Source organism: Saccostrea cucullata, unplaced genomic scaffold (assembly GCF_032062105.1).
Source record: "Saccostrea cucullata isolate Sc308-1 unplaced genomic scaffold, CSIRO_AGI_Scuc_v1 ctg4724, whole genome shotgun sequence".
Taxonomy (NCBI): Eukaryota; Metazoa; Mollusca; class Bivalvia; order Ostreida; family Ostreidae; genus Saccostrea; species Saccostrea cuccullata.
The window spans coordinates 1-72,089 of record NW_026925849.1 but is presented as its reverse complement, the minus strand read 5'-3'; the positions used below and the strand labels follow the sequence as shown (position 1 = coordinate 72,089).

The 72,089-nt window shown below is 31.8% G+C and overlaps 4 protein-coding genes across 5 annotated transcripts; 1 reads left to right on the top strand and 3 right to left on the bottom strand.

Annotated features, from left to right (window-relative positions):
- Positions 1-26,409: 26,409 nt before the first annotated feature.
- Positions 26,410-35,484, bottom strand: LOC134269900 (uncharacterized). 2 transcript variants are annotated; one of them, XM_062752081.1, is made up of 3 exons: positions 35,385-35,484; positions 28,424-28,592; positions 26,410-26,979 (listed from the first exon to the last, which is right to left on the bottom strand). In XM_062752081.1, the coding sequence occupies exons 1-3, from the start codon at positions 35,406-35,408 to the stop codon at positions 26,441-26,443; spliced, it is 732 nt and encodes a 243-aa protein (XP_062608065.1). In that variant the 5' UTR covers positions 35,409-35,484; the 3' UTR covers positions 26,410-26,440. The 2 variants fall into 2 exon arrangements, with proteins under 2 accessions (XP_062608065.1, XP_062608067.1); XM_062752083.1 differs by lacking the exons at positions 26,410-26,979; positions 28,424-28,592 and adding exons at positions 31,928-32,850; positions 33,196-33,361.
- Positions 35,485-39,316: 3,832 nt separating this feature from the next.
- On the top strand, positions 39,317-56,331 carry LOC134269901 (beta-hexosaminidase-like). Its single transcript, XM_062752084.1, is given in 17 exon segments — positions 39,317-39,555; positions 42,875-43,305; positions 43,586-44,308; positions 45,775-46,015; positions 46,136-46,391; positions 47,134-47,271; positions 48,234-48,280; positions 48,735-49,363; positions 49,365-49,466; positions 49,527-49,931; positions 50,189-50,621; positions 51,056-51,257; positions 51,516-51,600; positions 52,165-52,402; positions 54,044-54,296; positions 55,588-55,728; positions 56,003-56,331. Coding segments are annotated over 16 exon segments (4,236 nt in total). The 5' UTR covers positions 39,317-39,555; positions 42,875-43,074; the 3' UTR covers positions 56,115-56,331.
- A 1,047-nt stretch (positions 56,332-57,378) lies between these two features.
- LOC134269899 (uncharacterized) lies at positions 57,379-60,947 on the bottom strand. Its single transcript, XM_062752080.1, has 3 exons — positions 60,764-60,947; positions 60,195-60,360; positions 57,379-58,121 (listed from the first exon to the last, which is right to left on the bottom strand). The coding sequence occupies exons 1-3, from the start codon at positions 60,932-60,934 to the stop codon at positions 57,613-57,615; spliced, it is 846 nt and encodes a 281-aa protein (XP_062608064.1). The 5' UTR covers positions 60,935-60,947; the 3' UTR covers positions 57,379-57,612.
- Positions 60,948-62,179: 1,232 nt separating this feature from the next.
- On the bottom strand, positions 62,180-64,012 carry LOC134269898 (uncharacterized). The gene is made up of 2 exons (XM_062752079.1): positions 63,489-64,012; positions 62,180-62,651 (listed from the first exon to the last, which is right to left on the bottom strand). Exons 1-2 carry the CDS (start codon positions 63,979-63,981, stop codon positions 62,224-62,226), a joined length of 921 nt encoding a protein of 306 aa, XP_062608063.1. The 5' UTR covers positions 63,982-64,012; the 3' UTR covers positions 62,180-62,223.
- Positions 64,013-72,089: the final 8,077 nt, after the last annotated feature.

Here is a 72,089-nt window from a genome sequence, read left to right as displayed (position 1 = left end):
AACGTCAGTTGTTGTTTGGAAGAAGCCAAATAAATGATGCCAATAAATGCTTGCATTCGATGTAGCTTACTTAAACCGAATAAATAACAGACGAAACATGCATACGAGTACAAACTTAAGATGATAAAGGACATTTAGAGTAACAAACAATAAAATGGTCAGTTAATCTTTTTGAAGCTTTAATTCTTATTAAAAAAAATAAAAGCTTGGAGTTTAAAAACTTTCTAAACATGAAATTTATGATGACCTCTGAATTTTAATTATGTCATCTGAAAACAAAATTCCAATCCACACTTTGTAATAGTCATGTCCCTTTGCAGGGTCAACCAAAAGGTCAAAAGGGAAAGAAATGACATTTCTTCCTTTAGACTTCTTATTTGGGGCTGCTCCGGTAAAGCCAATGAGTTTATATTTTTTTTTTCTTTCAATATATTGGTAACGGTTATCGCATTTTTGGGACAAGCATTATGTATACAAGATGCACACAATTTTTACAATCAGATGACAAAGTTACAAACCAGAAAACTATGAAGGCTACTGTGGGGATTCAATGTTTTTTTTCATAAAAAAGGGCAACCAAGGGACATAACTTTTCAAATTTTTTAATCAATTATGACACTTAGTATGATAAAATAAACAGTGCACGTTTAGGGTAACAGTTGAAATTTACACCGGGTCCCCTTGAGACAATGGTGTTCTTCATTGTGTCAATTTCAACTGTAACAATGAAAAAACCTTTAACTATTTATATAATAGTTAGAGTTGTGTCAATATTTCTGTTACATGTACCCCAATAATCCATCTGCCAGCACCTGTTGCTCAATCATCCTGCCTTCAGATCTGATCTCCAGCCTTTTGTTTAGTCTACTCCTAAGTAAAGTAGGGTTGTTTCATCCTAAGAATTAAACATGAACACCCCTTAGACTTTTTTTAAATGTAAATTTCATTCATCTGCATTTCAATTATTGATTTACATGATAAAAAAATGAATGATCTTTTTTTTCAATAAATAGATTCTAGCTACCACATGTATAGCAGTGTATAATGTCATATTATAAAACTTGTATTATACAAAAAGTAAAAAAATAATCATATATGACCCTATTAGAATACAGAAAAGAAAAAAAATATCATAAATATTTTTTTGACAATAATGTCTCATTTTGCTCTTCTTATCAGACAACTGTTTCAATGTTATTGATTAGACATTTCCACATACAATAATAATTATCCTTCTTTTTTTCTTTTTGATTTGTACCCAAGCGGAACACCTAACTTTTCTAACAATTTTGATAATTGCTGTCTTTAATAAATAAGACTAGTAAGTAATAAAACATGTAATAATATACCAAAAAATGAATTGTTATGAAATAATATTATTATTAAAACTGACAAATACACGGAAACGATAAATCTTATATCCTCAAAAAGTCAAATGTTGAGCAGTCGCGGGAACAAGTATACATTGGTAACAGATATATGCTGCCTGTTTGAATTCATATAAATCAATGAAAACCATGTAATTTAATTCAAAATTATAAAATCTTCACACATATATAACTAATCACTTACATGCTCACTGCTTACGACATGCCATCAGACGAGGCAACGTGGGTTTACAGTCTCGCAAGTTTGTGACCTTCAAGTTTCCTTTGGCTGATTGGGGTGCCCCGAGCATGATCAAATATGATTTTAAAAAATGTCATAATTATTCCCGGGCCTCTGAAATGCTTCGATAATGTTCATAGTTTGTAGATTTTACAAAACAATCCTCTTGGGGTATTCTACGTGAAACGATCTGGACATGTTGACATTCGCATTTTATTGCAGTTGTCGCAAATCAAAGACAAAAATGCGAACAATTAATTTATTTCAATTGAAATAGATTCATCAATACTTAAACTGATAAATTCAACAATAAATTTCCCTTCAGTTTCATTAAATGTGTAATTTGCATTTTGCATAGTTTATGGAGACCCATTGACGACGTAAGATGCTGACAGAATTTTTCACTCATTTGGAGACGCCACCTCTTGCCGGTGGAGAGCTGCAAATTTTGTCCTCGGCACTTAGGGCAATTGAGCAGGGAGGAATCTTTTTCGTGCCAGCACCTACTGCGACACGGGACCTTGGTTCAATCGGTCTCATAGAAATTAAGGTGTAAATTAAAAGCAATCAATTTAATCAGTTTTCAGAGATATAAAAGTAGTTATTATTTGAAACTTGCAATTAAGTAGCATGTGTGTCGCAGTGGTTAGAGTGTCTGCTCTAGAGTCGTGGACTAAGGAGTTGCTCTTCGCATTGAGGGTTCAAACCACTATTAGACATAAATACCGGTCCTTTGGATAAGACTATTTAAACAAGAATCAATTCCATAGTAAGTGTTGGCGTGGAGACGACCTCTCACTGCTCAAGAATATGTATCCATTTACAACTCTTCACAAGTAGTAGTATTTCTAAATGATTGGACAATTATCAAGAGGAACATAAATTTATTATAAAAGAATTACATGTATTTCAAATTCTAGTACTCTTTTATTTTCTGTATGGTGTAAAATAATTATGCTCCAATTTCAGCATTTTTACAGTATAGGAAGAAGTATCCAGTGTTTTCATTTATACATCACAGGAACACTGAAAGTTATCTGAAAGACTAACCTTAAATAGATACGAGTAAAGGACGCTACATTGAATCTCATTCTTGATTAAATTGTAAATTGTTTTAATAAAATGAAAGTATTCGGAGGGAAATTTAATTATAAAGAGTCCTGTTTGAAAACATTTATAGTATGCAGGTCTCTTGAAAAGTTAGTTATGTACCTGAAGTGAAGTTTTCCAAATTCTAAAAGAAAACGGCAAAGTTACATGTTAATTTATTAAAATGACATAAAAGGTCAGAACGGAAGTTGGTAATTTGTAAATATGTTTTGAACCAGTGCTACATAAACTATTTGATAAAGTTTCCACTAAATTTAATAAATGGACTTGTTGGTGGACATTTCTTGCTTACAGTATTATATTGAAGAAAAAATTTAATGACATACAAAAAACCTTACAGAAAAGCAGCTGTCAATCCGGATCCAAAGCAGAATGAAATCGATCCTTAACATTATAATTAACATTCAAGAACAAAAACGTTCAGCTTGTATTAATTTAGAAATCATTCTCCTTCAGAACCTTCATGTCATATTGAAACCCCTAATATTGTTTTTAGTATATTTATAATTTATATTATGATAAGGCACGTTACACAGGTAAAATGTCCACATGTGTTGAACATATGTTAAAGATGTGTTTAACATATATTTTTTACACAATGTCATGTAAATCATAAAAGTAGCACACATGTATAGGATATTTATTTTTACACATGTTAAACATATGTTTCACATGTGTTTAACATGTGTAAAAATAAACACATTGTATATTTATACATATGAAACATGTGTTAAACATGTGTTTTATATATGTTATACTTTATATGTGAATTATACGTGTATAATATTACCGTTGTACTTATTATCATTTTTTTTCACTTTTTTCATGTCTGTCCATATATGTGAATCATATGAAAAGGGCAGCATATATAAGTCATATGAAACAGTTACATGTGTTCTCTTTCAATATTTATCACAAGGAAAAACACATTCTTCTACACATTTAAAAATCCGATATTTCTGCTTTAGATGAAAATACATTACATTCCAATGATCTATCTCCATGGGTTAAATATTTGAAAAAATTAATATCTTAAAATGCTTACACAACTTTTTTGATAAATAATTTTCATCAAGAGAAATAACTTATTTTTCAGTGCACTTTCTAAACAGGAAAGTATACAAACAAGTCAGTAGCATTTGTCGATACATATATTTTACATATTCTAAGTTGAGTACATTATAAGATTTCCACAAAATGATTAAATAGTTAAACATGCATACATGTACAAATGAATAACATAATTAGTCCATGTACTTTTTTATAATTTATATGATTTGACATGAAAGTGTCCAAAGCAAAATTGAAATATCACATATAACATTTGTCATGTATTCTCTATTGTAAATTTATGAAAAATCAAGTTATTTGATATTACAGCATACAAATAAGAATGGGAATTAAATCTTTACAGGTCAAATGCAGACAAGATTGTGTACATCCTCCCAATTTCCTAATTATTTCATATATTTTCGTGTTCTTTTTCCTTCTGTATCTTTCAGTTTTCTTCAGTTGTCCTCCCTCTGATCTTCCATGAGCTTGCCCATTTTGAACTCTCTTTGAACTGTACCCAAAATGCAAATCCAATTACACTGTTGGAAGATATGCTTCATAATAAAGTCATAAAAAGCATTTTTTTTTTGACTTTGACAATTAAATTTGGAATGTTCAAACAGTATTACTAATTCATATTGCCAAAAATTAAGAAGATTCTGACACAAATATTTTATTTTTGGACAAAAAATACTACAGAGAAGTAGACAGGCACAAAAACAGACAGTGTGATTCCAGGATATCCCAAACGTTGTTGGGAAGAATATAACAAAGTTTATTTTACAGTGTGTAGTTACCTTAATTAAGCTTTTAAGCAAGTCTTGGATCTTGGTAATTATTCTTATGAGACACTGACTGTATATTGAACCTGTAAAACAAATATTAATGCAGTAGATATCTTCTAAGCATAACTAAAACTTAATTAAACTACAAAACTACAACTACAAAAAAGAGAGAGTACATGTTTGTGGGTTCTTAATAGTCTTAATTAATATTTTACATTTTACCAGAAACTATGTTCTCTAGTGTTGGAAAAAAATAATAAATGTCAGGTAATGAATACCGGTACGTAATAGATGTAAATATCCAATGGATTAGCTAGCTGATGTACTTTCAACAATCAACACATATGCACATGTACTTGTACCTTGAAAGTTGGATGTCACTGTTATTATTAATTTTTAACTGAAATTCAAAAATTCAATAACCCCCCTCCCCCATGAAGTCGTTTACAGTACATGTACCTGGCAGTTTCATAGCTTTTAAAGCCAGCAAATTCTATTCATACTTTCAATTCCATATTTTAAAAGTGCACTGGATTAAAACTGTTTTATAATATAGAATAAAATTTTTGTAGCATTGAGTTGGACTTATTATTTATGAAGTCGTGCAACCAACAAATGTAGAATTATAAAGGAACAAAAAGAAATTACAATGTATCAAGAAATATTTTGTCATGAAGGAGTCATTACAGATGTTTACTTTGATTTTTTTATTGCAAGTAGTATTTATTTTTACCTTTAATATTGTGAAGATGCAGTCCTCTGTCAAATCAGCTTTAGGATCAATCGCCAGTCTTATCAGCTTTGGGCTTTTTAGACGCAGCAATGTGACACTGAACTCAAGTTACTGCATGCATCTATAGGCCATAAAAACAAACACTTGTTATTAAGTTGATGAAAGAATTGACTTGACAGCCATCTCAACATATATAAACACCAACTGACAGTCACAATGGTTTCAAGGTTTCTACTTTCACTTTCATATCACTACGTAACCACAAAAGGAAAACCAATAATGCCTTTAAAAAATAGCCTAACATGTAATGTTTACGTTCATTCAGAAACTAATTTATCCAAAGTTACTTACCTGTATACAAATTATAAAAAATAGTAATGCCTTTAGCCTAACATGTAACCGCTTACATTCACGGGCACTGGAAGTTAATATAAATAATATAGTATGTGTATGTATAAAAAAAGAAGGGTCTTTTTATACATACACATACTATATATTTACATTAACTTCCTGTGCCCGTGCTTACATTCAGTCAGAAACATTTTTCACCAAAATTACTTACAGATCACTATCGTTAGGTTTACGAAATGCATGACAAGTCAGAATGATAAGAGTATTACATGTATATCAGAAAGTTCATACGCACCTGTAACTATAATGAAATGATATTTAAACAATATGAATTAAAAGTCTTTTAAAAATTGTTTGGAGATCACTTACCTTTCCAATACACCCAGCACGTCTGCTGCAGCAGTGACGTCAAAAATTATATATGTTTTACATATAAATGAAACACATATTTTACATGTGTTTATTTACACACATGTATTACATGTATAAAACATGTGTTGAACACATGTGAAACCAAACATATGTTTAACACATGTGGACATTTTTCCTGTGTATACAAATGCAATGTCAAAGATGAGCGCTCGTTCAATTGCTATTAAAGCTTAACTTTTGAATTAGACGGTTAGTTAATCATTTACGGACACTAATTATGATGTATGGTATGCACATTGCGAAAAAAATATGTCTCTTCAGATATTTTTAGGTTGTCTTATTTCTATGGAATTTTTATAACATATGCATATCATAAACCCTAATGAGAGCTTTTAGTATTGCCATGATTTTCATTTGAAGTTTGCAATCATTCATCAATATAATTTTGTTAATCTAAAATGTGACACACAATCACTTGGCAAAAACAGGCAAATTTGCCGAAATAAAAAGTAACCTTTTAAAATCTTTTTTTTAAATTGCATAATTGACGATTTAGAATATTAAATGTTAGCTTTCAAAATGTCAGTGATTCATCTATCATTTACTGCATGAATTGTTCGTTACGGAGGCCCAAAAGTTAAAAAAAAATAAAAAGGAAAAGAAAAAAAGAAAATATTATATAAAGAAAAAATTAGTAAAGAAAAGGATGGTATTAATTGGTAATACTATGTTCCTTAATCAATTACGGTACCAACTCAGGTATATCATATGCGCATTGCGAAAAAAATATATCTCTTCAGTGAGGCTCATGCAAGTACGTAAAAAAAATATCTGCATAATTATAAAAAAAACAGGTCGAAAAAGTGGGAAAAAAGTGCCAAAGACTGCACAAACAATTCAGAGGAGCATCGCTATGCATGAGGAAGATATTCTTTTATTTTGAAAATTTTTCGTAGCAAATTTAATATACATCCCTATCTTCAAGCTTGAACCAAAGTAAATAGCAACTACCTGAACTTTGTATATGATTGTAAATAATGCTACTGCTTGCACAAGAGGTTTAACAGTTGCTAACACCTTGTAAAAAGTGTAAATCGAAATATCTGAAATATATCTCTACATTTCTCTTGTTAATCACACAGGAAAATATTTTTTTTTTCATTATGTCTAACATTCATATGGTGTGAAAACTGTTAAATGGCATCGGTTTCACGATGTTTAATTACGAGGGCCGTTCAAAATTAGGCGCTATTATTTACTCTTACAGACGTCATATTGTTATGAAATTTTAAAGAAATGTGTAACTTAAAGATAACAAAAAAATTGGGGCGAAATTTCGTATTGAAAAAAAAAATTCTCCAAAGATTATCGCTTTGTTGATATCACTGATGGACAGGTACGGAGCATGACAAAAAATTGAAACAAAATCATGCAGAATCCAAACTTAACTCAGTAATTTTCTATAATTCTATATTTTTCGAAAATTTTTTCAAATGTATATCTATATTAATTCTATTATCATGTATTTAGATTTCTGATGTGATATTTAACGTGCATGTATTAACAGAAATATATTGATTATTCTCCAATGCGATTCCCGTGAAAACGATTTTGAAAATGACGTCTACTGAATTGACGGAGCTCCACACTTTTGTTAAATTATTTGTTATGCTAGAGATATTGCCGACATAGAACCAAAATATGCATTATAAAACGTGTAATAAACTAGGATATTCGTGAACTTGTCTAGAAATTGGAATTTAAGACCGTTTCAACTTTGTAGAGAGGCCATATGGGAGGACGTGAAGAAGATGATTGACGCAAGACTGTAAAGAACGTGATAGAGAGTAACCAATGCCACACTATATCTCATAAATACCTACAGTTTTTGGTTTTTAGAATATAAAAAATATGCTTTTATTGTTTTATACATTTTAAGCTTGGCAAAAAATGGTGTATGGATGTGTAGACAAGATAACACAATCTGCGCAGGAACTTTTGGGAAAATGTTAAGGAAATGAAAGCTCACATTTTTTATAATGCCCGTGACGTCGCAGATTTTGGTGCTCCGTGACTTAATATTATGTTCTGATAAAACATCCAAAATGTATACCAATTAACGACATTTTGACATGAAATTTTGAAGACAATATAAGTAAAGATTCTTTTATATTATGTGTGACATTTCGACCGATTACGTCATCAAATATGTTTTTCTGTGCAACAAGTCCGCGTAACTTTTGAACGGCCCTCGTACATGTAATGCGTTACACTTTACACGTAAACAGTAAGATTTAAGTGAATGCGTTTTATTTAACCTCTAAACATTAATTTTTAGAAACAAAGTAAAAGTTACATTAGATCAAATACATGTATATGTTAAGATTTTAAAAAAATGTATTGATTTTAACACTAGATAAGAAAGAAACCCCAGTATTGATATTAAGGAACTGACTGGAGAGAAAATTAGAAAAAAAAAAAGAAAAAAATTTCACGGGCTTTTTTTAAGGCAATATGCATTATAAATATTTTATTTAGTAATTATTGCACAATGCAAGATATTTTTTCATATTTTAATATTCTTATTAAAGTATCTTACCTCCAGTTAGAATTATTTTAAACCATGGGTACTTTATGGTCTAATAGCATTTTTAATGAAATTTCCCATTCTCTATATTTGCCTATGTTCAAAGGGTTGAATCCCTCCTAGATGAACACTAACATACACTTTTTCTTGTCTTTAAATCATTCCTTGGATATTACGAATTCAGATAAATATAAGCATGTGGAAAGTTTTTTGCCTTTTTTTCAGGTTTCTGCTGAAAACATCCTTAAGTTATTGTTAATGTCTCATTAATTTCCCAACAGCCCTCGTATTATAAGTTAGCTATTCTTAATTGTGGCCATTTGTATTGAATGTGTTGTGTAACCTTGATGCTATGATTTAGCATACAACTTCACTGAAGTTTTTTTTTTTTTTTAATAAGATTTAATATCTCTGAATTGAACGTCATTATACTACATGAATACTATATACTATAGGAATTATAGTGAAAAAGAATTATCCTACTAAATACTGTATTTAAGGACAGATGATACAAACATTTTTTTTTCTTTGAAAAAGATTAAATATCAAGTCATAAGTTTAGAAAACTGGATGGTTCCTAGGGTGAGGTAATACCATATATCATATACGTCATGCATGTATCATTTTAGTTAAAAATTAGTAGAATGTAATGAGAATAGTGAAAGGGCATACACTTGTTTCTGAATATAAAGATTGCTACACATTGAAAATTATTCTTTCCTCTACTCTAAAAGTGCTAGGAGCTATTCCGTTGAGTTTGGGAAGTGCTGAAAATTTTGCCGGAAATGCGTACAATAGCTTTAAATTTCTACTTTGCATAAATTCTGTCATTAATAAAAATAATTTTATGCAGACCAGTGTTTATGACAGCTGCTACTGATTAAAAACAAACAAACAAGCAAACAAAAAACAAAATCCAGAAGTCCTTCCTTTGTTCCATTAAAAAATTTCAATCCATCATCCCTAAATCCGCCATTAAACGACAGTTTGTTCACATGTTGAAATATAGATTCAATAAACTGTGTAATTTCGTAAATTCTCATGTCTGATATTTCAGGGGAAAGTACTTTACCAATACTACAGTCTATGATTTGTTTGTAGTATTTTCTGTTAAATTCTAAGTGATTGTTTTCTAATGCGCATCTGGGAAGAAAAATTAAGTCGTCCACAGCAGGTAGGGGAGGTCTGAGTTGCTTTTATCCGCGTTGTCGCAAGCATTCTTGAAGCCATTTAGTTATTCATCAAATTCCATATTTGTATGCATGCTGGTTACATCGTAAGTGATAAGTAACACATCAGGTGAGAGTTCTAAATATTCGATCTGATTGATAAAATCAGTAGTGTCCTTGATATAAGTTGATTGTTTTTTTTGTTTTTTTTGATGGGGATAAGAAAGTAGTCACAATATGCACCAAATTTCCTTGTTGGTGCATTGCGTTTGGCAATTATTAGCCGGCCAGTTGGTAATCGTCTGATACTGCATAGGTCATTACGGAGGGCATTTCGGACATTGTCTTGAAGTTAATGTATTTTAGGGAGCAGATAAAACTGGCTGCATTTCATTGACGAGTTTTTCTCTCTGTGATATAGTAGAGTAGTTTTATTTATGGAACCCCTGGAGTGCATTTTAGTTATTCTTGTTTGAATAAGATTATGCAAGTATATTAAGTTTCGGTTTTCAACTTGCATAAAATTCTTTGAGAGTAACTGACGCTCTGCTTCAGATATGTACTGATTACTGTCAGTTATAACAATAGTATTGCCTTTGTACTTTTTTAAGGACAGCATTGGGTTTATTTCAAAGCGAAAAAAGCGCATTTTTTTCGCAATAAATTATTTTGTCTTAAAATGGTTTGAATATTTTGATTGTGATAGATGATAATTCCAGCTTTGTTATATCAATGTTTTCTTCAAGCTAGTAGGTATTTTGATAAATTGAGGACATATTTACGTGCTTCTTTCAGGTGTTTACACTTTTTTGATACATCTGTGGTTGGCAAAGTATGGTTTGATTCTTCTGGAGTATCGGTTCCTAATAAAATTCTTACAATGTTGATTGATGTCGCTAATTTTCACATGTTATACATTCTTTGTACCTGTGCAGCCCCAGTGCTTCTAGATAAATTCATATTAGTGTCTTTTACTTCTAATGATTTGATTTTAAAAAAAATAGCGAGGGTTTCTTGTTTATTTTAAGATTTTCGTTATTATTAAAACAATGAATCTAGTCCTCTGTGCTGCGTCATGTAAAAGCCGGTGGCGTCATTATTGACAAAAGACTTTCTTCTATTACTCAAGAGTATTGTTATCAAACATTCTGATTTTACAAGATTCATAGATAAATAATAAAATAAATGAATGCAATTTGTCATTTTTGCATCATCATGTCGTTTTCATTACGTCATGATTAAACTTCCAATAATGTGTATCAAAAATAACAATGATCTTCCTTAACAAAGCTGAGTTCAATAATATTCAACTAACTGAAAACACAGCATGTCTATATGATGTATTCTTACTTCACAGTTTTTATTGCTGTCTTTCGGTCCGGTTGCTCATATTGGTCTTCATCCACTGAAAAATATCTTAAGAACTGAAATACATGTAATAACAATGATCTTAAATGATATTTATTAATAATTTTGTTTCCATGCTTTAATGCACTGTTACTACTAAATTAAATTCTAATGCTGAAATAGAATTTCAAGGGGTGGGTGGGGGACTAGAGATTATTTCATATCAAAAACACATTGTTGATCCTAAAAAGAAATGGAGAATGATTTAAAAAAAATCAACACAGCATGAATTTTGTGCAGAACACTGCATAATACATATGAAATAATCCGTATTAAATGTTTTTTTCATAATTTCTTCTGGATACAAATTTCTGAAACAGATATCTTATGTATCAATAGAAATATTTTTGTCTTTTAAAAAAATAGAAATTTTGATCTAATAATTGTAGGGAATTTTGTCTCATCTGTACAGTTTCCGTTAAACTACTTGCAGCACAACGAGTACAGTTGAAATAAACTGTAAAATTTAGAATTAGAAAAGCTAAAGTTCACTCATTTTAACAGAGAAGGAGAGATAGAGAGCAAGAAAAAGATGCTTTCAAACAATATTTACCCAGCTCACGTCTCAACAGAAACTTTTTGGAAATGTCTCGCCTTGCCGTGGACAGAGACACATACAGTTGCATATAGATCTAAAGATATAAACATGCACATATAAGTTACAATGTTACGGACATGTTTTGTCTATCAAACACAGCTTCAAATATCTATTTCTTATAAAATATGTTGAATAGTTTTGTAGTTGTTTTTTTTTTTTTTTTTTTTTTTTTTTTTTTTTTTTTTTTTTTCTCAAAGAAAACAATTTTTATTTAAAAGATAACATACAATACCCCCCCCCCCTGTAAAAAAAATCGAGGTAAAATTAAGACCGTTAAGCAATTGGGCTTTCAGATGCATTTCATCTGAGGGGATTTTAATGACATAGCACTGGGCGTTTGGCAAAGGTTTCCAAACAAACGTTAAATTTCTTAGCTTTACGAGGGATGGTTAAAGGGAATTTAATATTGGCTTTCCGATTGAAGGCATCAAGAATCCCAGTTGTTTACTAAACACAACAATAATCGCTCCTACTAGATGAACGTCAATGAATACAATTATAACTGCTTTCCGTTACCAATCATTTTAGTGCAATTCATACGCTTAGTAGAGAGCAAATGAACTTTTACTCTTTTTTGAGAAATACAGATTTGATATTCTTTAATACAGTGTGCACTTTAAAAAAGTGAAATTTTGTAATTTTTAAATGAATACATCGGGTCTCTCCTGAGTTCTACCAGGCTGAGGTCAATTACACTCATTGATTTTTATTTGTCGAATTTTAAACATGAAAAAAAGATTGAGAAAGTTCAAGGATATTATGCATGTTCATGTGAAATTTATCATTTTTCTCTTTATGTCAAATTGCTTTATATAAAAGTGCTCGGAACAAAATCTTCTTAATTCTGCGAAAATATGCAAAGTTTATCTTCTGATGCATGTTAAAATACATATAAATATCGAAAGAAAAAAAAAACAACGGTGAGCCCTTTTCAAACGTACATGTTTTATAGCTACACGTGTTTAAAAGTCCATATACTATAGTGATATTGATGACTTTTTTGGGATTTGGAGGGGTTTTGATTCGGTCATTCCAGTTTGTTCTGTGAAAGTGTGCCTTACTACCGCTTTATTAAAGGTCTATGTGATTAATGTTCAGTCGGACTACCTTTCACTCCCTAATTCTAGGCACATTATTTAAATAATCACTCTATTTTATCCACCTACAAGTGATAAACTCACTTGTTTAAAATTTATTTGATATATTGCTGAAAATTCACATAAGCGAGTTTATTGTCTGTAGAGACAACTATAAATGGTTGGGAGGTGGATGAAATATACATATTGGCCACAGAATGTGCCTAGAATTAGGAAGTGGAAGGTAATTAATTGACCGATGCTGCAAAGTGGAGAAATTCTCCCCAAACGTGCGCAAAAAAATATTGCGCCGTAAATTGCAACTTTTTTGCATTACGGGATTTGTAGCGTTATGGTTAAAGACAAATATATAAAACAATAACGCTACAGATCTCCAGCTATATCAACAAGTACAGCCAACTCTAGCTTTTTTTCATTTTTCATTTTTCTACGTTCGGAAATTGTAATTAATTGAAAAATATGTGTCGAATTTTTTTTTATTTATTGCATTATATGAGAAACGAAGAATTTGTATTATAATAACATTAGCATTTAATTATTTTTTTTAAAAGCCGATTTGAATACATAAGAGCAATACTTCTCGTCAAAACAATTTCTAAAATGAATCAAGATATTGACACACAATTTTATGAAAAAAGGATATCAGCAGTTGGGTTTAAAGGCATTATTAGGATCTTTTTTAAATCTGATTCTAAAACTGCTTTACATTCACCTGATGCACGCAGATAAAGAGACAAGGACTGAAAGAGAAAAATAATCAAAAGTATTACTTACAATCAAGTAAATGCAGAGATATCGCATCATTTACTTTCAAATTGAAGAGCAGTTGATGAACAGCATTCCTTCCGATATCTACTTATATATTGCAGAGCTCTAAAAAGTGAATGCTATACAATATCACTATGTTTGCAACATTTTGAATAAAAATTTCTCTCATCAGCATGCTTGACGTTAAATGTTTTTAAATGTTTTGCATATTTGGTCAATAAGTGGTCTTATGTTTCCATTATAAACCATCTGTTTCTTATTTTCTGCTCAAAATATTTCTAAGAAAGCAATATAAAAAACGAAGTCCTATGGACGAATATAACTGAATGAAATTTAAAAAAAAAAAAAAAAGATGGAAGGGTAACCCTGAATAAAATGTAGGGCAGTCACTTAACGTACTGCATGCCTGCGTATGTGCATACATTTTCTATCATTCGATTTTAATAGTAGATTTATGTAGGACTCCAATATATACCTATTCACATTCTATTTTTCGACTATTTTTGTACATATACATCTGGAGAAATAGGATATAAACATTTTATATCACATCTTTGTTCATCTGCATCTTAATTTTAAACACGATAAAATTTTTGATTTCTTTCGTATAAATTCAAGATTTCCATAGACTTTGAAAACTCACATGAAATATTTCGGTACTCTTCCCTCGAGTTCCATTCTGAAGTTCCCCTATAATTTTTATGTCGATCCGAGGTGTTGTTTTTGACCTTCACAGAGATTCTTAACTTTTCTATTATTTTACTTTAATTTGTTTCGGGGGGGGGGTATTCTTAAAAATGGGGGCTGAATCTTGTGCCTTACTCAAAGATTGATTACTTAAGATACTTAAGATACTTAAGAATGATCATGAATTTTTGATCAAAGGTCAATGTCATTAAAAACCACCATCTCTCTACCTGCTACCCTGCCAACTTAAATAAACACTAAAAGGTGTTTCTAGATACTTCATGTTTCTATTTACACTTGGATCGAGGTTAAAAGTTACGGTCGATTTCAAGTCCAAAGGTCAAGATCATTTTGGAAAATAGCTAATATCAACATTATATTAAGGTTAACAATAAGCATGACATTTACCTAGGATTCAAGGTCAAGGGTCAAAAGATCTACTGCAGTATGATATATGTCTTGACATTTATTTCTTAATTCTTCATGATCATCAAGAACTCAAGTATACTGGTCGTTTAACGCATTGTGTGCGGGCATGTGCATACACGTCCTTGCACTATATTTTGATAGTGGCATAATGAATGGATTCGTTGCACCTGTTCATGTTCGAAATGTTATAGTGTTTTATTGAGAACCAAGACAGTCTAAGGCATTTAAAGTTTTAGCCATTCAGCTTGTAGCACACGTGCATGTGCGGGCGTTCATGATTATTCTTATATGTCATGATGTAGATCTTTATAATGTATCACTATGTTCAATATCTCAAAGGATTTTGTCAAAATACAAGAAAGATATCCAGAATTTAGTTTCAGCTAATCGGAGCAATGCGCACGTGCACGCGCGTGAGATCTTGCTAAATTGAATATATTTTCTTGTCTATACTACTAATATATCTTTAAATTATGAGTTTCAAATCATTTTATCGAAAATTTTAAAAAGTTAATTACGGCTTTACCAATTATATTAATCATTTCACATGTTATGTGTGCGCACACAGTGTGGGCAAAATATCTATATATCATGCATATTAACCCTATAAGGTTTCACCTAGATCAAATGCGTAGTTTAAGAGAACACTCGCGTATAAAAAGATACCCAGGAAGAAGAAAAATCAAAAGAAAGTAAAAGCAATATGTTCCCAAATTTCTTTTGGGGAATATAATGAGTTAATCATTCTATGAAAAAAACGATCTTCAAATTCTGAGACTTTGAATGGTCAATAAATATTTTAACATTTTTGTATATTTATATGACATCAGAGAGAAATTGTTTTATATTTTTATGATATCAGAGAGAAATCTAAGGAAATATTTTTAGTGTTTAATCAATGGAACATTTTAAGAATATCTGATATTCAAACAAAAATTAAGCCACACCAATTGTTATGTACACTTTTACGTGTGGATATTCTTTAGAAGCAATTTTAAATTATATCTAATCTAGATTTTAGATATATGAAAAGAATGGTAGGCAAAATTGTTATATGTTGATCTAGGAAGTTTGCCTTAGACAGAACATTCATGGATCTATGTTAAAAAAAAAAAAAAGATATATAATATAATTTCACATCACAGAAGCCACGTTAAAAGTGTTTAAAGTCATCATTTCGTAAGTTCTATGGTCGATGCAATCACCTTGTCAGCAAATTAAATTTAACATTGAGTCAGATGCTGACTGACTTTTTCATACCCATTGTAAGTCCATTATTTATACAATGAATTGGCGACGGATTTTTTCGTTTTTTCCTGATCATGACAAGGAGCTCACGCCGAGTATGATCGGTCGGCAGGGGATACTCACTCCTCCATGGCACCTGATCCCATCTCTGATAATTCGGGGGTACGTGTTTGCTCTGCGCTTATTTTGTATTGTTTTATGGACTTTGAGATTGAATACTGTTTGCTATCTCCATATCTTTCTTGATAATAAACGTATCGAGTACCTAATGATTGATATATGCCTAAAAATATAACGGATGTCTAAACCTAAGTGTTAACAAGCTTTAACAATATTTTTTTTATTATTTTTCTTTACTGTTCCAACTATCTCATTGGCTCACACTGGATCACATGATAAAGTAGAAAAAGTGGTACGGACTGGCTGTTTTTTTTTTTTTTTAATTTATAAACCTGCTGTTTCTAAAATTGGAAACGTTCTTCTGCGAAGCAACAATAGTGCTGACGTCACTTTATTGACTTGATTTTTCTAAAAGCACATACTGCAGCTGGTTTTCATTACTGTGACGTCATAATGCAATGACATGACAATGACTTGTATCAGAAGGTATAAAGTCTTATATACTAGTAGAAGGATTTTAAGACATTTCTTATTAACTAATAAAAATAATAAAACAATTGTAACCTTTTGATTCGGTATAATCCCTCTATATATAGACCTTAGAGAAAACATATCGACCTCGCACTTCGTGCTCGGTCGATATGCTTTCTCTAAGGTCTATATATCGAGGGATTGACCTCATCAAAAGGCTATAATTGTATAATATTAATGTAAAAAAAAATAAAACTACATAGTTATTTCAATTTGATGTCTTAATAAATATAAAAAAAAATTTAAAGGAGTACTTCCATGAATAAGGAAGTTTAATTACAAACAAGGATGTGTAGATGTGTTTCTTGATTCATTTCCTCCCAAAAACTGGAGATGAAAAGCATGCTCTCGAGGCTTCCATGTATATCCTATGGATTGATAATCGAAATGAAATGAAGAAAATCAAGGTCTTTTTGTGTTTTGTTGTATTTATAATATATGGTTTCATATGTCAACTGACATCCATATGTTCCACAGGTACGGCTTAAATGATTTCAAAAATAACCATTTAGGACGAAAAATAGAATTCTAGTCGCTCTAACAAGATATACAATCTGCAAATGTTAAAATAAACACTCAAAAAGTAAGATTTTTTTAGTAGATCCGGATATAAGGTGGCTTTTGTGATGTTACATAATATCTCTATTTTTGTAATTTGAACATTATATTTGTAACAATCAAATTAATTCCAAAATATTACTTACATAAGCAGTCAATACATGTTCAAAACGAAGAAATCTAAGATTATATCTCTTAAGCTTCATAAGCTTCATTAGATTTAACTTCCTTCTAAAGAAAAGTAAAAAAAAAAATTACCCTCACTTAATGCATAAAATGAACCTGTCCATAAATCAATTAATTGAATAGCACTCCCTTTCCCATTTTATATATCACAAAAAAGTACATGTATAGACTTGGTGAAAATGTCGCAATTTATGACGCCATAATGCATTGACTAGAGGGAAAATAACGTCATTATTATAGATACTTACACTAACACTTGTCCCTAAAACTGATAAATACTGCATTTGCAACGTAACCTGAGCGGTTTTGATTTTTCAGAAATGCTCAGGGCCAAACAAGGCCCAAAGTTGCTCCAACAATTATTATTTTTTTTTCCTCATATAGTGCAGTGTTGCAACCACTACTGAAATGACAACCACTATTGAAATAATTATTTCAATAGTGGTCGAGAGTACATTTCAATAACAAACTTAGTATGTAACCACTATTGAAATATGACCAATGTTGAAATATTTTTTTCAATAGTGGTTGAGAGTGCATTTCAATTACAAACATAGTGTGCATTCACTATTGAAGTACGACCATTATTGAAAGAATTATTACATTAGTGGTTGAGAGTACATTTCAATACCAATTGAAATAAGTTGCAACCACTGTTGAACTGATGTTTACCTTTAAAATAAGTATTTCAATAATGATTAACATATATATTTTAAAAGTGATTGAAATATTGATTTCAATAGTGAAAACAATTATTTTAATGGATATTAAAATAATTAATACATGCAGTTGCTGACATTAATTTCAATGCCAAAACCACATTGCAAGCTTTACTGAAGTATCCCAAAAATAAAAACAAATATACTGTTTTCTAACCCAATAAACTAATTTATAGAGTTTAGAATATGATAACAAACGTGGTTTTGTTTTCTTTGTTTGTAGAAATTTGTAGAAATTTCAATTAATACACGAACACTTTGTATTGTACTGACTGACCTATAATTCAACACGTATGCAAATGTTATAAGCAAGCTCCTGTTGAATCTTGCCGAATCGAATTGAATGAAGAAAAAATTTCGATAAAAAGAATTTAGTATAAAACTAAATTGTTGCTTATATTCATGGGATTACTTATACTACAAATACGGATAGTAAAGCCAATGTCTATGACATTAAAAAGGAAAGTTTCTATGGAAGTAAGTATAAGGTTTATTATAGTCCATGAGCCAAACCATGATTTTTTCGGTATCGGTACAATCTCGGGTGAATAATTTTCATAGTTAATTTTTGAAGGACATACATCTCTTCCTTTAGAATATGTATGATAGCATTCAATTGTTTGTGGCTTAAATGGTGTATCAACTGTTTATATACACCAACCCAATTTGTTCGTTTTCTAAGCTATGTCTTTGTAAGAAGAAGGCTGGTTTTTCAATACGCAATTTCTATCTTATTTCGGATGATATTTTCTTGAAAATTCTTTTGAATGCAGACCATGCTATTACCCTGTTCAGTTATTATTTAATATTGGCTCTGTAATGAGCCGTCTAAATAATATAAGAATATAATTTTACCCTTGATCATAAAAGTGGAATACTTAATTTTGAAATTTTGATCAAAGGAAACGAATTACTATTGTGACAATTTTCACACCAAAAACATAGTGCATGGCCATTTTATTTAAAGAATTTTTATCATGTATTGGCATTTCAAAACATTATTTCAGTAACGAATATATATAACCTGATTTAATGGTAAATCTGTATCCCTTTCCTAAAAATGAAAATTGAAGGAAAATTCCCTTGATTTACACTGTGCGTATATTCTTTATTTAACAAAAATATTGTGAATATGTCAGATCTCAAGTAGAGCCTTTACGTAAAATGTTTTATTTATTTAATCTCATGCTAAACAGTGGTAATAATGGACACTTATATGTTCATCTAAGTTTAACGTGTAATATATTATATATTTTTGACATCAAAATTAAGCAACATATGTGCTTTGTGGGCAGAGGGCTGTGTCTCACGACCTGCAATGTTCTAACGCCCCTTCTCTCCACTAGTCCGGGTAGAATGCACCCGTACCCTCTTAAGGGAGATCCCTCTAGGAGAGCACTCTCTACACAAAGCGCTGACTGGTCTCAACCCATGTTGACTGATGGCTTGCCAATCTATAACACATGTAAAGACTGTGCATCGGTGGACTCTGAGGAGGAAGCAGTCATGGTTCAACAGAGAAGAATGCAGACACAGCAACACAAGGCAAGGACATACAGCACGTCTTGGTCATCTGCTGCCTCTGTCTTTATCTCCAGACGTCCTGACATCTGTCTTGCCACTGGATCTAGATGTGGATGAGAGAGTGATGTTGGCGACGCGCAACCCTTCTTCATTTTAATCAAGCTCATCGCCAAAGTCATTGATCATCTTCCATCCCTTCTATCATTCACCCCAAAGCCCTGTGGCAACAGGTGAGCAACGAAGGTGACAGGTGCGGGTTCACTGGAATTCGGTAGTCGCGGACCTGCACACAGGTGGCACAGGTCGCTCTTCACCGATCAGAGCAGCGTTGGATTTCGGCAGCCACCTGTGCTACTAAGCAACCCTCTTTAGGAACGCACTGCTCATCTCCATGGCAAGAGGTTGATTATACATGTAAAATGAATCACAAACGTTACCTGCTCCACCTTTCCCTAGCCAGTTTACAGCGGCTGATAGAATCCCTATACATGTGGTCGAAAATACAAAAAGAACAAGAAGAAACAAGAAACAGGAATACTGTGGTTTCATCAATATTCGTTGAGCACCAATTTTCGTGGATTTCGTTGTTGAGCCGATCCACGAATTCAAATGTTCATTGAATTACGAAATATGACATACATTTGTATAGGCAATGCTTTTGTTCAAGAAATTACGTATCCTCGAACATGTCTGTTTTACAAATCCACGAAAATTGATGCCGACGAAAATTAATGAAACCACAGTACGTCATTGTCAGGAAGTGAGACAGACAGATTGTTCGTTTTTTCACCAAGGCTATGTGTGGCATGGAGTGCTGGACAGTTCACCGTCTCACAGTCTTTAAGCTTCACCTCTCAACTGCCGGATCAAACTCAGGATACGTCCTCTGGAGACTAAGGCTTCAAAACGTCTCAACAATGGTAAGCTCAAATTGCCTTCCACCTCTCAGTGCTTTGCTGACACCCTGGAAGAATACCTGAACTCTACCGTGCTGGATGACCACGACGTGGAAGCATGGAACACACTTCGTAATTCAGTGTACAATACAGCCGTCGAGTGTCTTGGGTCCTCCACCAAAAATAACACAAAGACTGGTTTGATGAAAACTATACAGAGATTACGCAGATTCTGGAGGCCAAACATCGCGCTTACAAGGCTCATATAGATGATCCAACCTCCACAGCCAACAAGACGCTCTGAGAAAGGCTTGCAGCACTGTATAGAAAAAATGTCGGGATATGCAGGACTCCTGGCTGAATGCCAAAGCTGACAAGATCCAACGCTACGCCGAATCTCATGACAGGCCTAGGTAGAACTTTAACTGTGGACTTGGGGAAGTCTGCGGACCAATTCTATTAAGCCCATCCCCTTTCCGCAGTGATGACGGGTTAACACTAATCACAGAGAAGGAAAAGATACTCGACAGGTGGGCGGAACATTTCATTGGCGTTCTGAACCGCCCTTCTACCATCATCAAAGAAGCCATCAACCATCTTACCAGGTTCCCATCAATTACTAGTAGTCACTGAATGCCGTCCCCACGCTGGATGAGATCCAGAAAGCAATTAGTCTGTTGTCAACTGGCAAGGCACCTGGTCGTTGGCCCGAGTCTCCATCCAAGCTGAGATTTACAAAGAAGAGGACGTGGCTCTAGTCGAAAAACTCCATAATCTGCTTGTGCGAGGATTTGCCTGACCAGTCACCTCAGCACCCACCGTCCAGGTCATGCTCCTCCCCCACGAAGATGAGACAGTGGTCATCATTGACACTGACGGACGAATAACTAAACTAGTATATGTGCGTTGGTACTTATCTTTTTTAGGTACATGTCATTGTTCAATAAAAGTGGTAAAAATATGCAATTTTTGTTAGAATTTCGGCTAGTATCTCAGTTAATGTTCTTTTAATATGTTCATCATATCTCAGAGTAATTCTGGTAGAACTTTCTATCACGGTTGGCAACTGTGTGACAAAAACTTGCAGGTTGCAAATATATTTAGCTCAAAATACCTACTTTGAGCAAATAAAGGGCAATAACTGTGTCTCCAGATTGAAGCCACAACAGATTTGATGCCATCATACAATTTCTCACTACTTAGGGGTATACCTTACCAAATATCACTATTAAGTTTATTCACCCAAAATGGTACCGACCACCCCCAGTGGCTCATAGACTATTATCAGGTTTATTCAAATAGTGGGTGTGATTAAAATGTGGTGGTACGGCGTTTTGAAACGCACTCTCAACTTAAAAAAAGACCATTCACAAGTAGTCGTAATTTTAATAGTTAACTCAATAAATGAATTAAAAATGTTCGAGAACATAAAGATTCATTATTCCTTGTATTTTTTAATAGTTCAGTTATTTCAATAAGTCTTGCAATGTGGTTGTAGTATTAATTATCAGCAACTATCGACATAATCATTTAAATAACTTTTGAAATCATTATTTCATTACTATTCATAACTTTATTTCAAATATGAACATTATTTCTACAGTGGTTGTAACCTATGTTTGGTATTGAAATAAACTCTCATCAACTTTTGAATAATTATGTCAATAGTGGTCGTATTTCAATAGTGGTTACATACTATGTATGTTACTGAAATGCACTCTAATCTACTATTGAAATAATTCTTTCAAAAGTGGTCGATTTTCAAAAGTGGTTGAAGCCCATGGTCATTATTGAAATGCACTCTCACCCACTATTGAAATAATTATTTGAATAGTGGTTGCATTTCAATAGTGGTTATTACCTATGTTTGCTATTGAAATGCACCCTCAACCACTATTGATATAATTATTTCAATAGTGGTCGTATTTCAATAGTGGTTACTAACTATATTTGTTATTGAAATGCACTCTCAACCACTATTGATATAATTATTTCACTAGTGGTCGTTATTTCAATAGCGGTCGCAACAATGCAGATATAAATGAATGTGTCACATATTTTGCCATAATAACAGTTTCAGAACGCAGAATAAATGAAGAATAAAAACCAGAAGAAACTTTATATACGTGATTTTTTTTAAAAATCATACAAAACCACCACCAAAAGGATGTGTTTGTAAAACACTATGCTTCCGGCGGCAACAAAGTTCAAAAAAGCTATTTAAAAGCATATAGATCACAGTCAAGTCACAAGGTCATGGACCTTGGTGCACTTGAAACACTCAATAAGTGGAATATGTACACTAAATACCAAATACGAAGTCTCTCTGTCATATGGTTAAAAAACGAAGTTTCAATCATATTATTCTTAGCATATGAGTCACAGTCAAGTTCACAGTCATTGGCCTTGGTGCGATTTGAAGCATACATGTCCAAGAACGAATTCAATTTCTATATCATCGATATCGACAATATAATGTCGATATCGTATCGATATAGATCGTTATCATCACAATTAATTTGAAATACCTGGTACCATATTTGAGACTCTATATTAGGTCGATGTCGTCGTAAATATTAACAATATCATGACGATATCGTACCGTCATCGTAACGATATCGATCCGATTTGCACATTTTTTCTTTCATAATGAGGTATAACATAATTTTACAAAGTCAGAAGTGAATCAAAATTGATTCATTATTGGCATGAATATGAAAATACAATATGACTAAGAGTGTATTAGGGTTGTTATTGTTTTAGATGAGATTTAGAGTAAGGTGTTTGGTTAGGGTGACAATCATGAAAATGTCATGAATACGATATCGTCGATATCGATAGTAATGTAAACTTATTAAACACAGAAGTGATGTAAAAAAAGTTTTCGTATTATGGTGAAGGTTGGTAAAGTAACATGCTTTTAACAATCATGATTCAATATCAATATGATATCGTCGATATCGATGATATCGATGGCAAGTAAAATCTTCGTAAAAGTTAAGTAATTAAACATTAACACATTCAAAGTAACAGGGAAGGTATTTACCAAGAGCTAGGCAAACATGATTCGATATCGAAGCGATATCGTCGATATCGACGATATCGACACTTCAGGAAAAGATTTATAAACAGAGTTTAAAGTAACAGTTGTGAAAAACACAATTTTAAGGATGGAAACCACAATTCTTGGAACAACCATGATTTCATATCGGCACGATATCGAGGAAATTGACAGTCGGGTAATATAGTCCTAAAACAGGAAGTATTGTAAAAAACACACGGGAATAGAGGAATATTATAAAAACCTATGAAGATATAATGTGTCGATATCGTAACTACATCGTGTCTTGGAAATAATTCATTTGAAGAACTTAATTAGTGAGGTTTGCATAGCAAATATGCAGTCTCTATATCTTATTGTTCAAAGATTTTGTTGTGGGTTCAAAATGATTTTTTAGCATATAGGTTAGAGTCAACAACACGAGGTCATTGACCTTGGTTAAGTTTTAAAGAACTTAACGAGTGGAGTATGTATACCAAATATGAAATCTCTACCTTTCATGGTTCAAAAACATTTGCGAAGGTTAAAGTTTGTAGACAAACACACAAACATGAACAAAAAGAAAACCATCTTTCTCTGGGTATATTCAATATATCTTGTTAGAAAAAGAAATTTGAATCTTTGTTTGATGGACAAAACATGTTCTTAAAATGCATTATTTAATTTATTGTGCAATGCAGATCCTGCTGTAAAGAATCTCAAATGAAGATGCTTATCATCATGAGGTAAGAATGCAGCAGATTGATGGATTGATTGAATATTGCATAATGTCCCTCTCGAGAATTTTTAACTCACATGGAGACATAGTATTTGTTGACAAAGTCATATTGTATCGACCATAGGACTTAAGAAATGATTACTTGAATCGAGAGAGCAGACAATGCTGTTGCGTGTCGATTCAAGTGAAATATATAAACCTCATATGTAGATGATGAAGGTATAATACTGCATGAGTAAGGGATGTTGACGATTGAAGTGTTAAAGTCATCACTCTTATCATAAAGATTTGTTGTTCGATAACAATTGACGTCTTCTTTAGTAAAATATTTAAATATGAAACAGATGTGTCAGTCACCGTGGTATCGTTAATTTCAAACTCACCGGGATATATAGTGTCGACATAAGAATGGAATTAACTATTGCAAATTTACAATACGCTATCGATATATCTAAATGTCGAGATGAAAGCTACAGCAGGTTTCATTCTTTTTTCATGGTAAAAAAATGAACAAATTCTGCTTCGAACGAATACAAATATAACTAAATGCCAATAACGGGACGCAATTGATACCTTTGGGATATATAATATATATAAGCTTCTCTCATTCTATGAAAATAAGATATCCATATTCAAGACTTTGTAAGCACACTGGCGGTCTAGCATAAACGGCTTATGTATACGATAATAAGAAAAAAATGTCATCTACATCGATAAAGATAATTATGATAAAAAATCAAAATTCATTTTTTACGTAAATATAAATTTAGGCAGACATGATCATGTGGCATTTAAATACCACAGGTACTTTTGAACAACCTCCACATCCCACCCCTCAATCATGAACTATTTATAATCAACCCTGGGACTTTCTTTTGGACATTTCTCCACGAAATATATTTATTATACTACATCAATTTAACAGTGTATACCACAGAAGGAATTGAGAAACAAAGCAAAGTAATCGTTAAATACCAAAAAATATTCTAGTTCTTAATTTTAGAGAAAAAGGAAAGGCATGTCATTTGATCGCAAGTGAGTTAAGGCTAAATATGGATATTTTTATGCAAATAAGCTAATGAAAATTCATAATTTGTATATTTTATGTACAGAAAAGGTTCAAATTTATTTTCTGATACATAAAAAAGTACCTACAGTTTATTAATGCAAGTGCACATTATAAGTCTGCCATATTACGACGCATTGATACCTTTCAAGGTATATATAATCATATTCATTAAAATGCATTTAGAAGGGCCTATCCTATCTAATTTAAAATAAACAATGTATAATATTAAGGAGAATATTCTTAAAATTAATAAAATTGCTGCACAAATCCTATGCACTTTCTCAATTGTTAAAAATTTTAGGAAACTTACCCGGGACAGTGAATTTTTACCCTGTTAAAACTTAAAACTGCACGATAATAAGAAAAAAATGTAACCAATTGCAGTAAACATTTTGCAGCTTTATATTTAATTTTACGGAATATCCTTAAAATCTTTTGATACCTCAATCATGTAACTATTTATATTCAACCCTGGGGCTTTCTTTTGAAGTTTATCCACAAGATATATTTGTTTACAACACTAATATAACAGTGTATACCACAGAAGAAATTGAGAAACAAAGCAAAGTAGTCGCTGTATACAAAAAAATATCATTTTCTGTGTGGTAGGTAGAATTTTACCAGAGAAAAATTTCCAAGAAAGGCATGTCACGTCGATTTGTTGAAACTGTACCCCACTGGTCTATTTGGATTAAAATGAAACATTTTATTTTTTTCTTTTATTTAAACCTAAACTTTCTCTTCATTTTGTATCCACATATATTTGCAATTGGAATTATTCTACAGCACGGAAGAATCCCTCAATCAATCCAAAAACTCAATCTTAACATTCAGTGCGTTGAATATCATAATTAGGTAAATGCAACGGAAGAGATAAAGAATGTATATTGATAATCTATAACGATTACATGTACATCTTCAGAAAAATCCCTCGGAATTTTGGGTTTTTTTCTAGAAAAAACATTTGCCTTTTATTTTTCATGGGAAAAAATAAATGACACAATTGTAAAAATGTCATGTTTTCAATTTATTTCAGATAATAGGTACTTGACATAGCTAAATTATTTGGAAACGCCATTGTTTGTTTTTCGCTATGCATGCATTGGTACAAGGTCCCACGGGCTCCAAAATATAATCGAGAATGAGTAATTTTACATTGTCAGCCGCCATTTTATCTTCATAGAACTCGATATAAAAGGGGTCATTGGATTCATCTGTTGAACATCGAGATTTGAAATAGTCTTTGTACTCTCGATAGCTTTTAGAGTTGTGACAGTATATGTCTGACAAAACAGTTTTAATGTCTCCAGATTTATCAAGCCACATGACAAAATTCTCGAGCATGTGCGGTCTCTGGTCACAATGAATAACGGTTGTATACCTGGTTGTATTATTTCGTGATGTAGTATTCAAACCGACTGAGCAGTCCGTTCCGGAAAATTCTGTCTGTACGAGGTCCTTTACAATCTTGTTCACATATATACTAAGAAGTTCTGATGTAGTTTTTGATTTGAGCCAAAAATATGGCATTAACCTATCGGCATCATAATTCACTACTAATTCACAGTCCATAGCATTTTCCTTTAAATTCCATACTGAAAATAAAAACAAAGTTTTTTTGTTTTTCAGTGGACTTCAAATATACATAAAAGAAGTAAAAATATTTACGTAAGTAACATGTATTTCTTTGTTAAGTCTCCACAATGATTTATTATTCCCATTTATCTAAAAAAGGAGCTTGAAACGGAACTAATCTGTATGTAAAATTTTAACTATGACTTCAAAAAAATGCAACAACTCTTTGAAAATACCATTGAATAAAATGATTTGCTATTTTAATCTGTACCATAGAATTAAACTACATGTACAATAAAATCTATATTGTAGTTGTAACATGCTTTTTGTAGATTAACCCCACACACCATGGTGTAAACAAGTTATGATCGCAATGCACTTGTCGATATGACGTCATTAAATGAAACCTAACGCAGTTTTATTTTATGCAGCGATAGCTGGATCTAAATATTCACGACGAAAAATATATTTTGAATTTGATAAAATAGTATAGGCAGATATTTCAGAGATATTCAATTTGCAAATTGGAGGGTAATGTTATGGACTTTAAAAAAACAATCCGAGGGGATACACTCAATTGATGATACTATGCTTTTCCATATAAATTCTACAAATATTAAGCTAAATTAGAGTACTGAAATATTGATAAATCTTTAAAATGAATGCTTTTTTGTTTTGTTTCTATATTTTTGCATTTGAGCAGCAAAGAATTTATAGCATTCCGCCATACAAATATATCGTTAAAATAGGACAATTTTTAAAGGATCCCATCACGTTTTACAAACTACAATGGGTTTTGAAAATATTGATAAAATAAACGCGTCTGCAGACAGAGTAAGAATTCATGAATCGTGTATATATTCGACTGACACGAAGGATTAACAAAGATAAATCGAAGATATTCTGCGTAAATCTACAAGTCAAAGAAGTCTTTCATCTAACCAAATTTTGCTGTATATAGTTTATCCATTTTTGTATAAATCTCGATAAAGAGTGAAAAACACCCCTTCTTTGTTGGTAAATTGAATTTCTCGTCAAATATTTTCTGAAGAAGTGAAAATTAGACTTGCCTCCGGCATTTTTTATTTGCCAAAGATCACGACAAATTGATCAATGTAGCAAACTTTCCACAATATCGTTTTACATTAGTGCCGATGCGATTTTAGTGCAACATTTAAGAATATTATAAATGTACGTCACGTGATCTGCATGATAAAGTCGAGTGCTATGCTTTATCACAATACCAGATTAAATTCTTATCACAAGTTGTCTGTAAATTCAATCACGGATTACATATTGAAAGTTAAATCTAGCTTAAAAATGTATATTTTTAATGCATTTTAAGCCTTCGGATAGCCTTATCATAACTGCGTAATTTTTAAGTTTTTTATGCTCTAGTTTATGTACATGTACATCACTATACCTGTTTATTTGGGGAAAAAAGATTAAAATATATTACATTACCTTTGCCGAACTGCACACTATTCCAAGAATATATAGAAGTTGTGGTTTCTGTGTCTTCGGGGCACTGAAATCTTCCATGTACAGTTACTGTTTTGTCCTCCCTGGAAAGCGATGCATTTAGATATAGAGGCTTTATATTAGGCCCAAGAACTCGGGCTGTGTTTGAAGTCTGCAATGTATAAAAAATAAACTAAGTAACGACATTTTGCTTACCAGATACCTTTGAAAATATGTTTAAATGAATGCATTTAGATATAGATGCTTTATATTAGGCCTAAGAGCTCCGGTTGTCTTGAAAGCCTGCAATTTAGAAAATAATAGACTAATAAACGACATGTTGATCACCAATTAACATTGAAATAAAGTTTCAAATTAATAGCAATTAATTTAATCAGTTTTCGAATATATCAAAGTAGTTATTTCTTCGAAGCTTTAGGCGATTTAGTCGCCTGTGTGGTGCAGTGGTACGAGTGTCTGTTCTAAATTTCTAGAGACGTTGAGACCGGTCCTTTGGATGAGATGTTTAAAAGAAGGTTTAATACCGCAGGAAGTGTTTGCATGGAAAAGACCTCTTACTGCCCAAGAATATGTATCAATTTACAACTCTTCACAGGAAGGGGTAGTGTTTCCAAATTATCGGACAATTATCAAGAGGGACATAATTATAATTATTAGAATAGAATCAAATGCCTTGCATTTCAAATTCCATTGCTCTTTTATTTTCTGTATGGTGTAAAATAGTTATGTTCTAATTTTAGCATTTTTTACAGTTCAGGAAGAAGTGTTCAGTGGTTTCATTTCTATATTCACAGAAAACTGAGTGTTATCTGAAAGCCTAACCTTAAATAAATGCGACTTAAGGATGTTTACATTGAGTCTCATTCTCGAAAAATAATTGTTAATTGTTTTTGCATAACATAAAAATATTTTGAGGGACATTTAAGTAAAAGGAGTCTTCTTTGAAAACATTTACAGTATCAAGGTCTCTTGTAAAGTTACTTATGTATGTTAAGTGAAATTTTCCAAATTCCAAAACAGAGCGGCAAAGTTACATGATTATTTATTAAAGTGATATAAAAGGCCCGAAAACATGTCGAACGGAAGTTGGTAATTTGTAAATATGTTTAGTACCAGTGCTGCATAAACTTGTCCATAACTGTTCCGTTAAAACTAATGAATGAATTGTTGGTAGAAATGTATTGCTTACAATATGATATTGAAAAAATACGTATTTGATGAAGTAAAACAAAAACAGACTTACACAATTGCAGCTATTAACCAGGACCTGAAGGACAAGAAAATCGATGCTCAACTTTGCAATGGACATTATGGAACTTACACGTTCAGCTTGCATAAATCTAGAATAAATTCTCCTTCAGAACCTTCAGGACAGATTGATATCACTTACATTAAGTTTAATCTATATAGATAGATTATAATAAGGGACATTACATGTACAAATACAAATGTCAAAGATGCAGCGCTCGTTCAATTGTAACTAAAGCTTAGTTTCGGAAATAGAATGTTCGTTAATCATTTACGGACACCAATTTTGATGTATGGTATGCAAATGGCGAAAAATATGTCTCGTCAGTGATGTTCAGATGGTAGACTTCCTCATAGAATTTTCATAACACAAGCATATTATAAATTCTTATGAGAGCTTTTAGCATTGCAATACCGGTATTTTAATGTGAATTTTCCAATCATTCATTAAAATATTCTTTTTAATTCTGAAATGTGATCCGCAATCACTTTCAAAAATAGGGCAGATTTGCCGAAATCAAAACTAACCTTTGAAAAATTTATTTTCATATATAAATAATAAATTCAAATTAAGAATATGAAATATTTGGTTTCTAAATGTCAATGATTCGTAGAACGTTTATTGCACGAATTGTTCCTTACGGAAATCCAAAAATTCAAGCCAAAAATAAAAAAGGAAACATATTATTACATTGTATACATGTATAAAGAAAACAAATTATAAAATAAAAAAAAGAACTTATTGGAATTACTCTGTTCCTTAATCATTTACTCTACAACTCTGATGTATCATATGAATATTGCGAGAAAAAATTCTCTTCAGTGATTCTCATGCCAAAGCGTAGGAAATCTGCGTCACTAAAGAAACAAACAAGTCAAAGAACTGAGATAAAAGGTGCCAAAGACTGAAAATTACATTAAAGGATCATTAATATGCATGAGGAAGATATTCTTTAATTTTGAAAATTTACCACAACAGTTTAAAATATATAAATCATCCGTCTTCAAGCTTGCATCGAAGTACATAGAAACTAGGCTGCACTTTTTATAAGACTGTAAATAATGTTACTGCTTGCGCAAGAGGTTCAAAAGCTGTTTACCTTGTAAAAGGCGGATATCGAAATATTTAAGATATATCTCTAAATTACCGTTGTTAATCACACATTAAGCACACCATTAGGAATGTTTTGTTTTCATTATTTCTAATATTCATATGTTGTAAAAACTATTAAATGACATCGGTTAAACCATTTTTATACATGGGTTATACTTTATCTGTCAGGCAGTAAAATTAAAGTTACAACGTTTTTCTTTGAATTCTCAAAATTGATTTTTAGAAACAAGGTACAAGTAACAATATATCAAATATATGTTAGGCTTACTAAAGAAAAAGTATTGATTGTATCAGTAGATAAGCAATAAATCTCAGTATTGATATAAAGGATCTGATTGGAGAGAATATGGAAAAAAAGACAAAATTTTCGTGCATTATAAATATGAGATTAAGTAATTATTGTAGAATGTGATGTCTTCTTTTCATATTTTCTTATTGTAATTAAAGTGTCTTAATTCAACTTAAAATTATTTTAAACCTTGAAAAAAATTTCCAATATTTTCTATGTAGAGCATGATCTAATATAAATCTTTTAAAGGTAGCCAGCACGAAAATAATACTAAATTTGTTCAATTATTCAAAACATATATAACATCTACAAAAAACATTGTTTATGCAGTTTGTGTCTTGCATTGGAAATATTTTGTTGGAAGACAATTTCAATTTATTTTATTTGGAATTAAATATAACGCAAGCATATTGTACGAGAAATCTTAATGAGAATGATTATCATTACTTCATTAAAATGAGAATTTCGGAATCATTCATCTCAATAATTATTCTTGAAATGTGTTTCATAATCATTCGACAAATTAGGACAGATTTGCGTAAATCAAAATTAACCTTTTAAAAATCCAGTTCCCTAAATTAAAGAATAAATTCAAATTCAGAATATTTAATGTTAGGTTTCAAAATGTCATTGATTCATTTAGAATTAATGCATGGATTATTAACATGATTTGAACATCGACTTCAGTTTTTCTGTGACTTGATATGACCACAAAAAAAAAGCAGAAAATATAGTAACCCTAGAAAACACATTTTACTTTAAGAAAACATTTAATTAGATGCACCATTAACGACTATTCTTACATGTTATAAAAAAGAAGGTTCTTTTTCTATTCGAGCATTTATTTCTTCCTGAAACAAATAAACAAGTAATGTTACAGTGTACCAAGTCAAATTTATGTACAAGAGTTTAGGAAAAATCTTAACGAGGTTGGCTCCTGACAGTAAAATTCTTAAACGCATGGCATGCTACTGTTGAGTAAGTTAGAGTTGCGTTATCAACTAAAAGGATTTGTCCTTTGTAAAACACTCTTACACAGGAAATTAAATAAAAATTATCTTTAATATAACATGATCTGTAAGCAATTTATTCAGACTCACTAATTAAGTATGTATGGTATAGATATCTGACAGACAGCTCAAACATTGCTGTAAGATTTCTTTTTTTTAATTTGGGAAAATATTACATTTTGCATCAAGCGTATTGTTTTCATAGGATTTTCACTCCACTAAACGATTGGGAAATACCATTCCTTCACATCTGCAATACAGTGGTATGCACATGGTCCCATGGGATCGAACATATAATTGAGATAAAGAAGTTCAACATTGTCGGCCGCCATTTTGCCTTCGTGAAAGGTAACGTATGACAGGTCATAAACTCCATACGTTGTACAGTTAGACGTGAAGTACTTTTTATATTCTTCATTCCCAGAAAAGCAGTACATGTCTGAATGAAGCTTAACTACTTTACCAGATACATTTAATCCAAATTTAAAGTAATCACTAATGCGGTGGTCACAGTTCTGCAGAACTGGTGTGTAAGTTGTAGAATGGTTCTCGGTGGACTTAGTTATCCCGACCAAGCACTCTCCTCCGGTAAATTCGGATTGTACTTGGTCGTCCACGATCCAGTTCAAATAGATCTTCATAGATTCTGAAGCTGATTTTGAACTGAACGTAATTCTCGGCCAATATCTTCGTGAGTCGTGGCTCAAAACGAATTCATAGTCTGTTGAACCTTCTGTTGATTCAAAAACTAAAAAAAATGAAGATACGTGTAATATATTAGTCTAGGAAGCTTCTGAAAACTACATGAAATGTATTACGTTCAAGTTCGCTTATTACATGTGTATTATCCCATAAAAAAGAGCAATATGTGCCTTGTTCTAACGGAGAAATATTTATGATTACAAAAGTGAATATGCAGGATTATTTAAGACTACGGTAACAAACAATGGGAAAATTGAACTTAGTATTGTACTATATTTTGGAATCTTTACTATATGGCACCAGATGTCAACTCTAGTGTACTTCTTTGTGAGGGTATAATACTAAAATGAAATAAGAAAAAAACACAGATACATGATTGTATGCATCAAACCTTTGTCAAATTTGACAATCGTCCCATATTTCATCTTTCCTGTCGTGTCTCTTGGTCCCCGAATTCTTCCGTACACAGTGATTGTATTTTCTTCTGCCGCCTCAGACACATTCAGATACAAAGGTTTTATATACGGCTCCTCCATATTCCGTATAAATTCTGAAGTCTGTCATTTTATATTAATAAAAAAATAAATTAATGTCTCCTCTCAATCGTTTCATTTTCATGCATGCATTTTGTCAATATTCGTTTAATGTTATTTGATATCATTTTAATATGTTATATTTAGAGTACGAGTTTCCTACTGTATCAGAGATACAGGGCGGGGCTTGAGGCGAGAGCGATAGCTCGAGCCGGGCCCCGCCCTGTATCTCTGATACAGTAGGAAACGAGTATTCTAAATGACTTGTGACATGACCTTTTTAATGACCTCACCAATTTCCATTTATATTTGGGTACATATCTCTCAACCAATCAGATGATTTTAACAGAGAGTTGATTTAGTATCCCATTTTAAGCATTCGCAACTGAAATGCCGATAGAGGTGGACGTGCAGGTATTTATCATTTTAAAATAATTATTTAGGGGATGCATTATATAATTTGTTTTCCAAAAAAATTAATTTAAATTTGATTGCTTAGGTTTTTTTTCTCTATTCAGCTGTTGCTGACTTCGTTTTTTTTTTAATTGAAGCTACGATTTAATGCAAAACATTTTAATATTTAAGAATCGTGTGGGGATGTTTTTGAAACCAAAATACTTCCGGGAAAACGTATTCTGAGAGAAATGTCCGACAATGTCCTACACCTGTCGTAACATAAAAAATTGAAATAAACAAATGAAATGAAAGCGGGGAGGGGGGGGGAGTATTTTACCTTCATGTTTTTAATAAAATGTAGAGTAACCAAAGGGTATCCCAGCACTCAGTGGTGCCCCCACTCAACCCTCCTGTGAGTTTTTTTTTTTCTTTTTCACTTTCGTAAATGATTTAATATTTTGCTAAACTTGTATACATACGCTTTTTAATTTATCAACAAGAAACGATAGCACCACATAGTGTCTTGGTTGGCTATAAATCTACCCCCCTTCCCGAGTGTAATATACGAGTTTCCATTTATTTTTTTTCGGGGAGGGGGGGGGGCATAGTAATCATTTGTGAACTTTCCAACTCCCCCCTTTCTAAACTTTTTGAATTCCACACTAATAACTATACGTTGTAAAATTTTATTCTTAATTCACCTCAAATTTTGAGTAAATACTAACAGTGTTTTCATTGGAATTGAACGATTCTTGTGTCTATACACAGATTCAGCTTTCCCTCATCGCTAAAAATAAACCGTACTGTATCGTTGATATTTTGCAGATACAGTACAGTTTCTGTTCATTTGCATAAGAAACGCCCACCAAAAGTGTTCTGTATCGCAGTTACAGTATGCTTGACTTCAAAGGAAAACTCGCCGGGTCATGTCACAACATTCTTTAAACAATGAAGTGAATTTATATTGCTTTATAGTTCATTTGAGAATATATCACTCATATAGATGTTGCAATATCCCGGTGAAGGGCTTAAAAATTGGACCTTGACTGGGCACTCAGAGTCGTTTAGCAGCGAGGGATCTTTATCTTGCAAACCCCTATCTTGTCATTGTACAACAATTGTTACAGTTGCATCTGAAGGATCCGCAACTTTCACTTCAATGTGCCGAACGCATGGCGAGGGAACAGATGCTAACCATTTTTATCACTTAAGGTCAGTGTTGCCGAGATTCGAACTCATCACCACCTTATCATAAGGTCAACGATCTGCCGACTGAGCTACGTTGAACGGTATTTGAAAAAGGAGTTTCAAGAGTTTTGCGTTTAAAGGACTCATATGACGAACACTCAGATATATGTGCAATTAAAAGAATAATATCAGCATGCAATATATATCGAGTCTGATAAGAAGAAAAAAAATCAAAGCATGTAAATAATTATAAAGCAATACCACACTGAATTGAAGAAAAACATATCGGCAAATAGCTTGCAACATTTTTTGAAAGGCGCTCCTATTACTGTTAGTTAGTTTTATATTGTGCTTTGCAGTTGTTTCAAGTGAAATAAGTTTTATCTCGTTGAACTCGTCTTACTCTTTTTCTTAATGAATCTAATAGCAGTAAATAACAAAAAAAAAAAAAAAAAAAACTTACGCATTGACACTTTGCAATCAGCATCCATACAACAAAAAACAGCCAGACTTCTCGTTTTAATCAACATTTTTAATATTTATGGCGAGGCTAGGACAAGTCCTTCAAATGGTATATTGCGGAACATATAAATCTAATTGATTAACATTTATATTTATATAATGATGTCAATGAAGAACGTTTACAGAGAAAAGGTCAAATATTTCACATTCGGACAACAGGCTGTACATAATTACTTGGGCATTATGTATATTTACATGTTTCAAAAGGTCATCATCTTTGTGCGTTGTAGAGTGCATAAGGCAAAAGAAGCTCTAGGCAGGCAGAACAAAGCATTAAATTGCTTTCAAAATTGTCATTACTCTTTTATCTCAGTTTTGATTTCAATGTTTAGACTATGAAATAAAAAACTGATATGCATTCTTCACAAATGGATTTATCAAGTACACTCCAATGTGCATGTACACTACTACATGTATTATAGTAAGCAAAAAAATGTTTTCTTCGGACGAATTTTACGAAATTAAATATACGAACCAGTTTTTAAATACATTTTCATATATGGAAAAAATAAACATATATCTTTTTTTTTATATTTTATGATAACTACTCATTTTTGGGCTTGAAGCTGCACTCAAGATAATAAAATTTTAGAGAAAACAATTAACATGTGTGTTTTAAGTTTGACGAGAATAATGTGACATACCTCTAGTCAAGAAACATCAACATTGAATTTTAGGAAAAACTTTAACCTACATGTACCTTCGAAAAGAGAAAGGGTTCAATTTTTTTTCATTTATTTCAGTTTGTTGTTGAACATCTTTGTGTCATATATATTTGAGGTGATCACTCTGTTGCGTCTTTTCTTAAAGCAATATGAGCTGCAACTTTGATGTCGGTAATTTTTGTTGCAAAATTTCAAATAACTTTTTCATTGACAGAAATAATAACGTTACTAAACTTCTTTTGTTCATATTTGCAATAAAAGAACTATAAATAAGCTTCGATTAAATCACAATTGCATTATTGTCGTCCTGTACAATAACGATTTCTTATATTAAACTATATTGAATTGTATATAGCAATCTTTCTTCTGCTTTATTTTAGTCTTATTGATCATAAAGGTTTAACATACATACAGATTCATCATAGTAATACATTTTCACAGCAAAAAAAAAAAAAAAAAATTCAAAAATGCAGCTCATATTGCTTTGATTTAAAGGTTTGCTTTTCTTTGCAAAGAAGGGAGGGATTATCGCCCGTAATGAAACCCCGTACAGTATTTTTAAAAAGTTAGCGAGTATCATTGTCTTCTAATATTAGCTTAAGTAGTTAATTAAAGTATCAACATAAAGCGTAAATAGAATTTCATTTCAACTTCTGCAAAAATGCCAATACATGAACATAGTCCTACATAATTATTTCACTTTTTTCTAATACAAATCAGAGGATAAATTTAAAAAAATAAAAAAAAGAAGAAGCATTTAAAAAAACAACAACAGTTAGGAACATAAAACAAATATGAAATTTGCTACATACAATGTATAAACAAATGCTTATTGTCAATACAACATGAAAAATATTTTTTTAAAAGGTCATACGAGTTTGAATTTCCATAAGGATACAATATACGTTCTTCCAGATCAAGTTTGTCTTGGCCTTGCTTTTGTGTACAAATGCTTATGTTCCTTAGATACAAAGTCTGTTCTAAAATTAGATACACATGCAGATAGCAGAGTTCATCAGCCGTGCTGTTGAAGTATTATTTTTAATCTTGTCTTAAAGTTGACATATCATTGTGATAAAAGATTTCGACGATGTTATCCTAGTTCCTGCAATGTCTCGTCTAGTTTTATTCTTGTTAACTGCAACAGGTAAGAACCTTGATGTAGAATATTAATATATTGGTTTTTTTTTCAAGATTTTCTAATTTTTTTTATAATAAAAAAGAAATAGATAAATGAGAAAATAATGTTTTTAATAAAGACGATAATGGTCTATCTTTCCCTATTCAAAATATAATTATAAATTCTTACCTAAAAGTAAAGAAAAATAATATACATGTGAGATCTTACAAATATGTAACTGCAAAACACAATGGGTGCACAGACGCATGTATGGATACCGATGGGTAAACACTCTTATCATGAATCACCTCCCTACCCATTTTTTTCTTTGAAGAAAATCCAGAGTCTAGGATGCTTTTGTGACCCTTAAAGAAATGAGACCCATAAAACATTTTCACGACTTTAACGGCCTGTCCCTTATAATAAATCCTCATTCCATTACCTACCTCTCGTTTAGTTAAACGAATGTTTACACCACACATGGAACCAGAGACCTACTCATCAAAAAGAGTCAGAGGTTTAGGAAATTTTGGCGAGGCCTCACAAACTTTCAACAGGCCTCTGAAATATTGCAATATCTGATTGTAGGGCGTTCAAACGTAAAATATATAAAAAAAAAAATATCTGTTAAAATGTTTTTCTTGATCGGGTATTTAATCTAATGTTGAAAACAGCAAGACAAACAGCTTATTTATAAGGGGAAAATGTTTATTTAAGGAATTCTATTATTTAGATTGTGCAAGTTTTTGACATCTTTATTTTATTAATGTTTTTTTTTTCTTTGCTACATGGAATTTTACACGAAGAAAATAATTAATATGTATAAATCTTGACTCTTTATGTGAAAATTTAGATCGCTTTATTTTTTGATAAGAAAATCTTAACTGATAATTTTTACATCTCTTTGATCAAGCTCTTGGTTTTGATTGTTTACAGGTATTTATCCTTGTATTTATCCTTGAAGTAATCTCAGTTGATGTTCCCTTGGTTTAAAGATATATAAAAATTAGCATGATGTTGCATTACATAATATCTTTAGGTTTATCATATATGTTTACTTTGTCAAAACATACAGATAAACCTTACATTTAATATCTATCTACCGTATATACTCGCCTATAAGTCGGTCCGCATATAAGTCGGTTGTATTTTTTGAAGTTATTTGTCTGGGATTTGCCACTGAACCTCTTATAAGTCGGTACAAACTTTTTGCAACATGACAATTTCTAATAAATGCTCTGATGTATTACCCAGATTTCAATTACAGGTAGATATTTAAAGAATTTTTAAAACTTTTTTAGTCATAAAAAAATAATACCCTCTTAAGAATAAAAAAAAATGCACCGTATATGCTACTTGCATTGTCTTTTGCACTGTATCCAACTCCTTTGAAAACAGCTTGGTCACCTTACTATAAATGCTAATTTGAAGTAATATAAACACTCCTCATAACACATTATAAATATACCTATGAAAGAAATTACAAAAACTGTCTGAGTAAATGTTTATAAAGCTCCTTCTTAAAAATGGACAGTAATCAATACATAGTTGTCACGGCGGGATTTTATCACTGGAAATAAATGTACGAGACCCAGAAGGGTAAAATACAGATTCCTTACATAAATTTTATTTTCTCATTTTAGTGGCAGGTAATGCAATACAACAGGCTGACCTGGAATATATTGGGACCTATCTCGATATAAAAATAGCCATCGAAGACAATTTAAAAGAAAATGGCATGAAGCATAAATTAAGTCTCAATATGACAAACATTGGAAGGGGCATGGTAGAAAATGAAGGCTGGTCAATTTATTTCTGTAGCTTTTTTATGATTGAACCTGATCACCTCCCATCAGCTGAAGAATATATTCTTCCGCACTATTACTTGAAAATAAATCATATACAGGGGTGCTTGTTTAGCATGTCCCCGACGTCCGGTTTTCCGAAACTTTATGCATATGAGAGACATTTTGTTGAGTTTTACGGACAATACTGGACCGTCTCTAGGACAGATTTCCCACCAAATTGGTATATAGCTGCACCGTCCTTAAAACCCGTCAACATTCAATCAACATTTACAGGAAAGCGTTTTGTGACCGACTTCATCTCTCCAAAACAATGGAAGAGGTACCGGAACGACCAATACAATCCATACACGGCACAGGAACGCTACAGAAAATATGAGGATAAAATACCAACCAACTCCTTAAAATTAGTTATACCAACGCCAAAAGACATTCAAATACATTCAAATAATTCTTTGAAGATTCACAACATGACAGTTGTATGTACACCAGATTTAAAAGAAGAAGCAGTATACTTATCAAGTAAGTAAAAAGAGAGTGGTCCTCATAATGATGTTCTATCGATAATATATAATACAGTGAATATTTAATTCATTTTAAATAAAGCTCACCTTTGGAAAGACTACATTTAAGAACAAATGACACAAACTTATTAAAAATAGGGATGGTAATCGATTGCAGAACCGCAAAACGTTCCGACCGATTATTCGGTTAGTCATAACAAGATATACATTTTGACATTTTCTTTTCATATACAAAAAAAGCTAATAAGACGTTAGAAGTTACATTCTTTTATTATTTTGAGCGGGAAATTTGATGTATATAAGAGTATATTTCATTTCAATTTCAATAGATACGAAAAAATTAAGATAACCATGAATTTTGCCTGAGAAGTCAGAGAGGGTAATTTTCCAACGCAGATGATAAAGTTAATTCTGTTTTGTCACCATAATCAAAACTAGTCTATGTCTGAACTCTTACTTTATTTACAATTTACAACGTTCTTTATGATACATATATCACATGGCTTCGAGGGTGACATACCAGAATATTTGCCCCGAGGTGACAGGAAAGCCCTGGAGTGTAATGTTACCCGATGCCGAAGGCAGAGGGTGACATAACACTCCAGGGCTTTCCTGTCACCGAGGGGCAAATATTCTGGTACAGTTGCCCGAGAAGCCATGTGGTATATTTTCTATGACATTTTTAAAATTAAAAGAAAATTTAAAATCATTCAAATCATTACAATTTACACAAAAAATCCAAAAATGCCTTCTTGACGTTAAGAAATTACGCTGTGTTATTTACTCTTGCTTAGCAACCGACGTCATAAAATCTCGAACCCGAACTAAAATGCGCATCGTAAAAACATGTGAACGTGATCGAAAGGGTGACATAACTGTTTCCGGTGTGACATAACTGTTTCCAGTGTGATTCAGCATTTTTCAGGGTTTATAGCAAGTATTATTATATTTGTGATATAATAAGAAAACTTTTCCAAAAATGTTATATAATAATTTAATAGATAGCGGAAATATAGACATACTGTACTTAAAAGTACTTAACGGTGAAATTTTTATATCATTAAGAAAACCACAGGACTGTCTGGGTAACGGCATGATGTTATAAAAACAGTAATTAACACTTTACGAATTGACCATGCAAGTACCCTGCAATCTTAATCTGAAGAGCTACAATTACCTCCAAACATTCTTAATTATAAGATGTGTAAAACACTAAATAAAAATCTATGCAGAGCTTTCCTTTTTTTAAGAAACCCCTAACAAAAAAATACTATAGTTAACTATAGTTAACTATAGTTTACTATAGTAAACTATAGTGATAACTTTGACACTTTGAAAACTTTGATTTACTATAGTGATAACTTTGACACTTTGAAAAACTTTGACGAAATATTTGACACTTTGAAAAACTTTGACGAAAACTTTGACACTTTGAAAAACTTTGGCGAAAACTTTGACACTTTGAAAAACTTTGGCGAAAACTTTGACACTTTGAAAAACTTTGGCGAAAACTTTGACACTTTGAAAAACTTTGACGAAAACTTTGACACTTTGAAAAACTTTGGCGAAAACTTTGACACTTTGAAAAACTTTGACGAAAACTTTGACACTTTGAAAAACTTTGGCGAAAACTTTGACACTTTGAAAAACTTTGGCAAAAACTTTGACACTTTGAAAAACTTTGGCAAAACCTTTGATACTTTGAAAAACTTTATCGAAAACTTTGATACTTTGAAAAACTTTATCGAATACTTTGACACTTTGAAAAACATTATCAAAAACTTGGATACTTCGAAAAACTTTATCAAAAACTTGGATGCTTTAAAACTTTAAAAAAGTTTATTGAAAACTTTGACACTTGAAAAAACTTTATCGAATACTTTGACACTTTGAAAAACATTATCGAAGTCTTTGATACTTTGTAAAACTTTATCGAAAACTTGGATACTTTGAAAAATTTTATCGAAAACTTGGATACTTTGAAAAACTTTATCAAAAATTTAACACTTTGAAAAACTTTGTCGAAAACTTGGATACTTTAACACATCGAAAAACTTTATCAAAAACTTTGACACTTTATAAAACTTTATCGCCAACATTGAAAATTTAAAAAACTTTATCGAAAACTTGGATGCTTTGGAAAATTTTATCAAAAAGTTTGATACTTTGAAAAAATTTGACGAAAACTTTGACACTTCGAAAAACTTTGGCGAAAACTTTGACACTTTGAAAAACTTTGACGAAAACTTTGACACTTTGAAAAACTTTGGCGAAAACTTTGACACTTTGAAAAACTTTGATGAAAACTTTGACACTTTGAAAAACTTTGGCGAAAACTTTGACACTTTGAAAAACTTTGACGAAAACTTTGACACTTTGAAAAACTTTGACGAAAACTTTGACACTTTGAAAAACTTTGACGAAAACTTTGACACTTTGAAAAACTTTGGCGAAAACTTTGACACTTTGAAAAACTTTGACGAAAACTTTGACACTTTGATTTACTATAGTTAATTATAGTAAACTATAGTTAACTATAGTTAACTATAGTATTTTTTTGTTAGGGACGCAAACGTTTAGTTGCTAATCGAACAGTTTTGAGTTGAAATAGGGTAAAATTAACAGTCAAGTGTATTTTTCCTCAGATTTTTATCGTTTGAGAAAGTGCATAGGATTTGTATTGCAATTATAATAATTTTTAGAATACTCTACTAAGTATTATTCATTTTTTATTTTAAATTTAAACGACATGCCCTTGCGTTTTTTGATGTATTTCATTACATGTACCTTGAATGGGAAAGAACAATGACCTCATAATATTACGCTATCATGTGCATTAGCTTTAACATGCTGTGGGTACTAAGCATGAATAAAAAAAATCTATCTTAACTTTCGATGTGTAGAAAATATATAATTTCTGCATTTTTACTTGCTAATTTGCATGGAAAGGCATATGTTGCCTTTACTCACTTGCGTAACTTATATTTGGAAACTTCTTCAATTCTTTGATTGTGTAAAAAGTAAAAAAAAAGTAAAACAAAATTCATTGTTCTATAATGTTTTTTAGAGAAAAAAAAAGTAGATATTTTCATACTTAACAATTCCACCAAAAATATATCCCTGCTATTTTTCAAACGCAGATGTCTATTTCTATTTTAATTTGTACAATTCTGATGGGGAAAGGAAAATCAGATCTTTTTAATCCCATATACTTGAATTTATAAGGCATACACGCAATTGTACTTTGAATATGTTATCTAGTCAGAAACCAGAAAAGAATCCTATGTTTACTACATTAAAAATTCTCTTTTTTCTAGAAAGACTTGGTTTTTCGTTGATAGTTAACAATAATACACAGACAAACACACAGAACCAAATATCTCTCTCCATTGACCCTCTCCTCGGAAATAACAGTGAGGCTTACAAATTACTCGTTAAATTAAAAGACAGAAGAATTAATATAATTGGTCAGACGACCAAAGGTGCATTTTAAGGTGCACAGTCGCTGATAAGTCTAATGGATGGTTCTTCTGACAAAATGAGTGTTCCAGAAGTTTCTATACTAGACGAGCCTCGATATGAGTTCCGAGGAATGCATATAGATATAGCTAGAAACTTTCGATCAAAAGCAGACATTATTCGATTGATGGATGGAATGGCTATGTATAAATTAAACAAACTCCATCTACATCTCTCTGACGATGAAGGATGGCGGGTAGAAATCCCTGATCTACCTGAGCTAACACAAGTAAGTGCCTTGGTTATTGATGTACTATTCGAACATTATAAACAAATTAATAAAACTAAAGACGGATTAGCTGTTGTAATTGCTTTCTATACCACCGTTTTGCATTCATGGAAGTTTCCAAATGTTTAAGATATAAAGGCATAAATAAACCATAGTATCTAATTTTTGGAGGTAGAAATTACCGACAACTTTTTCATCATCATTAAAATGTTAATAAATAAATAGAAATTTCGCTGCTGAAAGTGAAATCGACTTAAAAAAAAAACATTTTTGTCAACAGGTAGCAGGAAAACGATGCCATGATCTTACTGAAACGAAGTGTATAATTTCCCAGCTTGGATCGGGGGGAGACGAATTGACCTCCGGTTCTGGCTTCCTAAATGTTTCCGAATATACTGAAATTGTCCTCGAAGCTAAAAAACGCCATATTGAAATAATTCCGGAAATTGACATGCCTGGTCATTCTCGAGCTGCAATAAGAGCCATGGAAGCAAGGTTTTTAAGATACAAGACAACTAATTTAACTAGAGCAAACCAGTATAGATTGGTAGATCCTAATGATACAAGTAATTATTTTTCTGTTCAAATGTACAATGACAACGCTGTTAACCCATGCGTGGAATCCACGTATATATTCTTTGAGAAAGTACTGAAAGAAATGTTGAAAATCCACCCGGGATTAAAAACCTTTCACTTTGGTGGAGACGAAGTGGCAAAGGGTGCGTGGGTAAATTCAACAAAATGCCAAAAAATGGCGGAGCGTGATTCTTCCTATTCAGACGCCGGACTCTTAAAAGAATATTTTGTACATCGCGTATCTAATATCACTAATCGGCTAGGACTTAACATTGCGGGGTGGGAAGATGGATTTTTGGGACATAATGGGATTCCATACAACAGGAGTTATATACCAAATTCTAAAGTATACGCAAATGCTTGGCAAAATGTTTGGGAATGGGGTGCAGCAAAAAGAGCCTATAACCTTGCAAATAGTGGTTATACGGTAAGCTAGTTCTATTTTTTTTTCTTCATTTCTATTAAAAGCCTGTTTTAATTTCATTTGAAATACAAATAAGGATAAAATTGTCTTGTAAATAATATAAGGTGATTTTGAATCTTAAGTAATAATGATATTTCCTTTTTCCAGAAATACTGTTATATTTATATGCAAACTTGTTCAGACAAGGTCCTCAAATGATATTCAGATTTCGTTCTTGAAAGCCCTATCAGATACATTCTTATTAACTGGCACGTTTTCAATACTGAAATGCTTTTTGTTAAACTCCAGAATATTGTCTTTCTATAACAGAAAAAACAAGATGTGTTTGTGAAACACTATGGGCCCGGCGGCAACAAAGTTCAAAAAAACTATTTTTATCATATTTGTCACAGTCAAGGTCACAAGGTCATTGACCTTGGTGTCATTTGAAAGAACTTAATCGGTGAAGTATGCATACCAAATATGAAGTCCCTATCTAATATGATTCAAAAGTTGTGGCAAAAAGTGTGAAAAGCTATTTTTAGCATATAGGTCACAGTCAAGGTCACAAGATCATTGATCTTGTCGTCGTTTGAAAGGACTTTATTAGTGTAGTAAGTATACCAAATATGAAGTCCCTATCTCCTATGGTTCAAAAGTTATGACAAACAGTGGAAAAATCTATTTCTAGCATATTTGTCACAGTCAATTTCACAAGGTCATTGACCTTGATGTCATTTGAAAGGACTTAATTAGTGGAGTATGCAGACTGAATATGAAGTCTCCATCTCTTATGGTTCAAAAATTATGGCGAAGGTTAAAGTTGACAACAGACAGACAGACAAACAGACAAACAGACAGGACAAAAAGAATATACGCCCGGGATCTATCGATCCGGGCGCATAAAAAATTACAGAGATATACAGAAAATAAAGTCTGAAACCATATTGTCTATCAGATAAAAAAGTTTTTACTAAAAATGGTTATCATATGGCGACGCCACAATTTGTCAAAAAGAGGAATAAGTATTTTGTCCTATGCTCTATACTCATGGCCATGGAGTATTGAGGATTTTTTTTGAGCCTATGCCTATAAATACAAAGTTCTTAGGTTTATACGGCTTCACCCAAAGTGCCGGTCACAACGTCCAACAGTTGGTTTGGAAACCACGACGCAAGGATCACTTCCTTACTCTGAGACTGTAATGCAGACATTCTAACCAATGCGCCACGCAAGCGATATTTTTTTAATAATAAGAAAGATATGTGATATTGTCGACTGTCAGAAAACTTAAGAATAACCGTCCTGGAACTAAGATGCAAAATAGAAGCAAAATAGAGCCTTGAACAACATACTTTTAATTTTTCATTTACTTCCTTTTTTATTACCTATCAATTCATTGATGACAGAAAAAAATTCATATAAATCAAAATTTTGTTCAGACATGTACTTCTTTCTTCCTTTTCTTCGATTCTTTCTTATTTTCAAAGGTAATCATGGCACAAGCGACTCATTTATACTTCGACCAACCCAATGAACCGGATCCGGAAGAGCCCGGCTTATATTGGGCCACACGATACACGGACGTTGCTAAAACCTTCCGGTTCCGCCCGGACAGACTATACAAAAACATTGATATAAAACGTTCTGGAGAGAAGATAACATACGAACAGGTTTGTGGGAAGAAAGACATCAACTGTCCACCGCTGATAAATAGGAAAAATATAATCGGTAAGCTAGCGTCATTCATAGATTTTGAATACATTCTATTGTTTAAAAATGTTAAGCATGGAAATGTTTGCACACTATTTCTTAAAATTTACTGATTCAACTCATTGTATGCATTTCCAGGTATACAAGGCAATCTCTGGAGCGAAACATTGCTGACGTCTGAAATCTTTGACTATATGGTGTTTCCAAGAATACTGTCTCTTGCTGAAACAGCGTGGCACAAAGCTAGTTGGGAAGAATTAGATTTAAATATCCCAGATGGTGAATCAGCCTCTTTATTTGACTGGGGTGTTTTTGCAAACACAATTGGTCAAAAAGAATTTGATCGCTTACATAGATTAGGAATAAACTACAGAATTTCTCCGCCAGGTGCAATGTAAGTTAGCAATAAGTTCGAATATGCTTTAGGTTTTTACAAGCTTCAGAATTCAAATTTTTATTGTCTTTATTTTTTACAATTACTTGTTTTTTTTTTAACAACAGCCTTAATAAACATATACTCTGTATTCAATATCAAGGACAGAAAATCCAAAATGTGTATGCAATATACGTACGACTCATATCATTTTCTTAGGCAGATCAATATAGAAATTAGAAAATTAGAAAAGCTCACTAATTAGCTTTCAGCCCAGGTGAGCTAAACATGCATCTGATTTAAAAGTCCATACATATCTTTATCATTCGGTATATTTTTATATTATATATGTTATTTATAACATATCAAACAATTTAGAGTTTACCTAAAATAAGTAATATAGATCTATCTATCGATTTTTACAACTCACTGAACTGTGACACGGTGTTCACGCCATAGAAGAATAAGGTTATACTTTCCCTGCAAGAATTCAATAGCGCGGCAAACGTTTCTCTTCAAATTTAGCCTAAATAATGTATGAAATATTTTAATACGAATGTATTTTTTTTCGATTTTATATTATTTTAGTATAAAAAGAATTGGCATCAAATTGAACATGAAATTTAATTCTGAAATTGCTTGAAAAATTACATGATTGCGAGGGTGTTTAAAATAGGAAATGGTATATGCATTAAAATCTTTGAATGTTGGGAAGGGAGTAAACTGGTCAATCAAAACTGATGTAAAAAAAATTGTTTCACAGAATAAAGAACGGTACACTTCATGTGAAGACGGAGTTTCCTGGTCATATTGTACAATACAGCACAGATAATGGTATCATATGGCAAGATGTTCCAAGTGGACTTCGACCAATAAATACCTCTATACAACTTAGAACAAGGTTTGTTTCCCCTAAATGCAATGGTAAAAAACAAAGTTATGAAAATCCGATATGATGTACAGATATTGTTTCTCTTTGTAATACTACTTACTAGACCTTAACGATTAATTGCGATAAAGTTCAAATACGCTAACCTCTCGCCCTCTCTTCTTTTCTGCCCCGTGGGGATCCGGGTTAGAATAGGTCCACAGTACCCCCTTCCTTGTCGTAAAAGACGACTAAATGGGGCGGTCCTTTGAATGAGACAGTATAAACCGAGGCCCCGTGTCACAGCAGGTGTGGCACGATAAATATCCCTCCCTGCTCAAGGGCCGTAAGTGCCGAGCATAGGCCTAAATTTGCAGTCCTTCACCGGCAATGATGACGTCTCCATATCAATGAAATATTCTGGATAGGGACGTTAAACAGTATACAATCAATCAATCAATATCTTTTTTTTTTCTATCTCGCCCAAAAATTAAAGAAAACAAATAAAACCCAAAGGAAAGATTTATGATTTTAAATCTTAATCAAGCTGTTGCTCAACGTAAAAACAGACAAATCTTTCCAACAGTGTAACGTGAGAGGTTCAATACCTAAGTAACATGTCCAATATCTTACCCAGTGGTCAAATATCCATGTTTTAATGACTGATCAGTAAAACACTGAAAATATTAGACCGTTTTTAGTACATCTTTATAAAAGAATATTTAACAATTTGGATAAAAGATAATGTTTTAATTTTGGAAAAAAAGCGCGACTTAATTGAATGAGAAACAACGTGATATCCTTTACCAAGTGTTGCCTATGCCAGAATAATTTAACAAATCATTATAATGATTTTATGAAATTATCTTATATCATATTATATCACATTATACCGTACTTAATTGTTATGTATAAAAATTGATTTAATTGTAAGCTTTTTGGTTTGCAGTGCCCTGTATAAACAATAATAATTGTATTATATCTTTAATAATTAGTTCTCGAGATGGAAAGCGATTCAGCAGAACAATAACTTTTTATCCAGGTAAGTATATTACTGGATTAGAAAAGAAACAACAATTTTATACATAATGAAGTGTGTCTCAAAGCAAGTTTGTAAGTAATATTTTTGTCTGTCATAAGGCAATTTTAAGAGCATAAAAATTAAAGAGCACGAAGAAATAAGTCCTTTAGCTCCTTAATTCTTTTTTTTTTTGAATTGACATTTTAATTTTATACATGTTGTTGTCAAAATACACTTGCAAATGATTTTGTCCAAATGGATTCAATTTTTAGGAAAAAAAATACTTTCTGGAATATGCTTGCAATTACACGAAAGTAAATATGAATAGAAAATTGGATGTTTAATTCTTATTCTTCGTTATGCATCAATCTGCGTATTATCTTTATTTATAACGTTGCTATCAAAGCATAAGGGTCTGTTGTGAAAAAAAAAAACTGACAAAAACCTGAATAAAAGAGAAAAAAAATCTTTTTAGATGAACCACTGGCAGCTGCAGAACAACACTTGGTCGATTACATTGCTAACAATGTAGTGGTTCGACTGGAAGTGATAAGTAACGTTAATAAAACTGGAAAACACTCAATGTCTATTAGTTTGAATAACACTGGAATTAAAAAAATCGGTTCAGGAAATTGGGAAATTAGTTTCTTCACGTCACACCTTCTCCAACCAGATGAATATCCATACCCCCATGGATACACATTAAGGGACTGCCATTTAAGTTTATTCCATGTGGGAGGATCTTTGTTTAAATTAAAACCAGACAGAAATTTCAAACTTTCAGAATTTAGATCTGTGACATGCATTCTACTTGCTAAAGGCTATCAAGTTGCAAAAACAGATTCAATGCCAAACTGGTATGTTGCTGCCGAAGGTATGCAGGCAAAAGACATCGTGTCAAGTACAAGCGAATCTTTGAATTTTGTTGATCCTTTTGTTAGACCTGAGCAATACCACCGCTTTTCGGGTGATTCCTACTCACCTTACAGTCCACAGAAGCGATATAACATTAATGACGTCATGACTGTTTCTGGAATGGAAGCTAAACAAATCATACCAACTCCAGTTCATTTTGGAATAAAACAGAATAGCACTGTTATTATTGATAGTACTTGATAGTACATGGGTTTTATATCATACGACTTTTTTTATTTATGAAAATTCAGAATAAACTCTAGCAAAAATGTTTAATATATTAGTGAAATCTGTCAGTAATTTTTTTTACTTTTTCTATTGATTTTTAGATCTTTTCAATTTAAGCATACAGAACAGACCCCACCATAAGTATATAACCCTTAAGACAGCAACACATTTGAACATTTTACACAATCCACACACCCGTGATGAAGCATATGAAATAGATGTATCAACTTCTATAATCAGGATTTTAGCACACACCAGTAAGGGCGTATTTTATGCTTTTAAAACCTTATAAAGCTTAATTCAAAACAGAAATGGCGTCAAAAAACTTCCGGTGGTGACAATCAAAGATCAACCTCGATTTCAGTACCGCGGAATGCACTTGGATATAAGTCGAAATTTCCAACCGAAGGGGGAGATATTCAAGCTTTTAGAAACCATGGCCACATACAAACTAAATAAGTTCCATATACATCTAACAGACGACGAAGCTTGGAGACTTCAGATTCCAGGAATACCAGAACTGACAGAGGTATGTTAAGGCTGCAGTGACAGGTGAGGTCTCTATTAACTTTGTGTTTAATTTTTTTCAACACGGTATAAAATAAATATGTAAGAATTAAAAGAAAAATGTTTCAGGTAAATTTACAAGAATACAAGTATTAACTTATACAGCTTGTCAAAATACCAAGAAAGCTGAATTCAAAATGGCTATTACCTTTTAATTTATTTCGTATTTAAATGACACTTTAAAACAAGCTACACAAGTTATGTTTTGTATTTAAACAGATTGGTTCTGTTAGGTGTCATGATTCTGGGGAAAATGACTGTTTACTTCCACAACTAGGATCAGGTTCCTCCAAAAATGGCTACGGTTCCGGATTTTATACAGTAAATGATTACAGGGAAATCTTAGATTTTGGAAGTGAACGTCATATTGAAGTGATTCCCGAAATAACACTGCCAATTCACTGTCGCGCAGCAAAGAAATCAATGGAGGCACGATTCCGGAAGTACACAAAATATGGAAATATTTCGACTGCCAGACAATTCCTCTTGACAGATTTTGGGGACACTACTAAGTACCTGACCATGCAAATGTTTGCAGACAATGCCATAAATATTTGTATGAATTCAACAGTTGAATTCATACGATATGTCATTAAAGCAGTGAAAGAAATGCATTTAGGGGTACAGCCTCTGCAGATGTTCCATATAGGAGGTAAACAATGTTTTCCTCCAGGTGGTATTATATATTTTTTTTTGTCCCAAACAAATGGAACGGAGTAGCTAATTATTTTCGACACAATACAAACTTTTTAAACTAAAAATAACAATTTAAAAAAAAAACGATTTTTTTATATAAATTATTTACTAATATCCTTTAAAGGGGAAGTGCCACACCAACTTTTTTTTATTTCATAGATCTCAAAGTCATCCTTTTTAAACAATGGTGTTAGAAATGAAAGACCAATAATTATAACTTTTAATTATTTTATATGATATTTTTTTTTGTATTTTTATCCAAAATAGATGTTAGATTAAATTTGAGTTAAATATTTCCTGTAAATAAATGGTAATTTGATAGGGATGTCTTTAAGGTCTTTGAAATAAAATGTTGGTGTGACATTCCCCCTTAAATATGACTATGTCTAGGAGACGGTATGGCAAATGTGTGGAAAGATTCTCCAGAATGTCAAGCTCTGCTCGCTAGAAATGGTTTAAGTGACGTCAGAAAATACTTTGTTAAACAACTTGTGCAAATTCTGGATCAAGAGGGATTAACAACTGGTGCTTGGGAAGAAATGTATACGGATGACGATGGTCGTATGAATCTAACAAATTTGCCAACCAATAGGTAGCACAGCTTAAACATTCAAAATCCAAGTCTTCATTTCACTAATGCGCATATATGTATGATTTATTTACAAATACATTGATTTTTAGAAAGTTTATGATAATATGATATCCCCCTTTTATCGATCTAATATTAAATGTATTTACAATATACATGTAGCTACACTGCGTATGCATTTTTTGTCTGCATAAAAGAAATAGAAAGTTCCTTCTATATTTGTTCTAATTTTGGAGGTATTTACTAATTGTTTATTTATAGAAGTGTAATGGCTTACAACTGGAATAACATTTGGGAATGGGGACAGGGAGAGAGTGCTTATAAGTTGGCGAATGCTGGGTATAAGGTAAATAAATGTACATGTATCTTTTGTCCAAATTATAGTTACATGAAATATGCGGCTACTTTCCCCTTTTCCTGGGGACTCTTTATTTTGAAAAAAAAAATTAAATAAACTCTACGCAATTGTATACAAAAAAAAATGATTTATATTGAAGATTTTTTGTAACATCCATAATTTATCATTGCACAATTATATGTTTTGGAATAACAAAGTAAATATTGAGATTTAGCATAGTCTTGTCAAATGAATTAATATTGTTTTACTAAAGGATGATTGATTATGAAAAAATGAGTTACGTGATATTTTAAGTCAAATATTAATAATTTAATTTCAGTTCAATATTTAGATTTATTTTTTGCATAACTTGTACGTCACAATGAGTCGTCAAAAACGAATTATTATTTTAAAAAATGTATTTATCTTTTTCCGAAAAAAATGGAAAAATGAGCATTGTCTACATTGAAATTATAAAGAAATGAGTTAAGTGATATTTTAATATAACATAACTTGTTTTTTATAAACCGCTTCGCGGTTTATAAAGCGTAGTTTTACTATTCTACACTGAAGGTTGTACTTGGGCATGCGACACATCTTTATCTTGACCATACCCAAGAACCCGACCCAGAAGAACGGGGGGCATCGTGGGCATCAAGATTTATAGACACTCGGAAAGTCTTTGGGTTTGTGCCTTCAAATATCTTTTATAATGCGGATAAAGATGGAAATGGACATCTTCTCAAACGTAACCAAATATGTCCAAACAATGGAACGTGTACTGAGTTAAAAGATCCAAACAATATTATCGGTGTGTATATCAATACATTGAGTTTGTGTGAATTATTCTAACATGTTTTTACACTTATTTCTTTATATGTTAAAATACGTTATTATGCTCTTAATGTGTGTGTTTTTTTCGAAATCTAGAATTCATGCATTCTTCTCAATTAAATTTTATTATTATTATTTTGTTTATCCCTTTGAAAATTTTGATAAAAGCAAAGATGTATTTGTGAAACACTATGCGCCCGACTGCAACAGAGTTCGAAACAGCTTGTTTAAGCATATATGTCACAGTCAAGGTCACAAGGTCATTGAGCTTGGTGTCATTTGAAAGAGCTTTAATAGTTGAGTACATGCACGAACCAAATATGAAGTATCTATCTCTCATGGTTCAAAAGTTATTGTAAAGTAAAGTTAAAGATGACAACATACAGACAAACAGATAAACAAACATTCAAAAAAGGGCAAAAACAATATACGCCTCGGATCTTTCGATCCAAGCGCACAAAAAAAAAATAGTTGATCAAAAATCCATATCGGAAATGTACATTTAGATATCGATTAAGTAAACTATATGAAATTAAAAACATTTTGATGTCTTTTTTCAGATGGTTTTTGAGATTACGTACTTTGTGATTTGAAGGAATTAGTAATCATTTAATATGTTTATACAAGTGCTAATCCTAACATTAAATAAATGTTTGAAGAATATTAAAGATACGTAAAAAATAACGACCTCTGATTTCAGAAAGATTAATACATGTAACTAAAAACCTGAATAATTTTTTTTTTTAAATAATAACATTTAAAATCATTTTTATTTACTAAAATGAAACATATGGAGATAAAGAACATTATTTAAGATCAAAAGTGTACTAAAAAAATACCAAAAATAGGAGCAGAACAAATGCAGACTCCAAATCTTCAGAGATGCGATCAAGTGCCAGGAAAGAGTGAGCATCCCCTGCCAGCAGGTAGTGTGCTCCTTGTCATGATCGGAAAATAACAAAGAAAATTGTCGTCAACTCTGTGTATAAATCAGGAACTAACAATCAGTATGAACAAAGTCAGTCAGTATTTGACTCAATTATAAATTGTATTTTCTAACAAGATCAACAATTAGTATAAACAAAGTCAGTCAGTATTTGAATCAGTTATAAATTCTATTTTCTTGCAAGGTCAAAAATTACTGTGAACAAAGTCAGTTAATATTTGACTTAAAAAAAAATTGTATTTTCTTACAAGGTCAACAATTAGTGTGATCAAAGTCAGTCAGTATTTGACTCAGTTATAAATTGTATTATTTACAAGGTCATTGTATCGACCACAGAACTTAAGAAATAATGACTTTAAACGAGAATGCTGATATTCTTGTTTCATCAATTTGTCAATAATAAACCACTTTTTAGAAATTATTTATACGTAGGGCATGCTTTTGAGAATCGAATAAAATAAGATGTATAAATCCGTACCTAGGCGATACAGCTATATTGCTGCATAAGTACAGGAAGTTGATAATAGAAATGTTAAATTCATCACGTTTATTACCAAGCTTGGTTGTTAGATTACCATTAACGTATTATTCAAGTAAATATCCAAATACTAAAAATATGGGTCAGGCTATATCGTATGCAATCCTACCATATTGTATTTTTAATAATGACAGGTATGCAAGCACAGGTATGGACGGAAACAATGAGAACTGCAGAGGAACTACATGAAATGATATTCCCTCGTCTTATTGCTGTAGCAGAGCGGGCGTGGAATCAGCCACAATGGGAAGGGATCCAAAACAAGGAGGAACGGATCAAGAAAATAGATCAGGAATGGATATCATTTTCTATGGCCATAGCTGAGAAAGAATTACTGAGATTAGATAAAATTGGAATAAAATATAGAATACCTGTACCCGGAGCAAGGTAAAGAAAAAAATATATAATTACATGTATATATATTTTCATTTATTTAATAAAAAATATTTTTGTTTCCATTCATCGCAACGCAGGGGTAATAAGAGAGCTTACAAAATATTATACCTTGACTACATCAGTGCAACATTATGAGGTCGTAGTAGGCGAGATGACGTCGTCAATTTTAGAAGTTTTCTTAATATTGGTATTTAGAGAGGTAATTCAACTCTAGAAAATGAATAGAAAAGTGTAAACATTAGCAAAAACCTAATATTTTTACTTTGTTCTGCTACATCTGTCATTTTGATTAAAATCTACCACCAATAACATCATAAATTATGTGTATATCAAGTAACTTGTAAATTGATCATGTCGTGTAAAGAGAATTAGACGGCATGTAGAAATATACGTATGGAGTTTTAAAGCAAATATCGTGGAAATTATGTGAATTTTTTTATTTATTTTTTTTTTGTTTTTTTTTTTTTTTTGTTTTTTTTATTCACACAACACACAACATTATATACATATTTCAAAAGAAACAGAATGATGTGTTTCTTTTATTTTAAGAAAGAGAGAGGAAGAGCGAGAGAGAGAGATAGAGAGAAGAGAGAGAGAAATTATGTAAAATTCATGTGGAGTACAGTTAATTTAACGGGTAAACCTATCTATTTTTATCGATTATATTTTCCTTCGAAGACAGTCAGCTATATACATGTACGTATCTCTGTCATTCCTGAACAAAACTGTAAAATGCAACAGAACAACAATAAGCCATATTTCAAAACATGGCCAAAAAAGTTTTCCTTTTAAAAAAATGTAACTTCCCGAGTTAAGGATTTTACAATAAGCTTGGATATTTCAAAATATAGTGCTAATGTGCGGAATAATTATTTTACTGACAGGACAGTAAATCATGGTTTTTTTTAAATTCTTACGAACTATATGTTTATAAAATTATTTACAGCAACTCCGGGTAAAGTTTCATTTGAATATGATGCCGTGATGGTTATTTTGCTTACCCATCTTTATGCAATTCTAGCAGCACTTTTTTATCAAAATAGATGATTTTTCAGAAATGACTATATTATTTACACCTGCGAAAGAGACTACATACCGGTAAATAAATAATTTCCGCAAATGAGTTTTACGTTGTTTTTCTAAAAAAAAAATACCTATGCATTATATACTTATTCAAAAAAAAAGATTTTTCAATTTTAATAGTATATATTTTCTGCCATTGACCCACAACTAATTCTCGAAAATATTCTTTAACATTCGTATTTTTTTTTCTTTTCTCAAGAATTTTGAATGATGCCATCCTAGTAAACACTGCACTGCCAGAAATGGCTGTGGAATTCAGCGTAGACAATAAACAAACCTGGTCATTGGTTACGTCTAATTTGATAATTGTGGGAAAAGAAACGATATATTTCAGAACAAGGTGGGTTCTTGAAAACATTTTTAAAAAAGTAAATGAGTATGTGTTAAAAAGATTTGCCATTATACATGTAATTGATAACCTTTTTTTAAAAGTAAAAAGGGTTTATTTTCTCATTGATGAACTCCAAGGTCAGTACTACATGAATCGTGACCCAGATAAGATTTATGGTCTATTAACCATTTGTAATGTATGTTCCGAACAATGCTTCGTCTTTTTAAAGTTTATCTTTATTTTCACATACCTATTCTTGAAGTAATTTAATTTTTTTTATTAGATCCGCCGATGGTGCTCGGTACAGCAGGGTGGTCACAATGAACTATCAAAATCCTATGAAGAAATATTTATACAAAGCGTCGTTTGATTCAATCTATAATGTGTTACCATGAAATTCTGAACCGTCATGAGTAGTTTAAAATTATACTTAACAATATATCTTTTATCGACAAACAAATTACAATGACTCTAAAATATAAAGTATTACTTCAAAAATATATATCTTGATAGTTCATTTTCCGAAATTCTACTCACAATTTCGTCTGCCGAAATTTACTGAATATTTTTTTAATGGATTTATGAGACTATATTTTTCTTCTTCTTGCATACTAAGGACTGAAATAAAGATTGTATAATATATTGAGCTTCTTTTCTATTCATATGTTTAAAGATTCAAATTTCAGACATGAAGTTCTTTATTGTGAATCAAATTATCGTGATAAGGACGACTGTGTAAAATTATGTTTTCAAATTTATTTCATTTCGCTGATTATCTCCATCTTGAATAACATTGTATATAAGATGCATTATTTAAGGAATGAAGCTAATTTCAACTTATGTTATCCGATATAACATAACTTGGGGCAGTTTACGCTTTATAAACCGCGAAGCGGTTTATAAAAAAGCGTAAACTGCCCATTTTGTTATATCGAAAAACAGTTAAAATTATTTCATTTCATAATTTAATTCCAGTGTAGACAATGAGACAATATTTCTTCCGGAAAAAGACTTCAAATTGTTATTTTAAAAGTAACGTCAAGCGGATAATACAAAATTGTGACATTTGTTTCCAAAATATTATATGTTCCTCTGAATGATTCAGCCAATGAAATTGCTTGATACAAGTGAAATTAAATTATTTAAAAATAAAACATACTTAAGTTAAATGGATAATTGATTCAATGCCCATATAGAGAAACAATTAAAAACATTTCATTTCATATTAATTTGAGTTTTTAATGCACTGAGAAAAAATGTCGAAAACTGTTTTTGAAAGTATAATAATACAATAACATTTGTTTAAACCTAAAACAAGGCATGTTTTAACTGTAGTGACATGACTGTTTAAATAAAGAAAAAAAAGAATAGCAAATTATCAACTCACTGTCTCTTTACATTATTGATGTCTAAATTCTCAAAATGACAGTACTATGTACTATACAAATAAACTGAAGCCAACTGCACTGCGAATCTGTGTATTTATTCATACGCTTGAATCCTGAGAGAAAGAGATCGAGATCATTAAAAAGCTAACACATTTAGCCATTAAAGCCTTTGGAAGGTATGCGTGTTTTAGTGCAATTAACACTTCATGTACATGCAACCAAAATTCGTTTGGTAAACAATAAGAAATATGCAAACAATAATAAATTATAATTAATTTTAATATTTTTTTTTATTTTGAACGTACATTAACTTAATACAGAACTATGATAAGATAAAAAGCAAACCAATGAATACACGATTGTTCATTTTTTTCCCGTTAATTAATTTAGAAATTTAATTTTTTTTTCATGGGACAAACCTGGGGAAAAAAATGAACAAAAGCCTAAAGATTGATTTTTTTTATATACTTGATAGCTGACGGAGCTAAATGATTGAGAAAAACCATCATCTCATGTTTGCAATGCATATATTTGAACAATATCCAAGAGGACCGAACATGTAATTGAGATAAAGAAGTTCAACATTGTCAGCGGCCTTTTTGTCTTCGTAGAACGTAACATATAAAGGAGCATCGGGGTCATGGAATGAACATATTGATTTAAAATACTTCCTATATTCCGCATGTAAGGAGTAGCAATAAATGTTTGAATCGAGTCGAATTATCTCACCAGATTTATTCAACACCATAACAAATTTATCATAGACGCCGTCGTTACAGTTTTGAATAGCGGAAGTGTACGTAGTGGTTTGACCTTTGGATGACATGTTTATTCCAACTGAGCAGTTTATTCCAATAATGTCGGTCTGTACAGAGTTATGTACCTTCCCCCTCAAATAAATCTGCAAAAATTCTGAGGCAGATTTCGAGCGAAGCGTTAGTCTTGCCAAATATCTCCACATATCGTAATACAAAACCAATTCAAAGCCTGTTGCACTTCCCCCAGAATTTGATACTGAAAATGAAAAAATATATTGAATTAATTAAAAATTATGCAAAAAGGATACAATTGTTCAAACAAAATTCATATTCTGCAAAACGCAAACTCCCCTCCGCTATATTTGCTATACTAATCATCCTGTTTTCGAGTATGTCCACAGTATGAAATCCTCTGTATAGGTTCAGTTTGATTGAATTAATCATCAAAGATTTTTTTTTCTTTTAAAAAAGCTGATCTTAAAAAAATCCATGATTAAAACGTTCAGATATCAGGGAGGAAATCGAATCATTAATTGAATGTAACTTTTATTTCAGCGAACTATGGTACCTATAGTACTATTACTACATATTATTTACTACATATTATGTAATCATTTATGTTTAAAGGAATTCTCGGCTCTTCCTAAATCATTTTAAATTAAAAGCATATTAAGTTCTCGTGACAACTTATTAAAGTTTAAAAAAAAGTTTTACCGATATACCGTGGTAATTAAGAAATTATGCAAATGTAATCCCATGACTAAGAAATCCAAGTTAATAAGATAGTGTAAATGTTACCCTGTGACGTAAAAGGCAACAAGGGGAGATCAGCTATCAACGTTAATATTACTAAAAATACATTAAGCAACCTTAATTTCCTGCATTGTTGAGAACAAACCCATGTTTTTTTTCCAATAACTATGAAATTGAAAATTCAACTATATATTCCTGATTTATCTGCAAGAAAAAATCTCAAAAATATGTAGTTATTGTAAAATAGCAGCGAGGAAAACGAAGAAACTCGCAATCAAAATTCAATTTGATTGATCATCTTATCACAAATCAAATAATAACGTATATTTTAACTTTCAATTTAACATAATATAACCTTTTTATTCTACATTTTAACATACTATTAATATATGCAAGTATGCTTCCATACATTTTGTATAGGGGTATTGTCTTGAAAAAGCAATTCCCCGATCACAAAATATTCCTATAATCAAAGCTTCATAATTTTTAGAGTAAAAAAACGATCATTTCTCAAAAGCCTTATACCCTAGAACTAGTAGAATTTTCAAAAATAGTTGAAAAGTACGTAAGAAATTATTTTTTCCAACATTTTTTAAAATGAAGCAGTAATTTTCGTTAATAAAATCCATAATAGTGTGCAATATCTAATCTCTCTATCCCTAATTTTTCGCCTATGACGTCAGAGCAGTTTTCATAAAACATCATGCGATAGGTCTGTTAAGCAGATCCGATAGTGACTAACATTTTTAAATGTGTCAACACTTTTCATGCGAGTCTAAAGAATAGTTTACAGATGTTGGTATTTGGTGTCATGTTACATGTATGTTCATACAAAATTTTAAATATGGAACATAATTCGAAACATGAACACCACGAACATTTTTTCCACATCTGCTTACTATATTGATTTGATAAGTGTGCATATTCTCATACGTAATCAAACTAGGCAAACAATGCAACTTATATCGGCAGTTTGATGTTTTATTCGTTCATAAAGAAATTTCTAAGCTCAGATAATGAGTAGAAGTCTAAAACTTTTTTTGAACAAATAATTATATGATTGATATAATATTTTATCCCATGTTTAACCCTTTATCCCGTTGACATAGCTCATGTGATATCGTTTTCGTATCACACAGTTGTGACGTCACAATGGATTTTGCGTTAGAGTGATGAAGTAAAGTGAAGTGGAGTCCTTTATGAAAACAGTGCTAAGCATTGTTTGTGGTGTAAAAACATGGAAAAAAAATCTCACATGAATTGTAGTTAGATATGATTTTTATTCAACTCGTTATGTGTTTTTATCCAATCGCCAAGACTCGGGGATAAAATCTTCACAACTCGTTGGATAAAAATCATATCCAACTATAAATCATGTGAGATCCTATATAGATACATTAGATTATCATCTAAAATCCAATATTTTAAAATCGATGTATGTTATTAGTATGCCTAAATAATATTGATTGCATTAATTTAAGCTGTAATACAAATGTTTGTAAAATTAAATTATTTAGTGCACATAATATATATCCAGTAAAATGATGGGAAAAAAAACATTATACACAGAATTTACCTTTTTCAAATTTGACAATCGTGCCGTCGTCAATTTCTGCAGTTGTGTCATCGGGACACTTGAATCCTCCATACACTGTAACTCGGTTATCCTTCATTGATTTCGATACATTCAGATATAAGGGCTTTATATTTGGCGTCTCAAGAATCCGTATTGTTTTGGAAGTCTGTTATAGAAATAAATTAAAGTTAATTATGAATATGTTTCTTCCACATTCAAGTGTTATATTTAGTCAGACATGGAATATTTTTACCTATTTCAAAATTTTGTGTCGGAACTGATTTTTTAGAAAAAAAAATATCTCTAGTCAGACTCTGAGTGCTCTACGAAATTTGTGATTGTCTGGAAAACCATTGACCATTGGCCATTGACAACGAAATGCACAGTATAGGTTATTTCTGATTTGAATCCAGTCCGATCGAGTGCAACACTATCTACCTGTTGATACATAAGGAATTTAGGCATTGTTAGTGCACTGTAATATACTCAGATTTGCTACAGTGCTAACTCACCTAAGTTTTTAAAACTAAAACCTTGTTCTTATAAGAATTGAAAAAAAAGATACTTACACAGTTACAACTTTCAAGCATTATCCACATGGCTCCAGTAGCTACACATATCATTTTAATGAACATGTTACAATCCAAACTTAGACCTCGCATGATGAAGAAAAGCTGCGCCTTCAAAAGTTTATTAACATTTTCCAACCGACAATCCCTTATATTATATGAATATGCCATAATGATTGATTATGCTTAATGTAAATTTTGCAATCACTCATCAAAATAAATTTGTTTAAAGTCTATTTCGCAATCACTCAACAAAATAGGACGAATTTGGCTTGATAAAAACAACTGTAATGTGCAAAATTACCATCCTCAATATAACCAGTTGCCTAAATAGGAAAATGATTCAAAATTAAAGCTAATTCAGCGTATGTTTTAAAATGTCAAAGACTCAACTATTCTTTAATGTATGACTTGTTTGTAATTTGTTTACAAATTGGAAAAAGAAAAATTTCAACAATGTAAATTACGATTGACAAGCTTTTAATATGATTAGAAATTTTGTTTTACTGGTCTCCTTCGTCCTGATTCCAAAATACATTATTTTTTACATTACAGATCATTTTCCTTGTAATTTTATGTGACAAATCATCATAAAAAAATAAATAAAAGCATCGAAGTTGAGGAAGGACGCCCAAAGGACAATTTCACAATATCCAGTTCATTGCCAAAACAATTATTGATTATTATTATGAAAATATATTAAAAATAATATAGTTATTTGAAATCATTATTTTTTAAATTATTTTCCCAATTTAAAACTCTTTTAAAAGAATGCTCAAATTTACTCACATCTGTAGAAATGGTCTGTAAGCTATATATAACAACACTATAAATATAGTTGCTATTTTATTATTTTGAGTTCTAAATCAAGCCATGCATTGTCTATAACGTTGTAAGAGGGGGATGGGAGGGTTATGTCATGAAAACATTTCACACAATGTGTCATAAGGCTCCTTCAAACGTTTGCTGTTATTTTAATTTTGCTAATTCATTAACAGGTATTCTTTACGAAACTTATCTAAGTCTGTCGCTATGTTAAAATTAGGATTATCATTAACAGGTAACGGTGTATCTTTCAAAACTAAACTTGATGGCTTGAAAATTAATGTTTGTCATTAGTAGTACATTTACTAGGTAGTTATTTCCTTTATTGCTGACATAGTTACCTGAACGTTGGTTCATGCAGCCTACTCTATTTTATATGCAAAAACTAAGGGTAAGGGTTCGATTGGCTCCTGTTAAATAGGTTAGATAAGTCATAAAAAACCAGGTATTTGATCATGTGCGTACTATGTAAACTACCTCAAAGAAATTTTATATGTACAAGAGGTCAAATTATCAATTTCTAGGAGTATTAAAAAAGAAACATAAAACAAACTTTGTTAAGGAGAAAATTAAAAAAAAGCATATGCTGTCTTAACTTTATTGACTTAATTTTCAGACACAATGTATTGTAATTTTCAAAATAATCTCCAGCCGTTGAAAGAAGACCGATATTGGCGAGTACTGTATAGAGTCCCACTCAAACTCGCGTCTGGAGGTGTACGAATATGAACTTCATCCCCCGGGTTCAATTCCAAAACGACAACATCTGTTGATGCAATTATATTATGAACATCCTGTGCCCCAGTATATGACCCGCAAACGGAATTGGAGTTTTGAATTAATTCTGTGTAGACATATCCACCTGATGCAATATATACTTTCCAGGTAAAAACATAAACACCATGACTGGGAGCAGTAAAGGCGCCAGTATGAGGACTGTAGTTATTTCCTACATTTGTGTGTGCAACATCAAAGATGATCGTCTGATGATGGCCAAGGTTGGTTTCCGGTTTGGACATGTAAGAGAAGAAGGCAATTCTATCAGTGGTTGTAGGTGGAATGTCTAAAGAAAAGATAAATAATTAGTTATTATCTGTAACTAAAGAAATAGATAAAAAAGAAAAAAGACAGTAAATCCCCTAACAAATAGAGCCTCAGTAAGAGAGAAAACTGTTCAAACTGTAACTCCTTTAATAAAAGAAATTTCGCTTAGACACATGAAGGGTTGACAACGAATATTAATAAATGAAAACGTTTTTGAAAGGTTTCTCATATACTTTTCTAATCTTTTAATCTTTTTTCCAAGTAAAATTGAAAGTATCACGTCTTATTACATATCTTATATATATATATATATATATATATATATATATATATATATATATATATATATATATATATATATATATATAGATATATATATATATATATATAGATATAGATATAGATATATATATATATTTGAAGTTTACTTCAAAAGAGTGTCCGTTAGCTTTTTTTGAAATAGATTGTAGGATTTTTTTTTTTTACTTTTTCAGAAATTCCAGGATACATTGACAGGTTATGGCTTTTAATATCAAATATGCACTATTTTGCTTTGTCCCTTTCTTAAAACCTATTTTCTTCATTTTTGTTTTTTGAAATACCAAACCTTAAGCATTGACGACGTCTTTTTCATGTGTTATTATTTGACGCTCTTTTTTTTTATATTTTTTCTCTGTGGAGACTGATCTAAGCTTACTTAAATCTTTATTTAGACATATATAGAAAATTTAGGATTTTTTTTTTTAATTAACAGAGTGGAAAACAGCAACGATACTGCAACTCGAATAACGAACCTCTTCGGAGAAAAACATTAAAAAAACCATTGAAAAAAATATCAAATGAAAATAAGATTTACCCGTCATCAATAGTCTTTGCACCCTCCTACGCTGGTGGTTATTGATATTCTTTCTTTCGTGGAAACTGAGTTCTTGCGTTTTGTTCTTTATCAAAGATTCCGAATAATTGCCGTTTTGTCTCCATGATTCTGTTTTCTGGAAAAGGGTGTGTCCTTTTAGGGTTTTAAGAATTTTGCAATTTTTTGAACACTTTTGTAAGTCAGAAATTATATGTTCCATATTTCTTAATTTTTCACTTTGACGGAAATTAACTCTAGACTGTTTCTCAATTTCCTTTTTCATCTGATTGTTTTCCAGTACAACTTTTTCAATCTTCTGATTCAGGTTCTTGTTATCGATTTCGATTTTGACCATTTTCAGTTTTATTGCCTCGTTCTCTTTAAACAATTCCGAAAGCATTTTTTCCAACCTTGGAATGGCACCGTTTTCGGATGTCCCTAAACATCCTGAAAATTGAAGGAAAACCAGAAGACAGAATATGGATGAATGCATTGTATCTTCCTAGTAGTCTTGTGCGTTCTTATCTCCCTCGCCATTGCCAAATGATCACTAGGTATCCTTATCTCTATAGTATTGAGTATCACTAAGTACAGGGCCTTATTGTAAAAATACGAAATAGCGTAATATTTACACTATCAGAAAACTGCTCACATATTCAGAAGAATCATTGAAGTTGATCATCCGCACCCTTATTCATAATTAACGATCTTTTGTGAATAACCTTGAATATGTGATACATTTATAAATTATCCATAATTGTAAAAAAAAATGTTTTGTTCTTTTCTTCTAATCAATTTAAAAATAAGACGTATTATTAAGATAAAATATACCTTAAATACTTTTCAAGATGCTGAGGAAGATGAATTGCTAGGTCATAAAGACTTTGGCTTTAAAAAATGAAAGGACTACAATCCATACTTTTAACGATTGATTGAAAAGCAAGCTAGATAATTATAAAAAAAACATGTATAGCATGTTGTATTTTTAAAATTAACAATCTACTGCATGAATGGTTATTTATTAATATCATTTTACTCTCTGAAAATTGTGGCAATCTCAACCTGTGAATCAATTTATGGAAACGATAGGAATGGACAACGTGACCTATCCGTAAACCCAGCCATCAAACAGGACACCCGGGTATAATGAGACGTGTTCTAAAGAAATATGAAAAAAAAATATTCTCAATGGAAAAACTTTTAAGTCTATATTTTTAATGATTCCCTTATCCTATACTCTTATGTTTTTGAAAACATTGCATAAACCTAAAAAAATTGTTATTTTATCTACCTGAGAGCTCGTGTTCGGATAGTACCCGGGAAGTCACAGCCGAGATATAACTTGTTTGGCTTGTTGTTATGTTGAAGTACATTGTAGCCGAGGCGGGTACTCAAACTGCATCAGGCATTCGAAAATTCAATTTGTAAAATATGTTCTACACGTTAAGTATTGTTATTTTATTATATTTTCCAGAGGGTTCTATTTCTCGAGCTTTTGTCCCGTTTCGTTATTATCAGGTTTTTGGCGGAGTACTACAGCCAGCTACTTACATTGACAATAGCCAGTCGCCAGTCCAGGGCGAGAGGGAGAGACTTGCAATGTGTAATGGTTTTGCAATTACAGTAGCAAATGTGGGAGAGAGTATGACAGAGTACGGCAGCCCTGACGGACACCTCGGGACCAACAATTTAAAGTAATGTGGTTATCTTGCATGAATAATGAAATCACCTGTTTAAAATATTATCAATTCATTCCAAAGTTACAGAGAGTATTGTGAAAGTTTATTATGTGATATATGTGATATTTGTGAAATTCTTTTCAATTCTATTTGTCAAAGAAAAATACGTTTACCAAAGGAAATTACAAAAAAAAAAAAAAAATTAAAACAGAGGTCACATCTCTTCAGCAAGGGTGAACGTATACTACGTTTTAAAAGGACAATCTCCAGGACTGACGCGCTGCTGACAGACATTTCATTTCTATATTTTTCAATTTTTTTTTGTTGTAAAAATTACTTTTGTTTTGTTAATAAAATTTTGATAAAATTTCACTTTGTTTTGTTTCCTCATTTATTCATGTTCTTAAAGTGTATAACCCACATCTCAACATCGAATAACGATGAAGTTTCAGAAGGTAATGAATGGCACCGATTGGTTATGATCGCACGCATTTCACACACGAATGCTTGCAGTTTGAGACAGCATCAATACACCTCAAGAGAACGATAAGAAATCATTGTTTCAAAGAAAAAAAACTTAAATCATGTGACACGTGTTTTCAGAATGGATATTAGGCTGAACGCCGAATTTTAAAATTAAAGTCGTAGAAAAAAATTATTAGTTATGATTTATCTGTAATAACATTTTTTTATTGTTGATGCTTTTTATGAAATATATTTGGTAGATAAAATTAAGTGTAACGGAGCGATGTAGTGCCGGGGGCTTTGTTTATAATCATTATTAAAATGATATGTTTAGACCAAGTTTAAACTTGATTTTTAATTTATGAAATGTAGCTTATCATCCAGTACATATGTCACTTTAAAATTCTTATCTGTTGATATATTTGTTGATATAGTTTAATGGTATATGCTTATTCGTATCTTTTTTTTTTGTTGTTACTTCAAAATTAAAGCTTAGCTCTAGATTGTAATTTCTAGGTTGCATAATGATTAAAATATTAACATAACTAATGTTTAATCTTCTTTTCAGTAACAAATTCAAAAGCAATTTACAGGAATACTCTTTTCTTCTGAAACTATACATAGCATCCATCTCTATGACCCTGTTTGGGGGTAAAGTAAAAATACGATACCAAAGTAGAACAAAAATTAACAATTACATTATAGGATATAAGTCAACACACATAGGAAGTAATTTAATGTTCCTCCTGGGATTCCGTTCGGATTTTCAACCAAAGATGCACGCAGTTTTACATTGTAGGATTAATAGCTTTGTAGTTCTTTCTCACCTGACAAATCCCTTCAAATTTAAAGCAATATCAATGATCAGAACCTTGTAAAAAGACTGAACGAAATAAATTTGATTATCCTAAAGAAGAAAAAAAAATACGTGGTTTTAAAATAAAATGCAGTCATTTATTTCTTTATTTCTGAACTAGATAATTTGGAAAATCCATCGTTTTAAATAAGATAAACAGAAGTCACAACGAGGCTCCATAGGTTGGAACTTGTAATTAAGGTAAATAAGATCCACATTGTCGGCGTCCAGTTCCTGCTTATTGAACGTAATGGACAGAGGCTCGGTTGACGGATAATAATGGCACCTGGATTTGAAATATTTCGTATATTCTGGATAAACGTTAGGATAGCAGTAAACAAATGTAGAAAGTTTTATTATCTCCCCTGTTATATTAAGTCCTAAAATAAATTCCTCCGAAATTACACTGCCTTGGTCACAATTCTGAACAAACGAAGTATACGTCGTGTTTAGGTCTACTGATGAACTGTTTATTCCAACTAAGCAGTTGGTTGCAGAAATTTTGTTCTGTGCATTATGATTAACTACTTCGTACAAAAACATATCTAATGATTCTGATGCAGATATTGAATGCAGCGTAAGTTTCGTCATAAACATCTCTGTTCCAAAATTCAGTTCAATTTCAAATTCTGCTGAACCTTTCCTTGAGCCCGAAACTGAAATGGGAAAAAAATATTGTAACTAAAGATGTTTGTTAAACACTTATTCCCCCTCCCACAAAATAATTCGATTTTTCTAAGTACAAGGGAACATAACACTGTCAAAAAAGGTTTGAACGTACCAAAAACTTGACGTAGATATTTATATGATCAATTTAATTATAAATTTCATTACAATATGTGCAACCTCTGCGCAGAAATGGAAAATATACTGAGGGTGGACCGACCGACAGTCATCAACAAAGCAATATTCCTTCCCTTCGTCGAAACGGGGAATAGAATGGAATTCATAGAAATCATTAAAACTACGAACATTGTCCAAAAAATTGTAGAAAATCGAGATGATGAATTAGTAGAACCAAGATCGATTATTAAGCCCACAATTAGTAAATTAAATTTTTTGCTGACACATGCGTAATGAATAAATGCTATTACATGTACAAAAGTGAAATAGAATTTGCATTACTTTTTCCTGTGTTACATGTATATTAAAGTAAGAAACATTAATTTATACGAAAATTAAACTTAAAACCATTTCCTTTTCCCGAAAGAGATGTTTTTCATATCCTTAATTAAGTAAAGTAAAAACTCTGATATTGTATTATTAAATACAGAGTGAATGATTTTATAACAATACAAATAAAACATTATAGATAAAAATGTATAATGAGTATTTTAATGCTAAAGAAAATTACGAATTGTATAATGAGCACAATTAGACACAACATTTACAATGAAATTGAAATGCAAGATTTTCATCACATAACAAAAGAAAATCTCTTTCTGATTTGTAAGAAATAGGGTCAAACTAATGAGGAAAACGGGTTGTTAAAGCACATTCAGTTTCAATATTTCGTATGGCCTCCATTTGCATCAATTACATGTACAACACCTCACCCTCCTTACAAGGTTTCTTGTCTCAAACATGGTGATTTGGTTCCACTCCTGCTACAGGGCAAGGGTCAGTCTTTCTACGCTGTTGACATTGTGTCGCTGTCTTAAACGACGACCAAGAATATGCCAAACAGTGACAAATCTGGTGATCTCGCAGGCCTATCCAAGGTCTCAAAATTATTCTGCTGAAGGACATCTTGTTTGTGGCGTGCGATGTGACGACGGGTGTTGTCTTGCTGGAAAATGCTTGTATTTCCTCAACACAGGAAGTGAACAGCAAAAAGAACGACGATCTCATCACAATACCTCTGAGAGATCAAAGTTACATTTATTGTCACGAAGTCCCTTCGCAAGTAAAGGCTAAATATTGAGATTTTGATGAAATTAACTCATTAAAACGCATTAGGTCTGTACTTTTTGCCCAGAAAAGGTTGAACCATTTTTTCTAATACAAAGTCGGTACGCACGACATCCGCTAGACAATACACATTAAGAGGTCATATTATGACGTTATCGTCATATACTACACAAGTTTATAAGAAATATCAACTTGAAAAATGCTTTGGCGCAAGGGCATACCTTACTTTAGTCTATTGAAACAAGGTATGAGCAGATGCAGGGTATTTTTACTATTTATGATATTGCTACACAAATGTCGACAGTGCAATTGTTTAGTTACTATTCGTAAAGTTTTAAGATGAAACAGGGTAAATATTCACTGTCTGGTGTAAGTTCCAATTGTTTTCATTATTGAGAAAATGTGTAGGATTTGTGCTGTAGTTTTATTAAATTTTCTAATATTCTTTTAAATATTATACATGATTTAAAAAATATAACTAGGACATGCCTTTGCGCCAATGTGTTTTATGTGTTTATTACTTTAAATGGAAAAGATATGTGACGTCATAATATGATGTCATAATTTGCACTTACATTATCGTACTGTGAGTACTTTGCATGTATATGAAAATAAGTTATAACCTTATCTTCATAAAAAAAATATGAACATTCTGCATTTTTATTAGCTCATTCGCATAGAAACACTTAAACCTAGCCTTATAACTCATTTGGGTCTTTCGCTGATGGTTTATCCCACCCCACACCATGACACTATCACCACCGTAACGGTCACTTTGAATGATTTTTTTCATGATCATATCTCTCATTTTGATATCTCAACACTCGAACTCTACCATCTGCAAAATCGACGATAAACATGACCCATCCGTAAGCAATACTTCATTCCACTGACGTTGAATCCAGCGACGATGAGTGATGGTCCATGCAGGGCGAAGTTCTCGATGACGTTGAGTTAGTGGTACTGCTTTTAGAGGTCTGCAAGCTTGAAGATTTGCTGAAGGTTGCTTGATTCTTACACTTTGTCCGCAAAATCTCACTCCTGTAGCACGGAGTAACTCTTCGGGAACTTTAGGAGCAGCCAGGAAACGGTTATATCTCGACGTTGTAACAATAAACTGATTTTGCCTAACCGTCGTTTTTCGTAGGAGTCCTGAGGGCTGCCGGTCATTAACATGTCCAGTTGTCTGGAATCGGTTTGAAAGCCTACATATGGTAGACGGATGCACATTAAAGTATTCAGCAACATCTCCCTGTGAGCAGCCAGCGGTAAGCATCCCTATAGCCCTCAGACTTTCATTTTCGGAAAGTCCTGGTCGTTTCCCCCTTGGACGTTGTTATAATTTCTTACCGGGTTTCTTTTACAAGCGTGTTTGGGAGGTTTTCCGAGAAACAAATTCTTCACAGAACGTGTGTCTTCGAGCATAACCTAGTGTATTGTTGAATTGTCAAAACGTTTGACGACACGAATTCCGCGCGTCAAGTTAAAAAAAATGGCTTTTGTTACCTCTATCTCTTTTTATTTTGAGTAGATGCATAATAAAACAATAAAGAAACATATTTTTAAACTATATCAAAGGAACATTAATTGCTAAACGTTTTTGGTTCAGTGTACAATGAGCTTGTCATAATAAACAATTACCTGCATATACCTCGTATTAAACCAAACTTATCAAATATTCTCAAGAGAGTGCTATAATGAAAAAAAATATTGATTAAACTTACCATTATTAAATTTGTCAATTTCCCCCAAAAGTAATTTTTGCTGTCGTGTCTTGCGGGCAATGGAATTTTCCATACATAGTTATTCGATTTTCCTCTGTGGATTTGAATACATCCAGATTGAGAGTCTTTATATTCGGCGTTTGCAGATCACGTACTGTTTTGGAACCCTGTCAGAATATATTTATATAGCATGCATTCTGAGCACGTAACCTTGGCGATAGTAATCTCCTACGAATTGGCTTAAACGGATTCTATTTAAAAATTAAAAAAATGCCATAATTCCTTAAAAAAATGTTAAGCAAGCTAAAATTGCAAATTTAATCTTGAGTTCATGAAGATAAACTCATTATTCAAGTTTTAACTGAAACTACAGAAATCCTTTAATATCAGATGACCATTATTTTGCAAAATCAATACAGGGAAATGAAATGCAAACATGCTTTGTAACTCATAAATCTGCTTTAAAATATTAAAAGTCAGCTCAATATGCCGTGTGTATCAAAAAAGTCTAGAAAACGTATTCCGACAGTCCGTCAATCAGAAAGAAAGCCATGTAGAATCCTTTGTTCCATTAGGTTTTAACCGTATGGGAGTAATAGATTTTTGTTTTGCGTTGCAGACAGATTGAAGTCGTTCAAGTTTTTATCTTATCTATTTTCAAAATATTTTATTATTGTGTGTAATTCATTTTATAGAAGACAACCATAATTGTTGTACTTTACATTTCATTTTCGTAGAATTATCTAGTGTTAACTTAAGGATTTTGTAAAAAATGAATTTCCCTTTTAGAAAAAAAATCACTTGCCATTTATCAAAAGAAAACATACAATTAAACCATTATTAAATACTAGATGCTGTCATGAGACAGTAATACCCGCACTAAGGTGTTTGCCTCTAAATACACGCTCCTACATATTGGGCGGCTTTCCAAAGAAATAGTCAAAATAATTCTATAATTTACATGTATTCATCAAATTGAGTATGAAATTCTCAAACCCTGTGACCTATAACTCAGAACCTCTTATATTTATTTTATACATGCTTAATTCATTATATATACCAGTCTGAATTCTATTAATGATGTAAATTCATGCACGGATGTGTAGGGGTCAGGACCCCCCCCCCCCCCCCCTGGAATTTACAAGGTTAAAAAATGTTTATACTAAAACAAGGAAAAAGTTACAATGGACCCCCCTTGGAAAATGCAGATCCCCCCACTGGTAAACACGAATATGTGTAAAATAAGTATGAAAAGTTAAACATTTGCGGCAATAGAAGTCACCACTACTCCCACCCCACCCCCACGATATAGGTTTTTGACGTCTGGGTGAGATTTACTTTAGGTTTTTTTTTTGATTGTCAATTTCTGGGATAGGATTTTTTTTTGACTGAGGTGGACCCCCCCCCCCCCCCCGGAAAAAATTTCTGGATCCGCGTCTGAAATTAGATTTTGATATATGTTTTGCTCATAATAGGACCTTTTTAAATTTACTAACCCCCCCCCCCCTCCTCGACACCACAATCACACAGCACATACTTTTTGGAATAGGCTAGATGGAAAAGGTTTGTTAAAATTTAATATCGTTTGTTATGAATTAATTTAAAATTTGTTCTTGTACTATACATGTGAACATGTAAATTTCTACATCACATCACGTTGCGTCACCCATTATCATATTTATAGATTAAACACCATTTGGCACACCTCGGCCGATTCCCACTTCATCTGATAAGGTGATGGAATCGACGAGGGTTCGCCAAAATGGGACATGGCTGCAGTCTGGTGTGCATTGGATTAATTCATTTTGAGTTATAATTGGATTTATATTTCATGAAGTTGAGACACAGGGAGTCGGTAAGTAGAAGTTTTAGTATAGTGGGGGGGGGGGGGGGGGTAAAATACACCCAAACTATTAGGTTAAAGTTTAAAAAGGGTGAAAGATCATCGCATGCCACACTAGACGAA

Bases quoted from the DNA above. Each gene is read 5' to 3' on its own strand.
- LOC134269900 (XM_062752081.1), bottom strand. From the start codon at position 35,408: ATGCTGATTGCAAAGTGTCAATGC. The intron at 28,593-35,384 runs GTAAGTTTTTTT...TATACATTGCAG, and splicing joins TGATTGCAAAGTGTCAATGC to ACTTCAAACACAGCCCGAGT. The intron at 26,980-28,423 runs GTAATGTAATAT...TTTTATTTTCAG, and splicing joins TAGTGTGCAGTTCGGCAAAG to TATGGAATTTAAAGGAAAAT.
- LOC134269899 (XM_062752080.1), bottom strand. From the start codon at position 60,934: ATGGCATATTCATATAATATAAGGGATTGTCGGTTGGAAAATGTTAAT. The intron at 60,361-60,763 runs GTAAGTATCTTT...TTTCTATAACAG, and splicing joins TGCTTGAAAGTTGTAACTGT to ACTTCCAAAACAATACGGAT. The intron at 58,122-60,194 runs GTAAATTCTGTG...TTTCATTTTCAG, and splicing joins GATTGTCAAATTTGAAAAAG to TATCAAATTCTGGGGGAAGT.
- LOC134269898 (XM_062752079.1), bottom strand. From the start codon at position 63,981: ATGCATTCATCCATATTCTGTCTTCTGGTTTTCCTTCAATTTTCAGGA. The intron at 62,652-63,488 runs GTAAATCTTATT...TCTTTTCTTTAG, and splicing joins GCAAAGACTATTGATGACGG to ACATTCCACCTACAACCACT.